This window comes from Chiloscyllium punctatum, chromosome 47 (genome assembly GCF_047496795.1).
Source record: "Chiloscyllium punctatum isolate Juve2018m chromosome 47, sChiPun1.3, whole genome shotgun sequence".
NCBI classification, from domain to species: domain Eukaryota; kingdom Metazoa; phylum Chordata; class Chondrichthyes; order Orectolobiformes; family Hemiscylliidae; genus Chiloscyllium; species Chiloscyllium punctatum.
The window spans coordinates 14,939,797-15,011,885 of NC_092785.1; the positions used below are offsets into that span (position 1 = coordinate 14,939,797).

Sequence of the window (72,089 nt, forward strand, 5' to 3'; positions counted from 1 at the left end):
TGCGATATAGAAACAGGCCCATCGACCCAACAAGTCCACACCGACCCTCTGAAGGCTATTCCATCCAAACCCATTACTCTGCTTTTACCCCAGAATAATGCCACTTACCTACACATCCCTGAACATTATGAGCAACTTAGCATGGCCAATTCACCTAACCTGCACATCTTGGAGTGTGGGAGGAAACCGGATCACCCAGACAAAACCCACACAGACACAGGGAGAATATGCAAACTCCACACAGACAGTTGGTCGAAGCTGGAATCAAACTCAGGTCCCTGGTGCTGTGAAGCAGCAGTACTAAACATTGAGCCGCAATGCCATTTTACCTCTGAAGCTGCGATAATCCACATGAATTTTCATTTTTTGCGTGTTCGCCGTTGTCTCTTCTACCCTTTGCGCTCCCTGGAAACCAGAACTGTACAGAATAAACTTTAGGTTACACAGATATGGAACCGACCATGGTAACTCTCTGTGCAACATGTGGATGGGAACCTCACCTCCTAGTGTGATGTAGAGACTGGACCTTTACACAGGATCTGGTCAGTGTTAGTGCATTTTGTCTGGCGTCGGCATGTGTACAGGTCCAGATTATTGGTTAGAGAATTTGGGCCCCTGCAGCAGTTTGTCAATGTTTTTGTGAGAGATGGATGTAAGATTACAGTTTCATAATGTACAGCACAGTAACTGACAATTCCAGGGAGACCTTGACAAGTTCACTGTAACTTCCTTGATTATCGTTCTACTCCTCTAGAAATGAGCTCCAGAGTTTCCATTTTTGTAACATCCATGTGAGCCCACATTACAATCATTAGCAATCTGCATCTCGCTAAAACACAAGGACAAGCCCTTCAATCTTTACCTCCAATTCTATTCAAACTGACTGCCCAAACAGGATGCGTCTTCAACGGTCTCACAACCCCACCAAAACGTATTCCTGCCTGGCCAACTCCGACTCCAAGACTCCTCCTACATTTCCAAACGCATTCCCCAGTGGAAGACTATTTCAGATAGGCAGACAACCAATAGCTGGCTCAGTTGCTGAGCTGTACTAATTGCGGCCTAGCAGAACCTTGATACTGCTGAAGGAAGCAGTGACTCAGACCCAGGAAACCCTCTGGTAATTCTGACCCTGCATTGAGCGATGTTGGCAGAAACAACAGGCCACGCTCCCCATTCCTCACCGCTCTCTCCTTTCCCACAATTGGACCAAAGAGGCAGTTTCCATGTGACATGATTTTATGACTCTACTTCAGTTGTGGCCCAGTTAATTTCTTTGAAAAAAAAACAACTCTCTTGTTGTAAATAATGTCTTAACTCGTAATGACAAATATCTTCTAGGCCTTGCTAACCCCCTTTATCACTTCCTTTTTGAGAATAAGTACATGTGAAGTGCCCAGCCAGTTCACTCTGACTGTCTGGACTTCATAGAGTCTTAGTTATTCATCTAGTACTGTGCCCCCTTGTCCATCCTCCCAATTGCACCAGGTGACAATTTTCACGATTGCCAATGTGCTGTCAGTTGAAGTCATTCGAACTTGTTATTTCTTAGGAAAATAGTTTCAAGTGTTCTGTCAGCTTACTCACCAAACTTCCTCCACTTATTAATATACACTGCAAACACCATCAATGGTTATGTCTGTTTCCATGCAATCCTCTATGTGTTTCTTGGCACCTGGTCTCCTTCAATTTCACACCCCATCATACCTACGCTTCACCTGCTAAACTCAAACTGGTCTTTATGTCGCACTTATTTTGAAATAACCAATGCCATGAGCAATAGTTTGGGTTGAAGATTGCTTTTCAATTCATTCATAGGCTGTTGGTGCCATTTGCCAGTCAATCTCTTTTGGCCATTGCTGTAGGTCTACAGTTAAAGAATCCAGGACTTGAGGTGAATTTATTTACTATCTGGAGTCAAGTCTCTGAACTGGCTGGAGACTAGGTTTTGGTGTGGACTGGATTGGAAATGTTATTGGTTTGAACATTCTATTTCTCTATGTTCTACTTTACTCATGTGATCTATAATGTTGGACATTTTATATACTTATTTTTGTTCTTTTTCTAACAACTTGCAGTGAAGAATCTATGCCTTGCACCTCAGATGAGATTGCAAGTGGTGACGTGTAAGTATTTCATTGTAATTATATGTGTACATTTGACAACAAGCTTAATGCTAATTCGAGAATTGATATCGTTCAGAGGGAGGCAATCCAGCCCATCTGCACTGTACTAACAACTCAAAGAGCACTCACCTAATCCCTGTAATCTTGCATTTCCCATTACTGAACTACCACGTCTGCACATCCCTGCACCTCCGGAAATTTAATGTAGCCAATTGGTATAATTTGCTCATCTTTGCATGCTGAGTAGATACCAGACCACGCAGTGCAAAACGACACAGACACAGGGAAAATGTGAAAATTCCATATGGACAGAGGCAAGAATCAAACCTGGATCCCTGACGCTGAGAGGCTGCAGTGATAATTACTGAGACACCCTTGTCACAGGGTTGCGTGATCCAATAAGGATGGCAGATTTTCTTCCCTAAACAGGCAGATATTATCTCACTTAACAATGAATTCACGATCAACATTAGACAACAATTTTAAAGTGCTTTGAATTCAAATTGAAAATTCTGAAATGGTGGAATTCGAGCCCAGACCCCCGAGAACATTATTGAGTTTTCTGGATAAACAGTCCAGAAATAAAACTACTTGAAAATTGTGTCGCCTCATGTACTGGGAGATGTGAAGGTTACTAATGCTGGAGATCAAAGGTGTTGGGAAAGCACAGCTGGTCAGGCAGCATCCGAGGAGCTGGAGAATCAATATTTCGAGCATAAGCTCTTTATTAGGAATGAGGCTTGTGGGCCAAGAGTGCTGAGAGCTGGGGGAGGTGGGGGTGGGGGGGGGGGGGGGGGGGGGGAATATAGCTGAGCATGCGATTTGTAGATGGCTGTCGGAAAAATGTGATAAATCGGAGAGGAAGGTGGAGTGAATAGCTCGGAAGGAAAATGGACAGGTAGGACAGGTAACGAAGGCAGTGCCGAGTGCGCAAAGTGGATGATGAGGCGTCCTTCCGCCAGGTGTTGGGTGGCAAGTTTTTGGTGATGGAGGAGGCCCAGGACCTGGGAGAGTGAGAGAGGGACTTAAAGAGGGGCATACGCTCTGTGCCCCAACACTTTTTCTCTTCCTCCCACTCTACGAAGGGCACGCAGGTTTTGGGCCTCCTCCAGCGCGAAGCCCTTCTCACCTGACGCCTGGAGGAAGAACGCCTCGCATTCTGCCGTAATGCCCTAAAACCACATGGGACCACTGTATATTTCACCACTTTTCTCATTTCCCCTCCACTCACCTTACCCCAGATCCAACCTTCCAACTTGGCTCCACCTCTTGACCTGTTCTACGTCTCTATCTGCCCTCCCACATCTCCGAAATATCTCCTTCACCCACACTCCTATTCACCTATCTCATTCTCAACTATCTTTCCCCCAGCCCCACCCCTCCCGTTTATCTTTCAATCCACTTGGCCGACCAGCCTCATTGTTGATGGAAGCCTTATGCTTGAAATGTCAATTCTCCTACTCCTTGGATGCTGGCTGACAGGCTGTGCTTTTCCAGCACCACACTCTCGATTCACCTCAAATACTAATTGGGGAAGCAGATACTCGCAATGGGAGCCCAGGATCCGACGGCACCTTGTGCTCTTATAGCCACTGTATATATGCAGTGAGTCCAGTTGAGTTTCTTTTCAATAATAGGCAAAAAAAGAAATTTCTTGAAATGGTCAGCAGGTGTGGCAGCATCTGAGGAGAGAAATCAGAGGTAACAATTCAGGCTGATTCACACTTCCTCAGAACCTTCCTTGGGTCGCTCTTCATTTTTGTCTTGTTCGCTCTGGCTCTCTCACCTGCTCACTCTTTCTCTTTTCTTATGTCTCTCTATCTTTCATTCTCTCACTTTCTCTCTCTCTCTCTTTTGCTCTTTCAGTTGCTATTTTGCTCTCTCGTGTTTTTGCCTCTTCACTTGCTCTCTCGGCTGGATTTGCTTTCTCTCGCTTTCCCAATCATTCTCTCTTTCTTACTCTCCTGCACTGTCTCCCATTTTTTCTACTCACTCACCCTATAACTTACTGCCATCGTCTCTCTCTCTCTCTCTCTTTCTCTCTCACTGTTTCGCGCTCTCGCTTGCTCTATTGTTCGTTCATTCGTTTTTGCACTCTTGCGTTCTCTTACTAGCTTGTTCTTCTTCTCTTCTGCTCCCTCATGTTCAATCTCTCTCATTCTCTTTCATTCTCTACTTGCTTGCTCTCTCTCACTCTCTATGCAGTTCCTCTCTCTTCCCCTCCCTACTTACTTGTTCACTCACTCACTGTCTCATGCCCTCTCTCTCTTGCTCTCTTTCTGTCTTGTGCTTGCACTTTCTCTCTCTCTGTTTCATGCTCCACCTCTTTGCTCGCTTTCATTCACTGCCTCACACTCTGTCACTCTTTCATGCTCTCTCTTTCTCTATTGTTCCCTCTCCGCACGCTGTCACACTGGCTATCGAACTCTGTCTAGCTCTCTGCCTGCTTACTTGCCCTCACACTCTCCCTCTGCGTTGCCTGCTCTCTCACCTGCTCACTCACAACGAAAAATTTATTTGTTATTTCACACTCATTCTCTCTCGTTTACTCTCTCACTCTGATTCAGATTTGCTATGTTGCGCTGCCTCTCAATCGTACTTTCTATCTCTCACGCTGTCTCTTGAGTTCTCTCCTACTCATTCTCTCTCTCAAGCACTCTCTTGGAATCTCTTCAGTGTCTCTCAATATCTCAGCATTCTCTCTCAGTAACTCTCTCTCAATTGCGCTTTTTTTCTCTTGCTCTCCCCATTTCTTGCCGTCTTGCACGGTCTCTGTTTCAGTCTGTTTCACTCTTTCACATTACCACTTATACTCCCGCTTTCTCTCTTTTTCACGGTTTCTCTCTCTCTCTCTCTCTCTCTCTCTCTCGCTCTCTCACTCGCACTCTTGCTCATTCTCTCGTCCACTCACAACTTGAGAGTTCTCTCTCTGCCTAGCTCACCTTGGTGCCCACTCTCTCTCCAGTCCCTGACTCTCGTTGGATCACTATCACTGTGACATGATCTCTCTCTTGCTCGCTCTGTCTCTTATTTTGCTCGTTCCCTCTCACTCGTTCCCTCTCACACACCCTTACTGTCTCCATAATGCACTCTCTTTAATTCTGTCTGTCTCTGTCTCTGTCTGTCTGCCTATCTCTCTCTCTCTCTTACTCTGTGTCCCTTTATTTCTCTATCTCGGCCGTTGTCACTCTTCCTCTCTCTTGCTCACTTACTTTGGCCTATTTATCATCTCACTTGTTCTCTCTCTGCATTGACCTCACTTGTTCTTTTTCTCGCTGTCTCTCTCTCGTTAGTTTGTTCTAGCTCTCCAGCTCATTAACTGTGTGTTTGATCCCTATCTCTCATCCTCTCTCTCTCCTACACTTGTCTCTCAGTAACTCTCTCTCCACTCTCTCTCTCGCACTCTATCTTTCTCGTGCTCTCCCTCTTGCTCTCTCACTCACCCTCACTCCTTCTCCACTTTCTCTTTCTTGCTCTCCCCTGCGCGCTCTGGCATTCTCAGAGGATGTTGTCAGAATATTCTTTCTGAATGGGAAGTAGATGCAGTGACTTCCAGTACTTGCAAATCAGACGTATTTAAATTGTCCATAAGCAAGGAGGGGAAAAGTTATCCAGCATCGGCATAGATTTTGAAATGATTAGCTCAGACATGAATGTACTGAACGGGGGGGAGTCTGTTGCAGCTGAGTGGACAACTTCTTCTGTTAATTCAATGCTCTTATGGTCATTGGTCCTTACATTTACTAGAATATGCATCTACAAAATAGTAGCATATCACATTTCAAACGCAAGGACATGGCTGAGATGCAGTTAGGAATAAGTATGACATTCATATTATTGTCGGTAAATCACTATAAGCTGCATTTAAATGGACTACGTATTAAGACATCCACAGATATTAAAATGCTGAAGCAATATTTAAACTTTATTGCATAAAGCAACCAAAATAATTCGTCTAGTGTAACCAAATTAAGCTTCACAATTCAAATTGGCTATGACACAATGAATGGTGAAATTTAGCCACGATTCCAGTCAGCAGCATTTGCCTCTGTGTGCCTCCAGTGTGCGATCTTCTACAGCAATGTTTTTTGAAGTTCTGCTGCTGAAGAAGTTGAATTCATCTTGCATTTTCTCTTTTTAAACTTATGGTGTGACATTATTTGTGACACTCCTGAGGCCACTCAGTGTGTCGTTGTCTTTCTTGCCAAAAGTGAAATTCAGCTTCTCACCACCTCGCTCCTGTTTCTTGTCACAGAAAGTGTCAGCTGTTTCTCTGAAAGACAACCATTCCTGCGATTACCTCGTTAAAGTCTTCTGCAGAGCAATCTTTTATTGTTCGGGCCAGTTTCCAAGTAGTTTGCTTATGCAGGTTGAAATCCTTCTCTTCCCAGAGATCGATAATATTTTTAATTCATTGTCCCTTTATTTCCAGAAAGAACTTATTCCACAAACAGTTGTTGTTGACATTTTTATCGAACCTGGAGTAATTATTAAAGTTCTGAAGTCTATATTGTCACAATTACCAATGTTATAATTAACAGAGATTTTTATCCCTACATTGCAGGAAGAGGTCATTCAGCCCGTCAAATCTGCACTATCCCTCCGAAAAGGCTCCTGATCAAACACATTTTTACATTCTATGTTCCCAATCATTCAGTTAGCATGGTTAACCCACCTGCCTAGCAAGTCCCTGGAAATTCTGGGCACTTTAAGATGGTCAATCCCCCTAGTTTGCACATTTTGGGGCAATGGGCAGAAACGGAACCACCTGATGTAAACCCATGTAGATGTGAGGAGAACGGACAAACTCCACACAGGCAGACACCTATGTAACTATCGTAATGTCAATCATTCCTTTTTAATAGAATCTCGACAGTGTGGCTGCAGGCTTTTTAACCTGACAAGTGCACACTGCTTTTTGAAGAGTATCCCAAACAGATACACTCCCCTACCCTTGAATCAATATGACACTCAACAATCTCTGATTGAGTTCTTCAGCCAAATTGATTGGTAATGAGACTTTTTTGAGGGTAGGTCGTTTGACATTTGAAAATTTGAGTGTTGCTGAAAAGAAATACGTTTAATCAAATCTTCCAATATTGAGTGCATCTGGGCTTACAGAGATACACAAAAAAAAAACAAAAATGACAGCACATGCATTGTTCCTATTACAGTTGAACAAATATTATCTGGTTCATTCTTCAGTGCAATGCTGGAGTAATCACAGTCAACTTGCCAGTATAAAAGTTGAATTAAGCTTGGCAGTTAACTGTCTGTCATTTCTTTTAAAATGTCTATTGTCCATGGCAACCATGGCTAATGTCAGCCAGAGCCTGTTTGCCAAACTATCTGAACTCTCTTTACATGCGGCATGCAACAGTAAATTTCAAGTACATTGATATTTATTCAGAACAGATTTTTTTTTCATGCACTATTATCAAACACGAAGAATGCACCATTAATTATATACCATCCTGTATCCAGATTAGATTATATTGCTAACAGTGTGGAAACAGGCCCTTCAGCCCAACAGGTCCACATCGGCCCTCAGAAGAGCAATCCACCCAGACCCATTTCCCTACATTTACCCTTTCACCTGACACTATAGGGCAATTTAGCATGGCCAATTCGCCTAACCTGCACATTTTTGAACTTTGGCAGGAAACCGGAGCAAACCCACGGTGACACAGGGAGAATGTGCAAACTCCACACAGACAGTTGCCTGAGGCGGGAATTGAACCTGGGTCTCTGGCGCTGTGAGGCAACTAACCACTGTGCCACCGTGCCACCCACAGTTATCAAGTATCGATAATCAAGTATGCTATATAACGCATGTACCATTTTCTGTTAATTATGTACCGCATTCTACCAATTAGCCAGAATTGATAACCAGGCATAAAGGATAAAGCATAACATATGCAGTAGCATATATAACCATGCACATTTTATGAGCAAGCATTGGTAATCAAGTACACTATATAAAACATGATGCATGCAAGGCCAGTTGTATATCATGCACGATTATCAAGCATTGATAATCAATTATGTTATGCAGAATATGAATGGTGCTCTATCAGTTATATGCCACGTAGTGTGGATTAGTGCGCATTCGTAATCAAGCATATAATGCAAAGTTAAAATTGCACACTTACAGGTCTATGCCAAGCATTATCTGTTATCAAGCATTGATAATCAAGCATGACAATTTAAATACCATTCTCTGTCTGTTGTCAAGTATGTTGCATAACATAAATCATGTTCTTTTGGTTATTTACTAGGCATATCCATTAATGAGCATTGATAATTAAGCGTGTAAAATAAAGCATGAAGTAGGCACTACCATTTATCTATTATGCACAATCTATTATCAGCCATTGGTAATAAAGTATCTTATACAAAACATAAAGCATACATTCTTAGTTATATATCATTAACTATTGATTAGCGAACATTGATTATCAAGCATATAAAAACCTCAAGCATGTATCATCAATTACATGACCGGCACATTTATCAAACATCGATAATCAATAATATAATATAAAGCACGAAGAATGCACTATCAGTTCAATAACGAGCACTTTCTATCATCACGCATTGTTACTCAAATATCTTATATGAAACATGGAGCATGTTATATCAGTCATATAATATGCACTATGATCAAGCATTGATAATCAAGCATGCAATATAAAAAATGATGCAAAATTATCAGTTACATGCCATGCACTAATGATTGCGAGAATTGTTAACCAATAATGTACTTTAAAAATTGAAGAATATACCATCTGTATGCGCCATGCACTATCTATTATCAAGCGTTTATAAACAGTTAGCTATCAGCCTCTAATTGCTGATACAGGAAGGTTCTATGCCTCGTAAGAGCTGACCAAGTTTGGAGCAGTTGATGTTCCTTCTTTTGACTTTGAATGCGCCATTGCATGTGTCAACTGTCACCCTGATACCCTTGCTCCTTCTCGAAACAAGTTTAATCTTGATCCACTTCTTACTGCCTTTCTTTTCCCACTGCGGCGTGTCTTCAACTTCAAAGACCTCGGTGGGTGGAATCATGACTTCTTCTTCATGTTCCATGTCCGAAAATTCACGGATGAGCACTCCCAGCCTCGTCCTTATTTCGAATAGCGTGTTAGCATCCGACCTGCTGTTCATGAAGCTAATGGCTATTGAACGCATTAACGAGGTCGAAGAAAACTGGCCCAGCCGGACTTCCTCTCCCTTTGTGGCGTTGAATACGATCCGAACTCCCCTGAAGGTGATGCGCTGTTTTTGCTGAAACTTAGCTAGTGCTATAGAGAGGAGATAATGGAAACCTTTGAAGTGGAAGTTCGTTTGATAGATGGCGTCGCTTGCTCCATACTTTCTGGTGGCTTCATTAAATTCCTCATATAACCTGGATTCTTGAGTGTAAGCATTTATAGCCATCAAATGCTCCCTGCGCAATCCTGGTGGCATAATGCAATTTTGCCCCAAGCTTCTGTTTGCAAGTTCCCATACTTCAAGGAAATCTCTTCGGTCTTGCCATTCCTTTCTGATATAATCAATTGCTGCCTGGTCGGTGATGTCGTCCTGGGTGAATACATAAGCGGCCGAATTCTTTGCCATGTCCAGTTTGACACATTTTCCCGTAGCTTTCAGAGCAGACGTTCGCTGGTCTGTGAAAGAAAGTGGATTTTCTTTCGGTCATGCTGCCATACCGTAGATACAAATGTGTCGGATCCCCATTGCCTCAATTTTATAAACCCTACTAATTCGATGGTGGAAAGCAACTACGTTATTCTGCTATACAATGTACTCTATTGCAATCAGATGGCTGCTTCTACAGCAAGGCTGAACTCGTACCCTGTCATTCCCACTTGTGCCCTTCGGGAGAGACAGCCCATGTAGAATGTCCAAAAGTGGCCAATTTACTGGGAATCAGTATCGGAATCAGACCTTTACTATTGAGGCATAAAATCACGTAGGTGATTCTAGAACTGCAGAAAACATTAGTTAGGCCACAATGTGCAGTTCCGGAATCCACATTTTAGGAGGGGTGTGATAGCACTGAAGAGAAGATTCAACAAGGTGTCTCTTGTGCTATGATTGATACATCATCAGTAATTAAACATGTCATATAAAGCATGCTCTATCAGTTTTCTATCATTCACTAACTGAGATAAAACATTGACAATTAAGCAGTAATACTTAACATGATACATGCATTATCTGTCATTTACCATGCCCTCACTATGAGCAAGAATTGATAATTAAGTATGTCATGTAACAAAGAAAGCATTCATTACCAATTGTATTCCATGCACTACCTATTATCAAGCATTAATGATTAAATGGTCTCATCCCAATATTTAAGTAAGAAAGCAATATATTTCGTTCCATGCTGAAAAATTTTCCTCCCTGTTAAGCATGAAAGTTTCAGCTATGGACAGACGAGGATTGTTGTCCTTGAAGTAGAATAGGGGACCTGATTGAAATGAGTAAAAATATCAGGGATACACATAGGGTAGACTAGAAGAAACAATTCCTCTTGCTGGATGAATTAGTGACCAGGGCATATCTTTAAAATAAGCGGTAGGAGGGTTCAACAAAACGTGATGGAATGCTATTTTACTCAGAAGGTGTTGAGAATCTGGAATCACTGCCTGTATGCTTGGGAGACGCCTAACACCTAAACAGAATTTAAGAAGTATTTAGATGTATACTTCGATGCCAAGGCAGTTAAGGCTCTGGGTCAAGGCTGGGAAATTGGATTAGAATGGTTAAGGCGTTTTTGTTTTGATTAGCACAGAGTCGATGGGCCAAAGGGCGTTTTTTTGTGCTATAGACCACGATGACTCTAGACTCAGATAAAAAGAAAGTCAATTATATCGGTCTACCAGGGCGTTAATGTGAAGGTGGGCAAGTTCACATCTGGCAAAACATGAGGCAATATTCACTCTCATTTGACAATCAAGTGATATCATTTTAAATATTTATTCACAATTCAACAGCATTAAATAGTATGGGGCTGTGCGACAAATGTAGTGCAATTTGAAACTGCTCATTGTATTACTGACACAGTCGAAGAGGGCTGTGTAAAGTTCTGGTGGCTTTCACCGTTGGATTTGAAGTATTCAAGAGAATGATCACCATCCTGATTCCTGGAACGAGGTACTTTTATGATGTAAAAAATAGGAAAATCGAAGCACAGGAAAAGGAGTAGTTTATTCATCCCCTCTAGCCTGTTACACCATTTAATGAGATAACCTGCGGTCAAACTGTTGTATACTTGCCATTTGGCCTATATTCATTAAAAGCTTTGGGTGCGGGATGGAGTGAGTGAGCATGTGAGTCAGAGAGTGAGAGAGTGCATGAATGAGGAGAGTGACTTCATGCTTTGAGTGAGCCATACCGTGCCAGTGAGTGAGGGACTGAATGGAAGCGATGAATGAGTGAGTAAGTGAGTGAGAGAAAGTTTGGGAGTGAGTTAGTCAACGAGAACAATGAGTGATTGAACGAATAAATGAAAAGGTGATTAATGAACGAATATTTGGCGCTCAGTTCAAGGCAGTTATATAGTGGGAGTCAGTGAGTGAGTGTGGGAGGGAGTGGTTGAGGGAGAGCGAGATTGAGTAAGTGAGTGAGAGCTAATGAATGAGGGATGAGAGAGAACATTGAACAATACAGCGCAGAACAGGCCCTTTGGCCCATGATGTTGTGCCCAACATTTGTCCTAGCTTAAGTACGTATCCATGTACCTATCCAATTGCCGCTTAAAGGTCACCAATGATTCTGACTCTGCCACTCCCACAGGCAGCGCATTCCATGCCCCCACCACTCTCTGGGTAAAGAACCTACCTACCCCTGACATCCCCCCTATACCTTCCACCCTTCACCTTAAATTTATGTCCCCTTGTAACACTCTGTTGTACCCGGGGAAAAAGTCTCTGACTGTGTACTCTGTCTATTCCCCTGATCATCTTATAAACCTCTATCAAGTCACCCCTCATCCTTCGCTGTTCCAATGAGACAAGGCCTAGCACTCTCAACCTATCCTCGTACGACCTATTCTCCATTCCAGGCAACATCCTGGTAAATCTCCTCTGCACCCTCTCCAAAGCTTCCACATCTTTCCTAAGGTGAGGCGACCAGAACTGCACATAGTACTCCAAATGTGGCCTTACCAAGGTCCTGTACAGCTGCAACATCACTTCACGACTCTTGAATTCAATCCCTCTGCTAATGAACGCTAATACACCATAGGCCTTCTTACAAGCTCTAGCCACCTGAGTGGCAACTTTCAAAGAGCTATGAACATAGACCCCAAAATCCCTGTGCTCCTCCACCTTACTAAGAACCCTACGGTTAACCCTGTATTCCCATTCTTATTCGTCCTTCCTGTTTCGAAGGGTGACAAAGAATTTAATTAATGGTATAGCAGTGAATATTGTTTAAATAAATATTATTAAGGCTTTCAACCAAGTTCCTCATGGTACACTCATCCAGAAGATTAAAGTGTATGGGATCCACCATATATTGACCACGTTGATTCAGAATTGGCTTGGCATAGACGGTAGACAGTAATAGTGGAAGGGTGTTTTTCAAAGCTAGAGGTCTGTGACTAGCGGTATTCCATACGGATATGTGGTTGGATCGCTGCTGTTTGTGCTATATATATATATATAAACGACTTGGTTGAAAATGTACGTGGATGGTAAGATTGCAGACAACACTAATATTGATTGAGATGTGGATAGTATAGCAGTTTGTCAAATGATATAGATCAATTGCAGATATGGGTGGAGAAATGGCAGATGGATTTTAATCCGGGTAAGCGTGTGATGCTCCAAATCAGGGAATTAAATGTTAAGGCATGCAGGTATACAGTTAATGGCATGTTGCGAAACAGCATTGATGTACAGAGTGATCTTGGGATTCTAGTCCATACTTCCCTGAAAGTCGACACACAGGAGATAGGGTGATAAAAAAAAGACACATGACCTGCTTGACTTTATTGTTTGGGAATTTGAGTGCAATAGCCATGGTGTCATGCAACAGCCTTATAAGACTTTGGCTAGGCCTTACTTGCAGTACTGCATTCAAATATTGTCACCAGTTTGCAGGAAGGATATGGAAGCATTGGGCAAGCTGCATGGATTAGATGGTATGAGTGATAACGAGGGGCTGGAAAGATTGGGTTATTTTCCCGGGAGCAGCAGAGGTTGAAGGGAGACTAGATAGAAGTCTATAAAATTATGAGATGCATAGGTAGAGTTGGCAATCAGAATTTAGCTCCCAGAGTTGAAATGCCTAATATTAAGGGGCGTGTACTGAGGATGATCGGGGAGGTGTGAGGGGCATTTTTTTAATACAGAGATTCATAGGAGAGTGGAACACGCTGTCAGGAGTGGTGATGGAGGCAGATGTGATAGGCACGTTTAAGGGACTGTTGATAAGTGCATGAATATGCGAGGAATGGAGGGGTATATACAAAGGGCAGGCAGAAAGATTTGTTTACTTTTGCGTCATGTTAGGCACAACTTATTGAGCTGAAGGTCTTCTGTTGCTATTCTGTTCTTTAACATAAACAAAAATCGTAGCAATGCCTGTGGGATGAAATCAAACCTAGAATTTCAGTCGAGAGACACTTCCTCAGAACTGTCACCTTCTATGTTTTATGTCCTATGACTGAGTGAGTGAGGTGAGAGGGTCGGAGAATGAATAAATGCCAGTGCGTAAGGGAGAGTAAGAGTGAGTGAACCCCAGTAGTGAGTGAGCACATGTTATGAGTTAATAAATGAGTGAGCTAGTGTGAGTGAGTGAATGTATCAGCGAGTGAGTGAGTGAAAGGATGAGTGAGGGGGTAAATGAGTGGGTGAGTGCCAGTGAGCATGTGAGTGAGTGTTTGACTGAGTGAATGATTTGCCAGTGAGTGTCAATGAGTGTCTGCTAGTGAATAAGTGAACGTGTCAGTGAGTGCTTGAGTAAATGAGTATAAGCCAGTGAGTGTATGACTGTCAAGGAGGAGTGATGAGTCATAGGTGTGTGTGTGTGTGTGTGTGTGTGTGTGTGTGTGTGTGTGTGTGTGTGTCAGTGCATATGGGAGTGAGTGCCAGTGCGTGAGTGAGTGCCAGCGAGTGAGTGCAGTGACTGGCTGGATAGATATTTGAATGCATACATAAGTCCCGGGTAAACTGCAGCATATTGTATGCGGAAGCCTGGTGGTAGGTTTCGAAGCATGTATGGTGGATCAATTTTAGCTCGGGTCAAGGAGCCCAGGTAAGGTAATGCGGTCACATCTGGGGAATTGCACTGCTGGATGAGATTTGGTTGGGAGTGAGGATGATGGGGTGAATACTTCTGCTAATCACTAAGCAGCAGCATAGACTCAGCTTTGGAATAATTTGAGGATACCTCTTAAGTTAACCATCACATCGTGAGCTTAAATCCCCCGACATTGAATTCAGTTTTTAATTTAAAGGACAGGATCATGGCATTGGAAAGAAAAAAAACAGAAAGCATGGGGAATCCCAGCATTTGTACAGAGGGACAAGCAAAGAGTAACGGTTTTGAGGCCTGTGACACTTTGAAACAGTGCATTTGTGCAGACGAGGATTTCCAATGTTTCTGAGTGCACCATGTTGTCTCTACAGACAGTGATCTGTCACTGTGGCGATAATTTAATATCAGCACCAGAGTATTAGAGAAATTCATACAGCGACAACGTTCCAAAAGTGAATGTCATAAATATTACAATGCATGATGTTCATAAGACTGTGGGGAAATGAAAGAGTAATAGTTGGCTTACTCGGTTAACCGTTCCATTATGCACAATCAGATCCTTACTTGTTGTGTCTTATTATGCTCTTATTATCATTGAAGGTTGTTGGCAGGTAGATTGGAACCCAACAGCGAGATAAAGAAGAAGAGTGACTGCACTGCAAGGTTTAATTTAGCTTTCTCTCCACAGACGTTTGCCAAATATGCTGGGTTTATCCAGCAAACTCTGCTTTTCGTTTTAGATTTCCGGCGTCTACAATTCTTTTTTTTTTAATTTATTGCACAAATAAGAGAAATACACTCCTATTGGCACCCACCAATCGATAATCACAGAAACCTGGTTCAGGCAACTCTGTGGATTTTTGTTTTTTGTGCTGTATTTATTAAGAAAGGAAAATTACATAATACAAACTTGTTTTCACATAGTTCTGAAAACGAGCAGACTGTCTAATTTGTAATTGGATGTTAAAAGAGACGAAATAAGAACAATGAAATCTCTTATTGGTTAGAATAATTATGCTGAATTAAAAGAGCTTTGACAGGAGTAATCTTCTTCAAAAATGTTAATGCCCAAAGTTCTTGCTTGGTTTGGCTGCAGGCGAGAGTATTGTGTGCAGATTTGCAAGACACATCATAGGAGAGATGAGACATAACTAGACGGGGTGCAGAGGGTATTTAACAGGATGTTTCCTTGTGCTCGAGAATTTCAGTTATGAAGAGAGATTGGACACACTGGGTGATATAGACATAAAGTCATAGTCCCGATGCCAATCAGGCATCCAAATCTGATCTGGTCCCATTTGTCAGCATTTGGCCCATGCCCATCTAAACCCTTCCTATGCATGCACCCATTCAGGATGTTTTTTAAAATATGCTCATTTCAACAATGCACCAACCTCAGCATGACAGTATTACCCCTACTCCCCCCACCCCCGCCCTAGATGCTTTCTAAATCAGCCCCCTCTCCTTAAACCATTGACAACTAGTCTTGGACTCTTCAACCCAGGATAAATGACCTTGGCTAAATGACCTCGTTCTTGCCGTCACCATCCGACGAAAAAGGCTCTGATTATCTTATGTGTGCTCAATTAAGTCACCTCTCAAACATTTTATCCTCTAACGAAAGTCACTCAGCCTTTCCTCATAAGACAATTCCTCAGTACCAGGCAACACCCTAGTAAATGTCCTCTGAACCTTTCACAAAGCTTCCACTTCCTTCCTATAACGCGGTGATCAGAACTGTACACAATAAACCAAGTGTGGCCACACCAGAGTTTTAGACAGTTGCAGCATCAACTCGTGGCGTGAAACACAGTCCTTCTACCAATAAAGGCTCACACACCGTATGCCTTCTAAACAAACTTATCAACCTGAGTTGCAACTTTCAGTGATCTATACACATGAACACCGAGATCTCTCTACTCATCTACTCTACCAAGACTCTTAACATTTGCCCTGTGTTCTTTATTCTGTTGATCATTCCAAAGTGAATCATCACACACTCTTCCACAATAATCTCCTTTGCTACCTCTCAGTCCAGCTCTGCAGCTTATCTATGTCCCTCTGTAACCTGCAATATAGAACATAGAACATTACAGCGCGGTACAGGCCCTTCGGCACTCGATGTTGAGCCAGCCAGTCATAACAATCTGAAGCCCATCTAACCTACACTATTCCATGTACGTCCATATATGTATACAATGACGACTTAAATGCACTTAAAGTTGGCGAATCTACGACCATTGCAGGAAAATCATTCTATACTCTGACTACTCTCTGAGTAAAGAAACTACCTATGACATCTGTCCTATATCTATCACCCCTCAATTTAAAGCTATGCCCCCTCGTGTTCGCCATCGCCATACTTGGAAAAAGGGTCTCCCTTTCCACCCTATCCAACCTTCTGAATAGCTTATATGTATCTATTAAGTCACCTCTCAACCTTCTTCTCTCTAATGAAAACAGCCTCAAGTCCCTCAGACTTTCCTCGCAAGACCGCCCCTCCATACCAGGCAATATCCGAGTAAATCTCCTCTGCACCCTTTCCAAATCTTCCACATCTTTCTTACAATGTGGTGACCAGAACTGTACACAATACTCCAAGAGTGGCCACACCAGAGTTTTGTACAGCTGTAGCATAACCTCATGGTTCCGGAACTCGATCCCTCCATTAATAAAAGTTAAAACACTGTGTGCCTTCTTAACAACCCTGTCAACCTGGGTGGCAGCTTTCAAGGATCTGTGTACCTGGACACCGAGATCTCTCTACTCATCTACACTACCAAGAATCTTACCATTAGTACAGTCCTTTGCATTCTGGTTACTCCGATAAAATAAATCACCTCACACTTGTCCGCATTAAACTCCATTTGCCACCTCTTAGCCCAGCTCTTCAGCTTACCTATGTCTCTCTGTGACCTACAACATCCTTCGTCACTATCCACAATTCGACCGACCTTAGTGTTGTCTGCAAATTTCTAACCCACCCTTCTACGCCCTGATCCAGTTAGTTTATAAAAATGACGAAGAGCAGTGGACCCAACACCGACCCATGCGGTACAGCACTAGTAACTGGACTCCAGGATGAACATTTCCCATCAACCATCACCCTCTGTCATCTTTCAGCAAGCCAATTACTGATCCAAACTGCTATATCAACCACAATCCCATTCCCCCACATATTGAAAAATCGCCTACTGTGGGGAACCTTATCGAACGCCTTGCTTAAATCCATATACACCACATCAAACGTTTAACTCGCACCTATCTGTTTGGTCACCTTCTCAAAGAAATCAATAAGGTCTGTGCGGCACGACCTGCCCTTCACAAAACCGTGCTGACTATACCTAATCAAAGTATTCTTTTCTAGATGATTATAAATCCTATCTCTTATAACATTTTCCAACACTTTACCAACAACTGAAGTAAGGGTCACTGGTCTATAATTACCAGGGTTGTCTCTACTCCCCTTCTTGAACAGGGGAACCAGATTTGCTATCCTCCAGTCTTCTGACACTATTCCTGTAGACAATGACGATTTAAAGATCAATGTCAAAGGCCCTGCAATCTCCTCCCTAGCTTCCCGGAAGATCCTAGGATAAATCCCATCCGGCCCAGGGGATTTATCTCTTTTCACACTCTGCCGGATGTCTAATACATCCTCCTTGTGAACCTCAATCCCACCTAGTCTAGTTGCCTATATCTCTGTATTCTCCTCGACAACATTGCCATTTGCTAGAGTGAATACTGTTGAAAAATATTCATTGTGCTTCCCTTATGTCCTCTGACTCCACACGCAACTTCCCACTACTATCCTTGATTGGCCCTAATCTTACTCTCGTCATTCTTTTATTCCTTAAATACCTACAGAAAGCCTTCGGGTTTACCCTGATCCTATCCACCAACAACTTCTCATGTCTCCTCCTGACTCTTCTGAGCTCTTCCTTTAGGTCTTTCCTGGCTACCTTGTAATCTTCAATCGCCCTAACTGTGCCTTCACATCTCTTCCTAATAGAAGTCTTCTTCTTCCTCTTTACCAGAGATTCCACTTCCTTTGTAAACCACAGCTCCCGCGCTCTACAGCTTCCTCCCTGCCTGACAGGCACATACTTATTTAGGACACTCAGGAGCTTTTCCTTGAATGAGCTCCACATTTCTTATGTGTCCATTCCCCGCAGTTTCCTTCCCCATCCTATGCTTCTTAAATCTTTCCTAATCGCATCGTAATTGCCTTTCCCCCAGCTGTAACTCTTCCCCAGTGGTATATACCTGTCCGTTTCTGTCACTAAAGTAAGCATAGCAGAATTGTGATCGCTATCACTAAAGTACTCACCTACTTCCAAGTCTAACGCCTGGCCAGTTTCATTACAGTACCAAATCTAATGTGGCTTCACCCCTTGTTTGCCTGTCCACATACTATGTCAGAAGCCCTCCTGCACACACTGGACAAAAACTGACCCATGTATAGCACTGTTCCCAGTCAATATTTGGAAAGTTGAAGACCCCATGACAACTAACCTGCCTCTCTCACTTCTATCACGAATCATCTTTCAGCGGTATCCACAACTCCACCGACCTTCGTGTCATCCAAAAAGTTACTAACCCATTCTTCTATGCCCTCATCCATGTAATTTATAAAAATGGCAGGCAGCAGTGCCCTTGAAACAGATCCTTGCGGTACACCAGGAATAACTGAAGTACGGGATGAACGTTTCCCATCAACCACCACCCTCTGTCTTCTTTCAGCAGCCAATTCCAAGCCGCTAAATCACCCTCAAACCCATACCTCTGCATCAGTGTCATAGCCTACAGTACGGAACCTTATCAAACGTCATACTGATATCCATATACACATTAACCGCTTTAGTGGCATCCACCTGATTGGTCACAATCTCAAAGAACTCAATAAAGTTTGTGAGGCACGACCTACCCTTCACAAAATCGTGTTGACTGTCCCTAATCAACTTATTTCTTTCTGGATGGTTAAAAATCATATCTTTTATATTCCTTTACAACACTTTACCCATAACCAACGTAAGGCTCACTGATCTATAATTACCAGGGTTGACTCTACTCCCCTTCTTGAGCAAGAGGGCAACATTTGCTCTCCTTCACTCTTTTAGCACTATTCCTGGAGATAATGACATAAACTTCCCTGGCTTCCTAGAGAATCCTCGGATGAATCTCATCGGCCCAGGGAACGTATCTATTTTCACACTTTCCAGAATTGCTAACAATTCCTCCAAGTGAGGCACAATCTCGTCGAGTACAGTAATTGCATCTCAGTATTCTCCTCGACAGATTGTCTTTTTCCAGTGTGAATACTGACAAAAAAATCATTTAGCGCTTCTCCTATCTCCTCAGACTCCACGCACAACATCCCATTACTATCCTTGATTGGCCCTAATCTTTCTCTAGGCATTCTTTTATTCCTGATGTACCGAGAGAAATCTTTAAGGTTTTCCCTGACCCTGTCTGCCAATGACCTCTCATGTCCCCTCTTGGCTCTTCTTGGATCTCTGTTTAGGTGTTTCCTTGCAGTCTTCCAACATTCAAACATTTAACTGAATCTTCACTTCTCATCCTAACATAAGCCTTCTTCTTTCTCTTGATAAGAGACTTAACTTATTTAATAAACTACAGCTCCTCGCTTGACCACTTCCTCCCTGCCTGACAGCAACATACTTGTCAAGGAATTGCTGCACCTAATCCTTAAATAAACTCCACAGATCAATCGGGCCCATTCCCTGCACTTTCGTTCCCCAGCCTATGCTTCCTAAATCTTGACTACTTGCATCATAATTGCCTTTCCCCAGCTATGACTCTTCCACGGCGGTATATGCCTATCCCTTTCCATCGCAAAAGTAAAGATAACTGAATTGTAGTCATTATCACCAAAGTGTTTACTTACATTCAAATCCAACAACTGGCCAGTTTCATTACCGAATATCAAATCCGATGTGGCCTGGCCCCTTCTTGGGCTGTCTACATAATGTATCAGGAAAATATCTTGCACACCTTAGACAAAAACTAACTCATCTAAATTATTCAAACTATCGTATTTCCACGCAAGATTTGGAAAGGTAAAGTCCCCCATAACAACTACCCTGTTACTCTCGCTCATATGCAGAACAATCTTTGATATGGTTTCCTCTACATTTCTGGTACTATTCGGAAGCCTACAGAAAATTCCAAACAGGGCGGCCTCTCCTTTTCTGTTTCTAACCTCAGCCCATACTACCTGAATAGACGAGTCCTCAAACATCCTTTCTGCCATCGTCAAACTTTCCTTGACTATAAATGCCACACCTCTGCTCTGTTCTTATTAAAGCATCTAAATCCCGGAACCTGCAACAACCATTCCCGTCCTTGTTCTATCCAAGTCTCTGAAATAACCACAACATTGAAGGCCCAGGTACCAACCCATGCTGCATGTTCATCTACAGTTATTCCGGTTGCTCCTGGTTTTGGAGTAGACACACGTCAAACCAGCTTCCTGTTTGCCACTGAACTCTTGCAACCGTGAAACCTTATTTCTGACTTCACTACTCGCATCCTCTTGAACAATGGAACTATTAGTTCGGCCCCAATCTGCCTGCTGAATGAATTTAATAACTCCCGAAGAGCATTCGGCAATTTTGCCCACAGAATATTGGTACCCCTCTGTTTCAGGTGTAGACCATCCTGTTTGTAGAGGTCTCACCTACCCCAGAATGACACCAAGTTATCCAGGTATCAGAAACCGTCCCAATTGCACCATTCTTGTGGCGACGTGTTCAATTCTTCTCTCTTCTTATGCCTTGCCTCGCTAGCACGTGGCACGGGCAACAAACCAGAGACAACAACTCGGCTTGTCTCAGCACTAAACTTCCAACAAACGTTCCCGAATTTCAGCTTTACATCCCCAATTCGTTTCCTAACTATGTCGTTAGTGCCTATGAGGAGCATGTCTTGGAGCTGCTCCCCCTCCCCCTAAAGGATCCCTAAACCATGATCCAAGGCATCACGAACCCTGGCACGTGGGAGGCAACACACCAACCATGAGTACTTCATATTGTTGGATCATTGGAAGATTTTTTCGGTTCGAAGTGACCTGTACAAGATGGACGTGTTGCATGAGAATTGGTAGGGGGCTGGATCATTGGAAGCAGTTTTAGGTTCGAATTGACTTGCAGAAGAAGGACGGATTGCACCTAAATTGGTAGGGGACTAATATACCTGCAGGGAGATTTGCTACAACTGCTTGGGAGGATTTAAACTACTAAAGTGGGGGGTGAGAACCAGGGAGATAGTAAGGAAAGAGATCAATCTGAAATTATTACAGTCGAGAAAAGAAGCGAATCAAACATTCAGGGCAGGCAGGGACAAAGCAGAGAATAAAGTAGGACATATCAATTAAACTGCATTTATTACGATGCAAGAGGCTTACCAGGGAAGACAGATGAACTTATGGTATGGTTAGAAACCCGGGACTAGCAATTACAGCTACATGGTTCAGGGAAGGACAAAACTGGCCACTTAATATTCCAGGATACAAATGCTACAGGATAGGCAGAAAGGGAGGCAAGAGAGGAGGGGTGTGGCGTCTTTGATAAGGGAAAGCATTATAGCTGTGCTGAGGTTGGATATTCCCAGAATACATCCAGGAAATTTATTTGAGTGGAAATGATAAATAAGAAAAGGGTGATTAGCTGGAATTGTATTGTAGACTCCTTAAGAGTCAGAGGGAAATTGAGAAACAAATTTGTAAGGAGACCTCAGTTATCTGTAAGAATAATGGGGTGGTTATGGTCAGGGATTTTAACTTTCCAAACATCGAATGGGACTGCTTTAGTGTTAAGCATTAGATGGATAGGAATTTGTGAAGTGTGCAGAAGAAATTTTTCTGATTCAGTATGAATCACCAACTAGAGAAGGTGCAAAGCTTGACCTACTCTTGGGAAATAAGGCAGAGCCGGTGACTGAGGTGTTAGTCGGGGAGCACTTTGGGGCCAGCAACGATAATTCTATTAGATTTTAAATAGTGATGGAAAAAGATAGACGAAATCTAAAAGTTGAAGTTCAAAGTTGGAGAAAGGTCAATATTGCCAAGAACTTTCAAAAGCTATTCGAGGCAGATATTCACAGGTAAAGGGACAGCTGGAAATGGGAAGCCTTCAGAAATGAGATAACGAGAGTCCAGATGCAACATATTCCTGTCAGGGTGAAAGGAAAGGCTGCAAGGTATGGGGAATGCTGAATGACAAAAGAAATTGAGTGTTACGAGAAGGAAGGAAGCATATCGCAGGCATAGACAGGAGAGATCGAATGAATCCTTCGACGAGAATAAAGGTAGTGGGAGTATACATGAGAGAGAAATCGGGGGGCAAAAAAGGGACATGAGATAGCTTTGGCAAATCGTGATAAGGAGAATCCAAATGTTTTTACAACTGCGTTAAGGACAAAAGGGTAACTAGGGCCCCACAAAGATAAGCAAAGTGACGGCATTTGTGTGTAGTCGCAGGAGATGGGGGAGTTACTAAGCAAGTATTTCGCATCAATATTTAATGTGGAAAAGGATATGGAAGATATAGAATGCAGGGAAGCACATGGTGACATCTTGGAAAAAAAAACCCATAGTTCAGAGGGAGAAGTGATGTATGTCTTGAAACGAATAAAAGTGAATAAATCCCCAGGAACTGATCAGGTATAACCTAGATATCTGTGGGAAGCTAGTGAAGTGATTGTTGGTTCTCTTTCTGAGATAATATATCATCGATCGTCATGCCAGAAAACTGGAGGTTGAGTAACGTGATGCCACTGTTTAAGAAAGGTGATAAGGACAAGCCGGGGACTACAGACCAGTGAGCCTGACGTCGAAGGTGGGCAAGTTGTTGGAGGAAATCATGAGGGACAGGATATACATATATTTGGAAAGCAAGGACTGATTAGTAATTGTAAACATGGCCTTCTGCGTGGGAAATCATGGCTCACAAACTTGATATATTTTTTGTCGAAGTAACAAAGAAGATTGATGAAGGCAGATCGGTAGACGTGATCTATGTGGACTTCACTAAGGTGTTCGACGAGGTTCCCAATGGGACACTGGTTAGCAAGGTTAACTCTCATGGAATAAAGGGAGAATGAGCCATTTGGACACAGAACTAGCTCAAAGGTAGGGGACAGAGGATGGTAGTGGAGAGTTTTCTTTTCAGACTAGAGGCCTGTGACCAGTGGGGTGCCACAAGGATCGGGACTGGATACACTACTTTTCATCACTTATATGAATGAACTGGATGTGAGCATAAGAACTGTAGTTAGTCAGTTTGCATATGACATCAAAATTGAAGGTGCAGTGTTCAGCAAAAAATGTTACCTTGGATAACAATGGGATCTTGGTCAGATGAGCCAATGGACTGAGAAATGGTAGATGTAGATTAATTTAGATAAATGAGACGTGTTGCATTTTGGGAAAGCAAAACTTAGCAGGACTTATACGCTTAATGGTAAGATTCGAGGGAGCGTTGCTGAACAAAGAGACCTTGGAGTGCAGTATCATAGCTCCATGAAAGTGGAATCGGATGTAGATAGGAGAGTGAAGAAGGCGTTTGTTATGCTTTCCTTTATTGGTCAGAGTATTGAGAACAAGAGTTGTGAGGTCATGTTGCGTCTGTGCAGGACATTGGATATGCCACTGTTGGAATATTGTGTGAATTTCTGGTATTCTTCCTATCAGAAAGATGTTGTAAAATTTGAAAGGTTTCAGAAATGTTTTACAAGAACGTTGCCAGGGTTGGAGAATTTGATCTTTAGAAGAGGTTGAATAGGCTGGTGCAGTTTTCGCTGGAGCGTCGGAGGCGGAGGGGTGACAACAAAGAGGTTTAGAAAATCATGAGGTGCATGGATGGGATAAATACACAAAGTATTTTCCTTGAATGCGGGAGTTCAAAACTAGAGGGCATAGGTTTAGGGTGAGAGGGAAAAGATAGAAAAGAGAACTAAGGGGCAACTTTTTTTACACAGAGCATCTTACGTGCATGGAATGCGCTGCCAGAGGAAGTGGTGAAGGCAAGTACAATTGCAACATTTAAAATGCATCTCCGCGTGGTCTATGAAGAGGAAGGGATTGGAGGGATATGGGCCGGGAGCTGGCAGGTGGGACGAGATTGGGTTGGGATATCTGGTCGGCATGGACAAGACTGAAGGGTCTGTTTCCGTGCTGTACATCGCTAAGACTCTATGTATGTGTGAATGTCTCGTTCCCATATCTGCCCCCGTAAATATGGAGTCCCCAATGACTAATGCTCTGCTCTTCTCCTCCTTCCCTTATAAGCAACAGGGACAGACTCTGTGCCAGAAACTTGTGCCTCGTGGCTAACCCCGGTACCCAACCCCAGCCCCATCCCCGCAACAGTGGACAAAATGATATATTGTTATTGAAGGAATAGTCCACAGGGGATCCCTTTCCGTCCCCTGACTGTAACGCATCTGCCTTTTTCTGGTGCTTGAGGTGTGACTACCTCCTTATAACTTCTCTCATAACCCCTTGTGCTTCCCGAATAACCCGAATATCATCTTTTTCGGCAGCACTGTCCACGGTCCTAACATCTAGTCGTTCCCTGGAATGCCTTATCAAAATGCAACACCTCACATTCATCCAAATTAACGGCCACCTGCAATTCCTCATCCCACTGGCAGAATTGGTCAAGGTCACATTGTGCTGTGAGATAAACATCTTTGCTTATCACTACACAATCAAATTCATTGTTAACTGGAAACTCACTAACCATACTTCTGATGTCCACATCCAAACCATTTATATAAATAGAGTAGTGAAGATTGTGAGAGAACTGGTTGAAATGCATAAAATTTGTCACGACATTAACGGGATAGATAGATTTAAGAAAAGCCCCTCCCCCTTGATGGATGGATCAATATTCGGTGGCATGGATTTCAGTAAGGGGCAGACGTTTTCAGGGAATGTAAAGGAAAGGTTTTTCACCCAGAGAATGAACGGAATCAGGAACTCACTGCTTATCAGGGTGGTAGAGGCAGAAACCCTCATTCTATTGCTGAGGTGTTTAGATGTGCACTTGCATTGCCAAGGCTATGGGGAAATAGGTTTGAATAGTTAGCTGGTTGGTTTTCACTACCACAGACATGATCAATCGAAGTACCTTTTACCTGTGCTATCGATGAGTTAAGAATGAATGTATCTGGGTGTCCAGTTTCATCGTTCACACTAATCTAGCGCAGAAGTGAAAGAAGTAATCAAGGACTGGTTTTTGACTGCCACACTCGCCTGAAGTTAAACGTAGTAAGCGATTTGGATAACCTCCAGCTGAAGTTATCTGTCAGACTGAGTGGATACTACCTGTTTCTACCTTAACAAACTGCATTAGAATAGCTTCCTTTGGATAATCTCTTCACCCCAGGGACTGGTTCTGAGCTGGCTCGTCAGAGTCCATAGAAGAAGAAAACAGAACAGCATTCGTTAATTTTTAAGTGCAAACCATCCGATGCAGTCAGTTTGCTCATTGGCCTAAAAGATTGGCTTGCAATGTCATGAATTGCAGAATCCTGAAGGTGCAGAAAGAGGCCTTTCGGCCCATTAAGTCTTAACCAATCCTCAGAAGGCCACCCCATCCAAACCAAATAATGCAATCCACCTAACCTGCCACAATGCTGGACACTACAGGGGAATTTATCGTCCACCAAACGTACACATATATAGACTGCAGGAGGAAACAAGAGCAATCAGCAGGAGCGCTTGAGGTCAGTGAGAGAAGGTGCAAAACCCCACGCATTCCTTCATCCGCAGCTAGGGTTCAACCCGCAACCTTGGACCTGAAAGGCAGCATTGGAAAACACTTAACCACCGTACCGGACGCGAGCAGCAAGCGTTCAACTCCTGTTCTAGCCGAAATTACCACGAAGGGCTCTCTTTCCTAAACTCACAATTTGCCTGAGGCATGGTAAACTCGGGTATTTTAACAGCAGTCACGTCTGTTTAATCAATGAGCAATCGGTAATGGTGACTTTACCTTTAGTGCTCAATTCCAGAATCCTTCAACAACTGGAGAATGCTGGTCCATTTACAAGACTAGTAACATTAACCAAATATATTTCTTTTGACCTTACTGCAGACAGAAAATACTTACTCTGCAAACACAGAGAGAGAAGAAGGATTTTCCACAAAAGCTGCATTCTCATCATCTTTGGTCTGACTCTTGGAGAAATTATTTCTCAGATGTCTTGTTTCTCCTATATTGCCCACTCCTCCACGTTTCACCACAGAAATGAACTGTCGTCGTCAATCTTGAAATGAAATGAAGAGGAAATGTCAAACACCCAGCATGTGAAATAGCACAACGGAAGTCGATCACAAACTAACACGGAAAGGTGGTGCTATCATTCTTGTGAAAATTATGTGAAAATTCCACGCAGCAAGCTGCAATCTCCCTAATTTTTGCCCATTTTTCTGCCTGATGGTGGGAGAAGTAACAAGTACACTGGTGGCAATTTTTCAAAACTTGTTGGACGCTGGCGCAGTCAGAGCAGATTGGAAAACAACAAATGTGACACCATTGTTAAAAAGCGAAATCAAAACAAGTTGGTGAATTATAGACCAAGTGTCTTACTTCTGTCGTGGGGAAGATGCTAACGTCTATTATTAAGGAAGAAATAGTAAGGCATCTCATTAGAATTTGTCCCGTTGAGCAGACACATCATGACTTCATGAAAGGCAGGTCATGTTTTACTTTTTTTGGAATTCTATGCAGATATTACGAGCAAGGTAGACACGGAGGCCCCAGTGGATGTGGTGTATCAATATTTCCAAAAGGCCTTCGACAAGATCCCACAAAAGAGGCTGCTGCATTAGATAAGAATGGATGGTGTTACTATTAAAGTATTAGCATGGACAGAGAATTGGTTGACGAGAAAGATGCAAAGCTGGGGATAAATGAATGGTATTCTGGCTGGCAATCAGTGACTAACGGTGTGACTCAGCGATCAGTGTTGGGACTGCAACTTTTCGGAATTTATATAGCTGATTTAGAGTTGGGGACCATGTGTAGTGTGACACAATTTACAGAAGACACTTAAATGAGTGGCAGAGGAAAGTGTGCAAAGGACTGTGAAAATGAGGGCAAAGGTCTAGCAGAGAAATACAATGTTAACAAATATTAAGTCATCCATTTTGGTAGGAGCAACTGTAACTATGATTATAACTATAATGGCAAAAAGATGCAAGATGCTGCTTTGCAGAGGGACCTGGGTGTCCTTGTGCATGAATCGCAGAAGGTTGGCCTACAGGTACAACAAGTAATTAGGAAGATAAATGGAAGAATGTCCTTCATTGCTAAAGGGATTTAGTTTAAATGCAGGGAGGCGACGTTGCAGCTGAACTGGGTGATGGCGAGTACCTGGAGTACTGTGTGCAGTTTGATCTTTTTACTTGAGAAAGAATATACTGACACTGAAACGGGTGCAGAGGAGGTTCACTATGTTGATTCCAGAGTGGAGGGGGTTGGTTTATGAGGAGAGACGGAGCAGACTGGAATTAAATTCATTGGAAGTCAGAATAATGAGGAGGGATCGTTTGAAACACATACAATTATGGAGGGAATAATTAGATTAGAAGTACAAAGGATGCTTCTACTGGCAGGTGAAACTAGGAAGAGAGGGCATGCCTTGAGATTAGCGTGAGCAGATTTGGGACTGAATTGAGGAGGAACTCCTTAACCCAGAGGATTGCAAACCTATGGCATTCCTTACTCAGTGAAGTAGTTGATGCTATTTCAGTAAACGTTTTAAAAGCTAAGATAGCATTTTTTGAACAGTAAGGGAATTAAGATGGACGGTGAGAACGGGAATATGTGGATCTGAGTACACGAACAGATCATCCATGATCTAATTGAACAGTGGAGGATGTTTGAAAAGCCAGACGGCCTACTCCTGCTACTTTTTTTTATTTATGTTCAAAGTAATTTTTTGGTTATCTTTTGTCCAAATACTATTTTTAAACTCACTATTTAATTGAGTTTTCACAATTTTACCAGGCCTCACAATAGCTTATTGCGCCTGAATAATTATCAGAATTGCTTTCACGATTGTTTTCTGTGAGCACCTTCTGCTATAGACACTGCTGCTAATGAAAAGCGATCCTTTTTCGCCATTTACTTGATTTGAACACTTCATGTTTTGTTGTTTTTTTTTAAATGATCTGAACTTTCTCTGTGAAATGCAACATCTCCATTTCCTGTCCTAAACTGAAGTCTTCTTTTGCACCGTGCCAGTAAACCCATCAAATTCTTTGGCTAGTATCCAATATACAATCTCAGATTGTCACAGAGTTACACAAATTGGGCTCAAGTTAATTTATCAAAAGTTAGCAAAACACATTTTATTTATTTACTGTGTACCTTCACTCATAAAGGTGCATTACAATCAACTCACCAACGTCTCCTGGTTTCTCACAAGTGAAGTATATCCCTCTCATATCCATATGAATGAATAAACAATTCCAAAATTAAGTGGTCCTAATCTGGCTTTAACTGTGGGTTCATTTGTTAAGCAAGTTTTGTTTAAAATGGCATCTCGTGAACAGGTGCTCTAGATAGACTGGCAAAAATTATATATCTCAAAACTCTTGAATTTACTGTTTAATCATGTTGTACCCGTCGGGTGTAAGTGAGAAGTCTCTGCGCCGTAGCTTCTTCCTAAGGCAAAGTTGCGTTATTATTTAAGTGATTTATGCTATAAATAAAGTTTAAGCAGCGATGATTTATGCTCCACGCATTACATTCCAATTACTAGTGTGTATTTTATAAATGATTATATCGACATCTGGATCAACTGGTATATTTGATCAAATGGAATTTTTGCTGAACTACAGCATACCAGGTCCCGTATGTGCCAGATAATAAAAAAAAAGCTTGCTGTGCATATTCTTTCATGGTAGTTACTGCATCGTGGATTTCAGGGTTTGAGTTAGTAACTAGTTGACTTCTCTATGTGTCTGAGGTAAATAATTGACAAGTATGTGTTTCTGTAAGCATGGTGGTTTCTTTTGAAAAGTATTTTGAAGGCTGCCTAGAGAGTGAATGGGTTCCGATAAAATTATGCCCTTCTGCTAACTTAAGATTGTTTATGACCCAGCACAGGACCCAATGTTTTGCCGGAGAGGTCTGAAAATATATTGGTTTTCAGTTTGCTGAGGGATCCTTAGTTAATTCAAATCAATCTTTTGTTCAAATCTTGAAATTCTAGTCGTTTTCATTTTCAGTCCTGTGAAAGTGTTCGAAAAGATAGAAGTACTAAGCAGTTCACCAAAAAACAGAAGGTCAGAGCGAGTGAGCTTCTTAGATGGATGCAATAGAACCAAGCACTCGTAGAAAGAAATCAAGTCACCGTTGACTCTCTGGGACTGACGAAGATGAAGTATTGTTTTTCAGTCAGATGGAAAAGCAAAACCCCGGTTATTAAAAGTAAGAGTGGTGAGGTTGACGTGCCTGAAAGCTTCAGGAAGACACTGTCGCAGCTTCCAGTTTGAAACCTGAAGTCTCATGTGTCGATAAAAACACCGAGGTGTTGATTACAGTGGCACTGGTCTGTGTATTAAAGAAGTCATGTTTGCATGCTTTACAAGAAGTAGAGTTTAGTATTATATACTAGAAAGAACTGGGTGCGATGCAAATTCTGTGTGCATTTGCTTTTACTTGACAAAGGAGCTTTCTAAGATTAATATTGTTGGGAAGTTCTTTTTAAAAAACTTAATTATTCTTCTTTTTACTGTATAGCGTGAGATTTCATTGACCTGCTAGTACTGCTGTAATTGACTTTCCAAATGTCGAGCACATTAAGAATAAAGGGGGATGTCACAAGAGTGACAGAGTTCATGGTGCCTCTGTCAACATCAGCAATGTATCTGGTGCCAGTGTATTTTGGAGGAAAATAAGAAACATTTTGATCTTCGAAAGAGTGCTGAACAATCCTCTGATGATGGTAGGGAAGGGGGAAAAATGGATACCCGGGTATCAAGAATGATTTCCAATTGTCTCTGGCTGAGACGTTTTCGACAGATGGCTAACGCAGCATTGATCCAAGACTTAAAAATATTAAATTTTACCGTTGGGAGGCGGGCAGTGAGAGAGGGAGAGGTTCCAGGGGAATGAACCATCTTCTTCTTTGATGAAGACCTGGAGATTTCTGACGACAGACCGAGGAAAGAAAATCAATTTGTTCCTAACATAGAACTACAAAGCTTTGGGCAAAGCAACAGAAAATGATGTCAGTTTGGTTCTTTTGACTGGGGCAGAGTTGAAGTGTCGAAAGGCCTCCTTTCTGTGATGTTGATCTGTCAGGTCCAAAGATTTAAAGCATCGCACTATCAATCTAAAGTTGTCACTTCTGATTCTCCAAACTACCAAAGAGATTTTTGGTCATTCAATCATCATGGTCGCAGCTCATATAATTCCTGTGTTTGTCTAATTAACTAGGATATTCATAAAACTGTAAGATATTGATGCAAAATTAGATGACTGCGCCCATCCTGTCTGCTCGACCACTTGATCATAGCTGATCATTTTCATGCTTTCTCCCCTTGACCTTTGATCGCCTTACTGATCACAAACTGATACATCTTTGTCTTGAATATACACAATGACCTACCCACCACAGACTTCTGTGACAACGAATTCCAAAGATTCACTACCCTCTGGCTGAAGAAATTCCTCTTCATGTCAGTTCGAAATCGTCGTCCCTTCATCCTAATGCTGCGCCCTCGGATCCTCATCTCTCCTATTGTTGCAAACATCTTCTCCAGTCCCACTGTATCCAAGTCTCTCGGTATTCTGCAAGTTACAATGAGATCCCCCCTCAAATTTCTAACCTGTGTCTTCTACTGATCCAGAGTTCTTAGCATCTCCTGATATGATAAGCTCTTCATGCCCAGAATCGTTCTTTGAAACCTCCAACTATCCCTTCAAACTCAACATATCTGCTCTTAAGTACAAGGCCCAAAACTGATCATATATTTTAAAAGTAGTCTGACGGGATTCGTATACAGACAAAACAGTATATCTCCGGTGTTATATCTTGGCCGTCTTGAAATGAATCCTAACTGCCAACTGGACCTGCTTGTTGGTATTAATGGAATCATGAATTAGGACTAACAAGTCCAATTATACGTCATATTTCTGAAGCCCTTTCCCATTCAGAAAATAGTCTGTGCCTTTATTACTCCTTCTGAAGTGTATAGTCTCACACTTTCCTACATTAAAAGCCATCTGCTACTTTTTATGCCCTGTCTCCTAATCTGTCCAAGTCGTTTTGCAGCCGCCTCACCTCTTCAACGCCACTGATCACTCCACGTATCTTTGTGCCATCTGCAAATTTTGCATGTTACCTTCAATTCTTTTGTCCTAATCGTTAATACATTGAATCCAAAGTGGTGCTTCTAACAACCTGAGTAACCTATCAGAAACCTTCCTCAAGTACCTACATTCGAAATTGTTATTGCCCACTTCCAAAGCCAATATGGGTTTCTACTTTTACTGCGATTTCTAATCTTTCAGTTTGCATTGTTAGTAGATAAATGGTATGACTCTATTTTATCTTACTTTGTTTTGTAATGAATATCAGTTTTGTTGTTGAATCAGAATCCGAAGCGTTGTGGCTCATTGATTAACACTGCTGCCTCACAATACCAAACAGCTGTATTCGCTTCCAGCGTTTGGATGACTGCCTTTGTGGAGTTTGCACATTTTTCCTGCGTCCGTATGGTTCATTTGGGGGCTTCTGATTCCCCCCACATCTGAAGTTGCACAGGTTTAGTGATTGGTCATGGTTCGTGCAGGATAGTAGGGATACGCTGAATTTCCGTGGGATGCTCACTGGAGGTTTGATGCAGACTCGGATGCTGCCTGAACTGCTGTACTCTTCCAGCATCACTAATCCAGAATCTAGTTTCCAGCATCTGCAGTCATTGTTTTTATCTCAATGGCCAAACAGCACTTTTTCAAATTTTAGAGACGTTATGATTCTATTTTTATTATTAAACAAGAGACCACGTTGTGAAAACATATCATATAAAGTTGTAATCTTTCAAGCCAGGTTCATGTCTTGTCCAAAAATAGTACAGGTTAAATTCTTTTCAGTGTGAAAACAGGCTATTCGGCCCTGTAACTCCACACTGACCACAGAGGAGTAACCCACCCAGGCCCACTCTCCTACATTTATCCGTAAATGGTGCACCTAATGATATGGGTAATTTAGCACGGTCATTAACCTGGACATCTTTGGATTTCGGGAGGAAACTGCAGCACCCATAGAAAACTCACAAAAATAAGAGGAGAATGTGCAACTCCGCACAGACGGTCACCCGAACTGGGAATTTAACCCGAGTCTCTGGTGCTGTGAGGCAACAGTGCTCACTACTGAGGAATCGTGGCATCCTGGCACAAGCATGTTCTGAGATCATACAGCACCAAGATTCATCATTCCTGTCTCGTGGCTCATAGACAGAGCAATTGCCCTTCTGGTAACTTAACATATTATGCAGTTGACAGCAGTCAGAAAACATTGCAATCATGACAAGTCAACAAGCGTTTAAGCCATTAAGTACATCATCCTGGGATTATTGACCCCATACTAGTTAAATACACACATCTACGCATCCAAGTCCTAAGTAAGGAATAAAAAACTATTTACCTTATTTCTTAAAGACACAAAATAAAAGTCCATAACTTGCTAATTATCCCTGAGTATTTGAAATTGTATTTTTGGATCGAGAGTTTTAGAGGAGGCAATGATTGTATTATTGCATAATCAAGAGAAGATTAGTCCAGACGCCCCTGTGATTAATCCAGAGGTCTGAGTTCAAATCCCAGTATGACAAATGGTGGAATTTTTAAATCATTTTTTTAAAATCCCAACCATTCTTGATTGGGGAATTATTCCCTAGTTTCCGTCCTTACCTTGTTTGTCCTATTTGTGACTCCAGATCCACAACGATATGGTTGACTCTTAACTGATGTCTGAGGAAATTAACAACAAAAATTAAATGGTTGTCAATAAATGTTTGAATTTGACAGTGAAGCCCACATCCTGTGAATGACTAAGTAGCAACAAAAGGCCACCCTGCCTTCAGTCACAGTTGTGACACCCAGCGTTCACACGTTCATTGACATCTAGATTCATAGAATCCCTGAAGTCCAGAAAGAGGCAATTCAGCCCATCCATTCTGCATTGACCACCAGAAGACTATTCCATCCACCCCATCCTCACAAAAAACACATCCCTTAATATATCACTGCAATTTATCATGGCCATCCCACAAAACCTCCCACAAACTCTTTGAACAGGGGAGAAAATGCACACAGACATGCGAGAACATGAAAACTCCACACTGGTAGTCACCCAGGTTTGGAATCAAACCAGGGTAGCCAGCCCTGTGAGGCAGCACTACCAACCACTCTTCCACAGTGAATCTCTATTATTCTCAACTAAAATTTCCAAACCCTGTCTTTCGCAGTGGGACTTTACCCCAATTCTTTCATTCTGTCCTCTGGCTACCAAATTATAAAATCCTACATTTTTCCAAAAATTCTCAGTTCCAAAGACAAATCATATCAGATTCAAATCATTACTGGTTAATAAGTAAAGAGCCCAAAGGATGCCGGACATATGTTCAAAATTTACTGAGTGTCAGGAATCCGAGGGCAATAGGTGAATGGTACTCCATAACTGGAAGCCTTGTGTCCATGATTTTGCAGAGTTAGGTTTCTGTTCTTTGTCATTTGATTGGTACACATGTGGAAGGTTTGATCAGTAGTAGTCACAAATGATACACAAATTAGTGACGTGGCAGATGGCTATAAACAAAATTAAACCAGAAAAGCGACAGGTGATACATTTTGGAAGAACTAACAAAGTAAGGAAGTGCATACTGAATGGAGTAGGCTCAGGAAGCCGACAGGATCGGGCAGACCTTGGTGTACAAGGCTACGGACACTTGAAAGATATCATGCAAGTTAGAAACGTGGTTCAGAAAGCATTTTGGACATTTATTTTTCTCAATCAAGGCACTGATTACAAGTGAACGTTGAATTATGGTGGTAGCTGTGCACAGCACTATTTTGGTCACTGTTGGAGTAGTGTGTGCAGTTCTGCTCACCGCCCATGATGTTATTTCGAACATAACGCCCAATTAAACAAATTCCTTCTGCCTTCCCCGGTCAATTTCCTTCCATTCATTACATATTCATGATCTTATCTAAAATTGCTTTAAATGCTATTTATCGTATCTGCCTCCACCGTGTTCCACACTCCTGCCACTCTTTGTGAAAAAGCTTTCCTCCACCTCTCCTTTGAAATTTACCCCCTCCCCTTAAATACATCCCCCTAATTTCAGGTATTTTAACTCTGGGCGAAAAAAAAGAGTTCTGATGGACAACTCTATCTATGCATCTCCAACAGTTATAGATAATAATCAAGTCTCCCCTCAGCGTCCGGTACTCCCAGGAATGCAATCCGACTTTTCCTAGTCTCTCCTTAGTTCATATCCATCAATCCAGACAGAATCCTGATAAAGTTTCCTGCACCCTCTCCAAAACCTCCACATTCTTCCTGTAATGTAGAGAACAGAACTAAACGAAGGCCTCATGGCGTGACCTGACCAAAGCCTTGTAAAACTATGAAATGACATCCCGACTCTCGTCCTCAATGCCCCAACCAATAAAGGGAGCCATGATTTATGTATTGTCTTAAAACTTACTGACCCACCTATCGATGTTTCCATCTAAGTCATATATAGCCAGGAGAGGTCTCAGTACTGATACCTGTAGAACATCACGACTCACGGACCTCCATCCTGACTAGACCCTTGTACTACTAATCTCTGCCTTCTATGGGCAATCTAATTATGAAGCCACGTGGCCAAGTCGCGATGGGTCCCATACATCTTATTCTTTTGGTGTGTCTGGAATGAGAGACCTTGTTGAAAACCTTACTCGTATACATGTAAACACTGTGCTATCCTCATCGATCACTTTCGTCAACTCCTTGAAAGATTCAGTTATGATTTGGAGGAGCCGGTGTTCGATAGGGGTAAACAAAATTAAAAGTTATTCAATACCAGGTTATAATCCAACCGGTTTATTTAGAGGCGCTAGGTTTTGAGGTCCTGCTTAATTACCAGGCGATTGTGAAGAAGGATCATAAGACACAGAATTTGTCGCAAAAGATTACCATGTCGTGCAGCTGAAAGGCTCTATTGAACAAACTTAGATGAAGTATTTCATCTTTAGAATGGGATTGTTAGTTTCGGTTCTTTAATCTGTAAATCTCAGAACTTTTTTTAAGTCACATTCTCAAGATAGCTTAAGATGCTGTAAGGAAAGGTGCCATCTCAGCTCAGACAATGCAATAAATATGTGAGGTTAAATTCTGTTTGCATCCCAATTTTGAGTCAGACTGGTTCCATTTCTGAAGTGGAATTTACAAGACGTTACATGTTGCATGACACTGTAATCATTTGCTATAAATTCTGTGTCTTATAATCCAGCTTTATAGCCACATGATGAAGAAGCAGCACTTCGAAAACTAGTGCCTCTAAATAAACCTGTTGGACTAAAACCTAGTGTTGTGTGAATTTTAACTCAATCAAGTTAGTCGGACATTACGTTGCCTGTACAAAGCCATTGTGACATCCTTAATTTGGTCATGCTTTTTCAAATTAACGTAAATTTTATCCTTAAGAATTCTCTCCGAACGTCTCTGAACCACTGATGGAAGATTCACTGGTCTATATTTTCCTTGATTATCCTTATTTCCCTTTTTGAACAGAGGACCTGAATTAGCTGCTCACTTGTCCGCTACTGGATAATGAGGATACATAGATCTTCGTCACGGCCCGAACAAATCTCCTTGTTTGGGTGTCTGAATAACCTGGAGTAGATACCAGTGTGTCCCGATGACTTATCCACCTTAATGCTCCTCAAGAGACACAATACCATTTCTTTCTTGACTTAAATATACGGTAGCATATTAGCATGCTCCACACAAATCTCACTATCCTCAATTTCCTTCGCCTGGGTGAGGACTGAGAAAAGCTATTCACTTAGGATGGCGCCCACATCCTCTGCCTCCGAAGTTCCACCCTTTATCCTTGGGTACCTTCTCCCTCGTTATCTTCTTATTTTTAATGTCTGTATAGAATGTGTTAGGCTTCTCTTTAATCCTGCTAGCAAAGTCACTTCATAGTCCTTTCTTGCTCTCACTAATTCCTTGTTTGAGTTCTTTGCTGCTGTCCTTATATTCCACACGTGTCTTGTCCAATTGCAGCTTCCTAAAGTTTTTGACTGAATTCATAGCTTCGCTGATTATGCAAGAGACCCTTACCTTGCTATATTTGTCCTTCCTCCTTAATGGAACATGGCTGCCCTGAACTCTCATCAATAGACCTTTAAACAATTCCCACGTACTTTATCTGAACTTATCTAGTCACGTTGTTCCCAATTAACACTCACCAGCTACTGTCTAATACTGACATAATTTGCCGTCTCCCAATTTGTTACTTTTCCACAAAGTCCTGAATTGTTCTTATTCATAACTACCTTAAAACAAAAGTAGTTATGATCTTTATTTCCAAAACACTCTCCCAAAATGCATATGATGTAAAGTTATGGTCTTAGCAGATTATATGGCTGCTATTTCATGAGACAGACAGAGAGAAAGAGAGGGAGAGAGAAAGACAGGGAGACTGAGCGATAGAGAAATGACTGGTGGTGGTTTAATCTGAGAGTCATTACGCCTCAGGCAATGGGAAAAGTTGAGAAGGAGAGTCTTTCGTTGGTAACCTCAGCTGCTGCAGGACATGGGTCCTGACTGTTGGCAGTACTGTGCATTTCAAACTAGCTAATCAAGGTAACCAATTCCTCCTGTGATTAGACTAGAGACGGAGTGTAAAAGAAATTAATCCACATGTTGCCTGTGCTGGAGAGATTCACCTTTGAAGAGAGACTCAATAGTCTATGGGTGCTTTCGTTAAAGAAGTGAATGCTGTGATGATAACTTATTGAACTTCTGAGGGGCAAGGATCAAATAGTTTGAGAGAGACCTCTCCCCTCAGTGGAGATGTCGATAGTCAGGAACAGAGCAGGGCACTGTACCATAGAAGTTCTATAAATTTGAGCCCAATCGGCTTCCTCCAGAAGGCCCCAGTAACAAAACCAAACATCATTAGCCGCTACAATGATGACCTTCCTTCCATCATTCATACGAATATTTGCTGTTGATTGCATATTGTCCCGCACAGTTCGCTACTCTTCTGAATCCAAAGTATGCAAATGTAGAACAATGAAGACGGCTTGTGCAGTCTGGTGGTGGGTAAAATTTTGGACTGCACAAGTGCTCGGCAATGAAAAGATCAAACAAGAAATTATCTAACCGTCTTCCATTGACATTCAACAAACCCAAAACATGAAGGAGCAGACTTTGTGGGCGACACGGTGGCACAGTGGTTCGCACTGCTGCCTCACAGTGCCAGAGACCCGGGTTCAATTCCCGCCTCAGGCGACTCTCTGTGTGGAGTTTGTACGTTCTCCCCATGTCTGCGTGGGTTTCCTCCGGGTGCTCTGGTTTCCTCCCACAATCCAAAAATGTGCAGCTTAGGTGAATTGGCCGTGCTAAATTGCCTGCTGTGTTAGGTGTATGGCTCTGGGTGATATGTGGGTCGCTGAAGACTTGTTGGGCTGAAGGGCCTGTTTCCACACCGTCAGTAATCTAATCTAGGCCATTCTACCCGTTGAACATACTAAAGATCTTCTTGCGTGCAGACCCATGATCAGTGCCACGCTTACTTTTTGTTAGTATTGCAAACAAACAATCAGAAGCCCATCTAACCCACCCTATTCCATTTTCATCCATATCTTTACCATTTAAATATCCTTAAAGTTGGCGAGTCCTCTGAGATCTGTCCTATATCTCTCACCCCTCAGTTTAAATTAGTTTTGTTTGTATTGACCCTTTTCTTCTGCGTCTTCTGCCAAAAATTCAGTTTTTCCATCATTAACTCACAAAAGGCTTGTTTCTCTTCATGTTTCTCCAGTCCATCCAGATCTTCCGAAACTGTTGGCACCTTCCCCATTAAAAACTCAATTTTCAACTGGGACTGCCTATTGATGTCAGAGTTAAGCACTTACTTGCAAATACAGGGCAAATTTGTTTTTCATTATTTTCATTCCTTTCCCTGAGTTCCAAAAATAGTCATTACCAATCTGTCTGCTGCTTTTTAAAATTCAGAGTCATAGACAATAGAAGAGGCCATTTGACTCATTAATCCTTCACCGACTTATTTACAAGAATCCCACTTTCCTGCACTCAGCTCAAACCTTTATGCATTATGACAATTCAAGTGCTCATCTTCGTACTTTCCCAACACTTTCAGGTTTCCTGCTCCTTCTGCACTTCCAAATAGTGCAACCAGATTACAACACTTGCAGGGGGAAAGTATTCTTCAAATCTGTTTTGAAGCTTCTTCACTTGATTTTGAAAACGGAACCTCCCGCTCCCACCACGCTCCCCTCCCCCCACAATTATTGACTATTCAACCAAGGGAAGAAATGTTATTTTATCCACACTGTTCCTGTCCTACATAATCTTATACAATTAACCTTTTCTGCTATGAAGAAAATAAACTGAACTTATCCAGCCTCTGTTCATCGCTGAAATTCTCCATCCCAGGAAACACCTTGGCCAATCTCCTCTGTACCCCTTCCTACACAACCACAACAAAGCAATATCATCAACTATACAATTCACTTTACTCTTTCTGTCTTCCAGTTTTAATATCCTTCCTCTATAATATGCTGAAAATTTAATTAATTAATTAATTCCAGGTTGGTTATTTCCTTCTCCTTCTGCCACTGGACCTACCATTTTCTTTCTGTGATTGGGGATGACATTCGCTTTTATAAATCTTTCAAATGAGTCCAAGGATCCATTTTTTATTGTGACATTGCCTTGTTGAATTCAAAACCTGCAAAGCTTCAAATCGTGGTCAGTTCTCTGAAAAAAAGCATGATATTGAGGTTTCTTTTTACAGCAAAAAAAACCACTGCAGCTGTAGGTCTCTGGATATCCTGTGTCGACAAGTCATATCACATCAGTTGTTCAGTGAAAATTGTATGCTGTTTTGCTTCCGTCATTGCATAGTTTTGTGAGCGTACATCAGAAAAAAGTTGGTGTTTGTGGTTTCTGTGCTATTTTGAGACTTAATGTAACCTCCCAAACATAATTCTTCTTCCAACATTTGTCTAACATCCTGTCATTTTTCGAGAAGATGCAGGGAATATTGTTAATTTTGACGACCTTATCGCAATTCTGTTCATGCACCTAATATATGTGAAAACGTCCTCTCTCATTGCTTGGGACTGGCAAGGAGAATGTAAACCTGCGAGCATATATGGTGTATTTGTGGTCATGCGAGTGGAATAGCTATCCAAACGACTAAATTGCAAACTTTTGGAATTGGATACAAATCGCTGCATGGAAACTACTGTCATTTAATAAATTAAAACCAAAGCTGTCCCTGTAATCTTCATTACAATGAAAACACGCCATTAATTCTTGTGAAAAAACATCCGAATCCTGAATGCCATTTAGGGAGGGTAAACTATTATGCTTACTTACGCGAATGTCTATTCAGCATTGTCTGGCTGATTTTAAAGGGGTCTGGAAAATATTCAATTCAAAGGCACACAAGGAGAGACAGCAAGCTAACGTTTCGAGTCTACCTCTCCAGCATTGTTTTCGTTTTCAGAAGAGATTTGTCAGTTTTTGTTTTGCGTCTGAGTATTATTCAGACAATACCCATCAGAGTGAGCTTGTTGATTATGTACATGTGTGTTTATTTGCGTGTGTGCCTGTGTGTGCGTGAGACAGAGAGAGAGAAAGAGAGATGCAGATATACAGACAGAGAGAAGCAAGCAGGAATTTGTCAATGATTGGCACGATTCCTGTTTTGACTCTAATGTGCGCCCCTATTTGCAATGATCCCATTACTCTTGTGCTTCGATTCAATTTGTAGCCCACAAGTGTATCTTCTCCTCTGTTTCTTCTTCCAATATGACAACTTTCGTTTTAACTTACATTTCCATGTGTTTGCGCATTTTATTGCTCTATCTAAGTCCTCGCTCTTTCTGAAATTTTGAAGGTTCCTCAATTCGTAGCCTTTTAATTACGCTATGGAAACCCAGTGTCTGAATAGGCACTGAAAGCAAGTAATGTAAAGGAACTAATTCTGATGTCTGTAAGGACCTACCACACCGTTTTCTCTGGTCGGAAAACCAGGTGTTTTCTGTAAATGTAGGGAGAGGCACCTCAAACCTGCTGCACTATTCAATAAAATCATGACAAATACCATATTGATCACATCCACTTTCCTGTCCTTTCTCGAGAACCCATGATTCCCAAAATAATCAAAAAACGTTCTGTCTCAGCCTTAAATATACACAAGGTCGCTACCCCAAAAGCACTGTGTGGCAAGGCGTTCCAGGACTCACAACCTTCTGAGACAAGGAATTCCTCCTCAACCCAGTCTTAAATTGGTGTCCCTTTACAAATCCATCAGGAAATCTTTTCACAATGTGACAGATATTTTCTCATTAGTCCCTCACATATTTACCCTAAGACTTCCCTGTTCTCATACACCAATCCCCTTTAAATACGGGCCAACATTGTATTAGCTTTCTTAATTACCTGCTGCATGCCACTTGTTAGCTTTCTGTCTTTCATGCACAGGTTCTGACAAGTCCCTCTAAGTTGACTGATTTCTTTAGCTTGTTCTCTATTTAAATTCTATGATTTCAAAACCGATTCACTAAGGTCCCCGCACAGGACGACCATGCATCAATTGCTTCTTTAGAATTTTGAATTACAATTTAGAATTTATTGTCATATGTACTTTTGCAAAAAGAAATACAATGTTTATCTGTTCACAATAAAATCCGCTTTGTGGAATCCAAAAAGCCTTTTGTCCACTGACCAATTTTCTTTTGCTAGAGTTTAAGGCAACACACTACAATCTCCAGTGTCGTTCTGTTTAGAACATGGGTTTTTTAGAGGTAGAAATACTACTACTATACATTAAGAACCCTATTGGCTTCGGCTGTTGTCCTTTCATCTCTGCTCTTCGTTACTTCATTACAACATGAAGCTAATTTTTCAGATAATCTATCCCAGTTAGCCTTCTGTGCTGGCTGACTTCCATTTAACCATGCTTTTGCAAATAGAAATTGGTATTTTCCATCATAATACACTATGATAGCTTTTCTAACCTTTGCGTTAGTCTAATTTTGATTTATTCACTTCAGGGATGTGGCGTTGCTGGCAGGGCCCAGTATTTATTGCCCACTTCCTAGTTGTTCCTTGAGAAGATGGTGGTGAGTTCCCTTCATGAACCAGTGCAGTACACCTGCTGTGTGCCTGGGTAGGGTATTCCAGGATTTTGATGCAGCAACACTGAAGGAATTACAATATATCTCCATGTCAGCATAGTGATTTACTCAGAGGGCAAGTTGCAGTGTTGGTGTTCCAATGTATCTGCTGCCTTTGCCCTTCCAGAGGAGAGTGTTGAGGATCTTTGGCGAATTTCTGCAGTGCATCATGTAGATAGTATGTACTGCTGTTCCTGAGCGTCGATGGTAGAGTGAGTGGCTGATTGCATTTCTTTTGCTAATAAAGTGGATGCTTTAGCCTGGTAATATATCACTGTCTCCTCACTTTCGATGCGTCAATATTGTGGAAGTTCTTCTCACATGGAATTGTGGTGTAGATACAGCACATGGTCTGCATCATTCAAGAAGGCAGATCACCACTACCTTCCCACCGTCAACTAGGACCAGCAATACAGAGTTAGCGGCGCCCACATCCCATGAGTAAATTGAAAAAAAGACAATTTGTGCCTTGTTCTCCTTTGCGAAATGAACAATTTTCCAGCAATGATTTGTGGATGTGAAGCACCGCTTACTTGCATTATACTTTATGCCTTTGTTTACAAATTCAAACGACCTATGTTTTTTTTATTTATAGACAGCTTCATCTTCCCTGGCCACATTCAGTGCTCTGCTCCTGAATTGCTCTCGAAGTTGTACCACTAACCCGATATTGCTTCTCTGTGTTTCTTCTACCGTTAAAGCATTGTCTTAATTTTCTCTGCATTGAAACTTACTTCCCAGGTATCTGCTTATTTCGCCAATTTTTCAAAGTCTCTCTGATTTTGCTCAGAGATATCCTCAAATTGCAGACATTTCTGCTGCATGTGATTCTCCTCACAAGTATCCTCAGCCACTTTCACAGCTTATCTTTTATTTCTTTGACATCAACTATTGGAAAACCGATGGAGATCATAATTCAGGATCATAATACACTTAGAGAAAAATGCTAAACAGTAAACGTGGTTCTGTCAAAAGCGTGTCATATCTGACAAATTCAAATGAGTTGTTTGACGAGTTGCTCTCCCTTGCAAAATGAGCAACGTTCCAGAATCGTACGCCATTTGCCAACTCTTTGCCCACTTCCATGTTTTTCGAAAACATTTTCAGATAATTATCTTCAGATGAGCAACAACTTGGGTTGAGAGGCAATGCAGAAAACAGAGAATAGGAACAATAGAACAAAAGTAATTTACTTGATTCTTCGAGCCTGACCAAGCATTTAATAAGACCATTGGTTGTTCGTATTTTAACTTTAACTTTACTTTCCCGCATATTCATTTACAGTACAGAAGGAGGCCAATTAACCCATCGTTTCTGTACAGATTTTTGAAGGAAGTGGTTCCTTTCTCCAACTGTAATTCCACTTCCCTCTAACTTTATCCTTTTCAGAAATATACCCAGCTCTCGTTTAAAATCTCCTGTGGAATCAACCTCCACCACTGTCTAGCGCATTCCAAATCCTAACAACTCTCTGAGTTAAGAAGTTTATCCTTATCTTGCTCCTAGCTCTCTTGCCAATAATCCTGGAAATACGACCTGTAGTTCATGAAATGAACTCGTGCAAACAAAATATCATTCATTACCCTTCAAAAAAAGATGTTTGTCATATTGAACAAGTCCAAAATGTCAGCTCATAATTTTGTCTGCTGCGAGGAGATTAAATCTAATGTCGCTAGTTTTTCTTTATATCTACAATGCTTTGTTCTTGGTGACATTCTGGCAATTTACCTTTCCACTTTCTTTTCTGAGTTTAACATCTTTCCTTCAATATCATGCCCAGACTTGAAAACGATTCTCCAAATGTGGTCCCACCGATGATTTGTCAATGTCTAGCATCACTTACTTGCTGTTATACTCTATGTTTTTTATTAGGAATTCAAGCATCCTGTAAAATTCTTATCAACTGTTTTCACTTGCCTGGCCACCTTCAGAGAATTATGTACGTGAACCCTGAGGTTCCTCTGTTCTTGAGTTCTTCTCAAAGTTTTACCACTGACTCTATATTTCCTCTCTGTACTTCTCCTGCAAAAAGCAATGCCTTAAGTTTCTTTGCACTTAAATGATTTTCCCAGGTGTCTGCCTATTGGTAACTTTTTACATTGTCTCTCTGATGTTATTCACAGACATTCTTACAATTCACTACTTTCCTAAGTTTATTATCAGCAGTGCAAATTTAAAAGTTCTGCCTTCAATACCCAAATCCAAATCATTTATATCAATCAGAAGAGAGATTCAAAACTTCATGGCACTGCACAGAGTAAAAATAAAACCTCTTGCCTCGGCGTTAAGTGGGAGACATCTTATTTACAATAGTTGACAGCCAATTATACACTTGTCCCCCATGGAACAGTAGTGGCACGCAAATGACCATATTTAATAAGAGACAATGTAACCATTATCCTGGGCAGTTAATGCTGTTGCCATCACTGAATCTGCTGTCATCAACGTCGTGGGGACAACCCATCATATAACAAACAACTGGACGCGCCATATAAGCACAAAAGGCGAAAGTAAGCACTGCAGATGTTGGGAATCTAATGAAGAACTTATGCTCAAAACGTCGATTCTCCTGCTCCTCGGATACTGCCTGACTGACTGTGCATTTCCAACTCCATACGTTTCGACATATAATTATAAATGTAGGTCACTGGTTAGGAACATGACAGCATGGTTATTCCAATTATTCGTCAGGCAAAGCTTCACTGAAGTGCTAACAACAAAGCTGCGTCCTTCCTGACGGAAAACTGAATTCCAGGGACGGGCTCACTGTTGCCCAGTTAAAATGATGCTTAACCGTTCGCATTTGGAATTTAATTCCTTTCACAGTAAAGAAAAAAACAACAAAGCAGATATTAATCTTGATTTGTATGCAGGACTGATATACGAGAAGAATTATCAGGGTTAAACTTGTTACAATCCCTTGAATATCAATTTGTAAGCTATGGAGAGTTGATGTATGTACTGCTGACTCTAAGGTGAGTAATCAGATTCTGAGATCAAAAGGTAGATATAACATGTAAAAGGTAATTTCTTCTCACGATGACTAGTTGAAATATGGAGCCTTTTGCACCGCAAATAAGCTGTTAAGATTGAAAGGTGTGGGTGAAACTTGCACAGCTACTTTGGGAAGATTTTGCACAAAGATATCGCATGAAAGATTTTAAATCAAAACAGCTTGAAGCAGGGTACACCATGACTTCATGATATACTTGCCCCATTATTAATTTAGAGACCTCAGATTGAATCTTGTCACGGCAGGTTGTGGGATTTCAATTCTTTATTTTAAATTTCAAACAAAAAGGTGAATGCAACAGTTGTCATTCTTCAAATGTAATGGGACTCCATGTAACTCCAGAGCTACATCGATGTAATTGGTTGCTCTGGGCAATTCTACCTTGGCAGTAAATCATTGAAACAAGAGTAGGTTATTCAGACATGAAAGCCTTTCCTTCCATTCAATGAAAACATTGCTGATCTATGAATTTTGAATTCATTGCCGGTATAAGGACATGGTTGACGAGACCAGCATTTACATACAAACATAAGAACTAGGAGCAGGAGTAGGCCATCTGACCCTTAGAGCCTCCTCCGCCATTCAATAATATCATGGCTGATCTTTTTGTGACCTCAGCTCCACTTAACACTCCTCTCAATGTAATCCTTAATTCCATCATTGTTCAAACAACTTAGCTTTAAAAACATTGACTAAACTAACGTCAAGGAATTCAATCGGCAGGGAATTCTATAGAATTGCAACTCTCTGGTTGATGAAGTTCCTTCTGTAATCAGTCCTAAATGTACTCCCCCTACTTTTAAGGCTATGTCCTGTTGAGGCTAGGCCAGACCACTCAAAACATTCTTATGCAGGCAACCCAGACCATAACTTCGCAATTTGTTTCGGTAATGTGTGCAGTGAAAATTACTCAGATTAAGTTAGCAAGGTTGACTTCCAGAAAAAAAAATCATAAACAAACTTACACAATGAAACACGAAGAACAGAATAAAGTACCCACACGGAACTCAATCAGTCCAAACTAGACTTAAGTATTCTCGAACGAATATACAGAATAGTCCCAATTAGCCAACCCCATTTAAAACACAATACAAAAAAAGGATCAGATGCTTACAGGTTGAAATTAAAAGGGCAGAAGAGAGAGTTTCCACACAACTCACTGTTGAACTGCCAACCAGTTCTGGACGGAACTGCTCAACTCGAGAGCTGACTACTCCCCTTCCTTGATACAGGCTATTTCTAAAATATGGCCACGTTAGCCTGACGTCTCAACTGTTTACATATAAACAAAAAGGCCTCTCAATACCCCTTAATCTCTATACCAAACCAGACTATTCAGAACTGAGAGTTGTTTATTAATCCTCTGAAAAAAAACCAAGGACATTGTAACCTTAAGAAAAGGAACAGCTCTTCGAAAAAATAAACCTGCTTTGTGACAGTCCTCTTGTCCTAGTTTCAACTACCAGTAGAACCACCTTTAATTGCCCAGAGGATAGTTAAGTGTCAACCTAACTCCAGTCTTTGGACCGTATCCCTAAGTACGTTTGCTTAACGAAAATGTATCTATTCAGCTTTAAAGTTATCAGCTGATGAGCACCCACTGCCTTTTATGGAAGGGGGTCCCAAGCATCTACCAATCTTTGTGTGTAGAACTGTTAATCCCTGGACGATTCATTGGCCTTTTTCGTGTGCAGAACTTCAACAAATACGTCGATATTTAATTGGAACAATCATTGATCTTATGTTATGTCACGCAATTAGTCGACGAACATTTGGAAGAGCTGAGACTGAAACCAAAGGGTCTGGCACAGCTAAGCAAGTATCAGGCAAATTTATCCCAGCAGCATTAAGTATGCATTTCAGAATTGCTAAAGGAACCAAGTCACCAGTGCAATTTCTCTTTACACTCTGAAGACTTCCAAATTTGATGTATCCACTTCGATTGAATTAGGGAGTGCAAAACTGATGTGTTTGTGATTTCTGTGTCAATACTTTCTACCTGGAAAGGGAAATCCAAACGTGGCTGTTGCTGTTTTCCTGAGAAGGCTCGTTTACCTTCCCCACCATCCAATTTCACGCACTACTTTTATTTCGTTTGTGAAAACATAGAGTCATGGAGCCATTCAGTACAAAGGAAGCTCTTTGGTCCACCAAGTCTATGTCAATCAATCTAAACGTTTGCACTTTCCCGCAGTGAGGATATAGCTTTCGATGGGATGACATTTCAAGTGTTATTCAAGTACTTTTTAACGATTATGTGGTTTCTCACCACTAATATCCTCCCCGTCAGTGCATTCCTTCTCCACCCCACTCTCTGGTTGAAAGGAAAATCTTGTTAAATTCCAGTGTAAACTCCCTGCCTTTCACTTTAAAACTATACTCCATTGTTAGTGACCCTACAAATAAAGATAACATTTGCTTCCTATCCATCCTGATCATCTTATATACCTCTATCGGCAACACCCTCAACCCTTTCTGTTCCAAACAAAACAAAATGAACCTGTCTAGTCTCTCTACGTCGCTGAACTGTACCATCCCAGCAACATCACGGTGAAATCACCCCCTCCAGTACAATTGAATACTTCCTGTAATGTGGGGACCAGAAGTACGCAAAGTCTGATGCAGCTCCAAAATAGTCTCCCTGTTTTTATCATCGATGCCATGACTGATAAATGCCAACATCCACTATGCCTTCTTAACTTCCCTATTACTCTGTCCCACCGAATATGACATAGACCAGAGGATCTCTCTGTTCCTCTGATCTTCCTCAAACAGAGTAACACTAACTTGCGTTACATTGTAAAGATGTTTTGATCTGAGATTAGAGATTAAATGCAATTTCACATTGTGAACAGCGATGTCTGTCTTCATAAACAATGCTTGATTGCCTACATTATGTGAAACAGGGACTTGAACTGGGGAATAGTGAATTTGACGGAGAGAGAGAGAGCAAAAGAAAGTGGGAAGGCGATGGAAAGTCTGTAGAAATGGAGGAAAGAGAAAGAGACAGAGAAAGGATTCTGCCCTGCAGGTTCCATAATGTAAAGGATATCACGCCTGCTACACCTGCAAACGGTTCTGGGTTCGAGCACCACTCAAACCATTCCGCTTTATAGCGAACTGACTGAGGTCAGTTGGGAAATTGGAATTGCTTTCACGTTGCCATTCAAATGTGAACCCAAGAATCCAACGTGCTTAATCAAAAGATCAGCATGCTTTGCAGAGGCCCGAGCTGACCACACGGCTCGAAAGTTATGCAGATGAACGACACTGAAACAGATGTCTCCGTCCGAATCACCCATGCTGATCAGAACTTTACCTGCATTATCCCTAATTGCCAGCACCTGGCCCAAAACCCTCTGAAGCCTTCCTACACATATACCCATCCAGATGTGGCATGGCGGCTCAGTGGTGAGCACTGCTGCCTCGCAGCGCCAAGGACCTGGGTGCGATTCCAACCTCAGACAACTATCTGCGTGAAGTTTTCACATTCTCCTCGTGTCTGCGTAGTATCCTTCGGGTGCTCCAGTTTCCTCCTACAATTCAAAGATGTGCAGGTTAGATGAATTGGCCATACTTAATTACCCGTAGTGTTCAGGGATGTCTGGGCTTAGCAAATTAGTAAGGTATAATCATAAATGAATGTTTCTGGGAGGGTTTCCATTTGGAGAGTCAGTGTGGACTTGTTCGGGCTGAACGGCCTGTTTCCATATTGTGGGAATTCGATCAAATGATAAGGCCAGAAGGAGGAGAAAGAGATGAGCAGCGAGAAAGAGAAAGGGGAATTGGGAGAGATTAAAGAAAATATTGTGCAAAAGAGAGAGGGAGAAATTTTAAAAAGTAGAGATATTGAAAGGCAAAGGTAAGAGACAGAGAGAAATTGAGAATAAGTATGGTTTTAAATCTAACTCATGCGTCGGGAGGAACTGACCAAAAAGAGAAAGCTTGATTTGTTTTACACAATGACTTGAAAGAGAAAAAGCACTAATAGCGACCGGAAGGAAGAGGAGAAAATTAGTTCCACATCAATTACCAGCATGCCGTCACTCCCACGTCCAAGAAGATAAATATTTAATTTTCCTTTGTTTAGATCACAATTTACACTTCAAAAATTATTTCACACATTTTCTGACGTTTCGAGAATACTTTGCAAAGCCCACTGCAGCAAGCAAATATCGAGGAAGCTGTAATTTATAACATGTGTACATTTAATTCAGGAAATGTCACTTCGTCTTTTCTTATCCTAACCACAACTGCCAGCAAAGCTGAAGACCTTTACTTCTAAACAGCATAAGTCATATTTGATAGTCCACATTGGAAAAAAACACTGTTCAATGTGAACAAACCACTTCTAAACATAACCTCAGCTTTATCAAAAGCCCCATATTTTGCACGACAAGCCGTTATTTCTTTTATATTGCCATGTCTTTAAATTCAGAGACAATTTCCTACTGCATGTAAGGCAATTGTGCATGTAATTCCTACTTATTGTGAACAACAGATTCTTAAGCAATAAGATATTGGAACAGAATTGGGGCATCGGCCTATCTAATCTGCAGCGCCATTAGATCATGACTGAAATATTTCTCATGAAATCATGTCAGTGCAAAAGAGGCATTCCTGCCGATTAAATCTGCACCAACCTTCCAAAGAACATTTGCCCGAGGCCCACCCTATCCCCACGTTTACCATGTCTAGTCCGCATGGTTTGTACATCCCGGGACACTACGGGGAATTCCACCTAACCTGTCCAATTTTGGGTTGTTACCGTTTCTAAAATGCATCACGGAGCAAGTGGGAATCTGCATACCAGTCATTGAAGCACGGACAAGTTAATCATGTTGTTGAAAATTTGTTGGATCCTTGAGTGTTTTACAACAGGGTACAGTGACAAAAATCAAAATAGTCAAGACAAACTTTCCTTGGAGATTTGTTCAATCACACCCGTAGAATTGCAAACTTTTGGACGAATGACAAGACTGTGAGTAAGGTGCACGTGATATCTTCGAGAATAGATGCAGGGAGTTGAGATGTAAGTGAGGTGGAAAAATAAGAACAAGGAACAGGAATAGGCCCTTCAGCTCGTCTAACTTTCTCTCCCATTTATCACGATCGCAGTTGATCTTATTTTTGCCACAACTGCACTTTCCTTCCCGCTCCCCGTAACCCTTCAACCCCTTAACAATAAAATAAATTATCTAGCCCCTTCTGAAAAATACGCCATATCGCAGCATCCACCATCCTCGAACGGAATGAATTCTACAGATTCACCATATTTTGAGCGAAGTAATTCTTCCTTATCTCTGTTTTAACTCTGCCAGCTCCATCTAAAGCTATTGGCTCTTCCTCGGATTTGCCCCACAGTGAAAAGGCGCCTTCTCTATGTTTACTTTCTCAATCCGCTTCAGCATCTTGCATAGTTTTAAAAATATCTTTCTGTACTCGAGCCAGTACAGCCCTAATCTGCTCAATGCTTCCTCATAAAACAAGACTTTCATCTCTGGAATTCATCAAGTGAACCTCCGCTGAACTGCCTGCAAAGCAATTGCATCCTTCCTGAAGTATTCCAGATATGATTTACCCAATGCCTTCTACAGTTGCATAAAGACCTCTCTGATTCGATGCTATGATACATTCACAATAAATCCCAAAATTCAAATTCCTCACTTCCTCCCCTATGAGCTGCTGTCTTATCTGTACATTTGCTTTCTGTAATTAACATGTGAGGACACCTCGATCCCTCTGTACGAACGCACTCTGAAGTTTCTCTCCATTAGCACTGCAGTCACACAGTGCCAGGGCCCGAGGTTTAATTCCAGCCTTGCGTGACTGTCTGTGTTGAGTTTCTTCGCACAGACCAAAGATGCACAGGTTAAGTATATTAGCCATGGTAATTTTTTCCTGTCATGTCCAGTGATGTGTAGGTTAGTGAAGTAACCATGGCAAAGTTAGGATTACGGGATAGGGCTGGGTCAAGGAGGTATGTTCATCAGAACACTAACGCAGAGTCGATCGGCTGAATGGCCTACTTCTGCACTATAGGGATTCCATGATTTAGAGAATAAGCTTCCTTTTTTTTCCTGTGTTGAAACTGGATAACCTCACAATGAATGTTAACCTCCTTCTGCCAAGTTTTGGCACATTCACCAAAGGTATCCATTTGCGTTTGTAGATTTCTTGCTCATTTACTGCACTTAATTTCCCACGTATTTCAGTGTCTTTGTCAAAGTTGGCTAAAGTACGTTATATTCCTACATTCAAGTCACTGAATTTAGTGCTGTTATTCGCGTTGGGAGAGTGAAAAATAAGCTGCGCTTTATAGAGTTGGTGGGAACCTTTCCAGACATAATAGAGTAACGAGGCATAAGGAGAGATCAAACAGAATGAATGAGGAATTGAAGGGCAAGAAGAAATGTGTACTTTGGTTAAGTTTCAAGATTCTCATGACAAAGTACTTGAGTAAACATTGTACTGCCCATCCACAATAATACTCAAAAGAGAATTATATATCGTTATCATAGCGTCAACGAGATAAACAGCACGGAAACAGACCCTTCAGAACAACTCGTCCATGCCAACCAGATATCCCAATCCAATCTATTCAACACCTGCCAGCACCTGGCTCATATCCATCCAAACCCTTCCTATTTTTTACCCATCCAGATAGCTTTTAAATGTTGCAATTGTACGAGCCTCCACCACTTCACCTGGGAAACCATTCCACCCATGCATCAGCTCTGCATGAAAAAGATACCCCTTAGGTCTCTTTTAATCTCCTCTCACCTTAAACCTATGCCCGCTAATTCTAGAGTTCCCAACCCCAGGGAAAAGACCTTGTCTACTTACCCTATCCACGCCCTCATGACTTTATAAATCTCTATAATGTCACACCTCAGCCACCGATACTCCAAGAGAAAAAGCCCTAGCCTATTCAACCTCTCCCAATAACTCAAATCCTCCAATCCTGGCAACATCCTTGTAAATCTTTTCTGAATCCTTTCAAGTTTCACAACATCTTTCCGATAGGAAGGAGACCAGAATTGCACGCAATATTCCAATAGTGGCCTAACCAATGTCCTGTACAGCCGCAACATGGCCTCCAAACTCCCCACCTCAATACACTGACCAATACAGGAAAACATACCAAACGCCTTCTTCACTATCCTATCTACCTGCGACTCCACTTTCAAGGAGCTATGAACTTGCACACCAACGTCTCTTTGTTCAGCAACACTTCCTCGGACGTTAGCACTACGTTTATAAGTCCTGCTAAGATTTGCTTTCCCAAAATGCAGCACCTCGCATTTATCTGAATTAAACTCCATCTGCCACTTCTCAGCCCATTGGCCCATCTGGTCCAGATCCTGTTGTAATCTGAGGTAACCCTCTTCGCTGTCCAAAATATCACCAATTTTGGTGTCATCTGCAAACTTACTAACTGTACCTCTTATGCTCGCATCCAAAAAACTTATGTAGATGACAAAAAGTAGAGGATCCAGCACCAATCCTAATGTCACTCCACTGGTCACAGGCCTCCAGTCTGAAAAACAACCCTTCACCAGCACGCTCTGTCTTCTACCTTTGAGCCAGTTCTGTATCCAAATGGCTAGTTCTCCGTGTATTCCATCAGATCTAACTTTGCTAATCAGTTACCCATGGGGAACCTTGTAGAACGCCTTACTGAAGTCCATATAGATCACATCTAGCGCTCTGTCCTCAACAATCCTCTTTGTTACTTCCTCAAGAATCTCAATCGATTTGTGAGATATGATTTCCCGCGCATAATACCATGTTGACTATCCCTAATCAGTCCTTGCCTTTCCAAATACATGAACATCCTGTCCCTCAGGATTCCCTCAAACAACTTGCCCACCACCGACATCAGGCTCACTGGTCTGTAGTTCCCTGGCTTGTCCTTACCAACCTTCTTAAACAGTGGCACCACGTTTGCCAACCTCCAAAGTGATCAGTCTTTCGACAATGCATGAATAGACAAAAGTTGATTTTTTTTTAATGGTGAGGAACCAACATTAGTCGCAACTGAATCGATTGAATAGCCCGTATACCTGAAAAGTTTTTAGTCTGAAACAAAATTTCATCTCCCTTTCTAAAAATTAAAAGAAGCAAGCATATTTTTGACAATTGGCCACTGAGGTCAATTTGTTTTTCTTTTCAAATTAAGTTACAGATGCATAAATTTCTGTCTAAATGCTAAATATGGTTCAATCGTGTCAGTGCAACAGAGGTAAAGAAATACTCAAATACAGCAGCATTTCAATGAACCACAGAGGTAGATCTGGCTGCGTGTTCAGTCTGCCTTATTGTTTTTTTAAGATCGTGGCTGATATGATTCATTCCCCTTCCCGCCTAGGTTGGGCAATTATTTCACTTTTTCTCCTCAACAAGAGCCAATCTAAATCTGCATTTAAAAGGTGCAAAGTCTCTGCCATTAATATGTTTTAAGGAAGAGAGATTAAAAGCTTCATGGCACAGTGTGAGATTAAAAATAAAAACTTCTTGCCTCAACCTTAAGTGGGCGTCGCCTTATTTACAACAGTTGACCTCCAATTATTGATTTTTCCCGCATGTAACATTCATAGCACGCAAATGCCAAGTAATGATCATCACTAATAATGTAATCGTTGCCCGGGACATTTAATGCTGTTACCATTACTGAAACCGTTTGTATCAACTGTCTGGCGATTACTCATCATATTACAGCCAACTGGACGCGCCATATAAGCACAAAAGGGAGAAAGTGAGCACTGCAAATGCTGGAGAATCTGATGAAGACCTTACGCTTGAAATGTCGATTCTCATGCTCCTCCGATGCTGCCTGACTGGCATGTTTTTCCAGCACCACACTCTTCGACATATAAGTACAAAATTATGTCACGGTCCAGGAACATGGCAGCCTGCTTATTCCTAGTATTCATCAGGCTAACCTTCACTGAAGTGCTAACAGCAAAGATGACTCCTTCCTGAAGGAATACACAATTCCAGAGAAGGGCTCACCGTTGCCGAGTTAAAATGATGCTTGACCTTTCGCATTTGGAATTAAATTCCTTCATGGAAGAAAAAAACAAAGCAGATATTAGCCTTGGTTTGGATGTAGGACCAATATACCAGAAAAAATATTACCAGCATTAAACTCGTTGCAACTCCTTGAATATAAATGTATCAGCTATAAAGAGCTAATGATAATCAAATACGTTGATCTATGTACTCCTGACTCCAAGTTGGCGATTGAAATTCTGAGATTCTAAAGATGGACATAACTTGTTTCAGGTGATTTCTTCTCAAAATTACTAATTGGAAAATTGAGTCTTTTACACTACATACGTTGTTAAGATTTAGATGTATGGATAAAACTCGTGCAGCTATTTTGGCGAGATTTTCCATAAGAAAATCGCACAAATGGTTTAATACGAGGCATCTTGAAGCAGAATACACTTGCCCCGTTATTAATCTAGAGACCTCGGTTTAAATCTTGTAGGTTGTGGAATTTTAATTCAATTTTTAAAATTTCAAATTAAGGGGCGAATGCAAATGTTGTCAGTTTTCAAATCTAATGGGACTGCACGCACCTCCAGAGCTACAGCAATGTGATTTGTTGCTCTAGGCAACTCTACCTTGGTAAATCATTGGAACAAGAGTAGGCCATTCATACATGAAAGCCTTTTCTTCCATTCAATGAGATCATGGCTGATCTATGAACTTTGAAGGCATTCACGGAATAAGGACATGGGTGAGGAGACCATCATTTAAGTAAGAGCATAAGAACTCGGAGTAGTAGTAGGCCACCTGACCCTTCGAGCCTCCTCCGCCATTCAATGAGATCACAGCTGAATCTTTTGTGGCCTCAACACACTTAAACACCCTTTCAACATAATCCTTAATTGCATCATTGTTCAAAAAAAGCTTTGCTTTAAAAACATTGGCTGAACTAGCATCAACGACTTCCATCGGCTGGGAATTCTATAGATTTACAAACCTATGTTCTATGTTCTATGTTCTATGGTTGAAAAAGTTCCTTCTGTATTCAGTCCTGAATGTACTCCCTCTACTTTTGACTAGGCCAGACCACCCAAAACATTCTAAAGCAGGCAACCCAGACCATAACTTTGCAATTTGTTTTTGTAATGGGTGCAGTGAAAATTACTCAGATTGAGTTAACAATATTGACTGCAAGGTTTAAAACAGACCAAAAAAAAGATTCACAAGCCTGCACAATGAAACATGAAGAACAGAATAAAGAACCCCCAAAGAACTCAGTCGATCCAAACTGGACATAAGCAATGCTGTTCCGCATATACACAACAGTCCCAATGCGCAAACCCCCTTTAAAACACAGTACAAAAATGATCAGATGCATGCAGTTTGAAGTTACAAAAGCAGGGCAGAAAGTTTCCACACAGCTCATTGTTGAACCTCCAATCGGTTCTGGACTGAACTGCTCAGCTACAGCACTGACCTGTCTTTATTCAGGTCACCTGTAAAACATGACAACTTTAGAATGAAGTTTCATCTCTTTACATATAAACAAAAAAGCTTCTTAATACGCTTCAATCTATGGGCAAAACCAAACTAAAATTGGAACCGAGAGCGTTTTATTACCCCTCTGAAAAGAAACCAAGGACATTGCAACCTTGAGAAAGGGAGCAATTTTTAGAAAAAATAAGAAATCAACTTGGTGACAGCCCTTTTGTCCTAGTTTCAACTACCAGTCGAATATCCTTAATTGCCCAGTGGAGAGTTAAGTGGCAACCTGACTCCATACACCGGTCTTTGGGCCATATCCCTAAGTACGTTTGCTTAACGAAAATGTATCTATTCAGAATCACACTTATCATCTGATGCAGCATCCACTGCCTTTTCTGGAAGAGGGTTCCAAGAATGCACCAACCTTTGTGTTTAGAATTGTTAGTCCCTGAACAACCCATTGGCCTGTTTTCACATGCAGCACTTCAGCAAACATGTTGAAACTTCATTGAAAAATTATTCATTCTTATGCTTTATCATGGAATTAGTCTATAAACGTTTGGAAGAGTTGAGATATAAACCTCAGGATCTGTCACAGGTTAGCAAGTACCATGCAAATCTATCCCAGCAGCATAAAGTATGTGTGACAGAACTGCCAAAGGAACCAAGCCGCCACAGGGATTTCTCTTCACACTCTGAGGACACTATAAGAAGTTTTAAATGTGATGTATCCATTTTGCTTGAATTACAGAGTGCTAAACTGATATGTTTGTGATATCTGTGTCATTAGTTTATATCTGGGAAGGGCAATCAAAACTTGGCAGTTGCTGTTTTCCTGAGAAGGTTCATTTACCTTCCCAAACATCCACTGTAACGGGTTCCTCTTATTTCATTTGTAAAAGCACAGAGGCATGGAGCTATCCAGTGCAAAAGAGGCTCTTTCGCCCACCAATTCTAGGCCAATCAATCTACACTCTTGCACTTACCGGCTGTGAGGGTATAGCCTTGGATGGCATGACATTTCAAGTGCTATTCAAGTACTTTTTAACGATTGTGTGGTTTCCCACCACCACTATCCTCTCTGGCAGTGCATTCCACTCCACCCCACTCTCTGGCTGAAAGGAAAATCTTCTTAAATTCCAGTGCAAACGTCCTGCCTTTCACGTTGAAATGATGCCACCTTTTTCGTGACCTTTGTTAGTGACCTTCAAAGAAGTAGAAAATTTGCTTCCTATCCATCCTGATCATCTTATACACCTCTATTGACAACCCCCTCAACCGTCACTGTTCGAATCAAAACAAAATGAGCTGATTTAGTCTCCCTTCATCGCAGAACGGTACTATCCCAGATGAAATTCCAGTACAATCGAATACATTTTATAATGTGCAGACCTGAGCTACACAACGTACAGCAGTCGTGACCAAACAGAAGTCTGGTACAGCTCCAAAGTAATCCTCCTGTTTTTATAATCGATGCAATGACTGATAAATGCCAGAATCCATTATGTCTTCTGAACTTCCCTATTAATCTGTCCAGCTGCGTTGTACAGAAATACACCGCAGGATCTCTCTGTGCCTCTGATCTTCCTCAAACAGAGTGATACTGTCTTGTGTTACATTGTAAATTGCTTTGAGCCGAGATTAGAGATTTTACATTGTGTGCAGCGAGGTCTGTCTTCATAAATAACGCTTGATTGACTACATTAAGTGAACTGAGAACTTGAACTGGGAAATCGTGAATTTGACGGGGACAGAGAGAGCAAAAGGAAGGGGAAAGGTGACAGAAAGACTGCAGAAAGGGAGAGTGGAGAAGGATACGGAGAAAAGCTGCTGAGACGCATATTCCATAGTGTAGTGCATGTCATGTCTGCTTTACTGAAAGCCCTTGGTTCGGGTCACAGTGGCACCAACCTCTTTTCGGGCAAATTGACTGAAATGAGTTGGGAAATTGTGATGACTTGCATGTTGCCATTCAAATGTGTACCAAGAATCCAACGTATTTAATCGAAAGATTGACATGTTACACGGAGGCCTGAGCAGATCTCACAGTTCGACAGTCATATAATGTATCGCACTAAAACAGACCCTTCAGTCCAACTTGTCCATGCTGAACAGGATTTTAGCGAAGTCACCCTCTTTTCCAGCATCTGGCCCAAAACACTGGAAACGCTTCTTACACATATACCAATCCAGATGCATTTTGGGTGGAATGGTGGCTCAGTAGTTATCACTGCTGCCACACAGTGCCAAGGACCTGGGTGCGATTCCACCCTCAGGCGACTGTCTGTGTGGAGTTTGCACATTCTCCTCGTGACTGCGCGGGTTTCCTCCAGGTGCTCAGTTTCCTCCCACAATTCAAAGATGTGCAGGTTGGGTGAATTGGCCATTCTAAATTCCCCACAGTGTTCAGGGATGCCTGGGTTAAGCGCATTAGTAAGGGATAAATATAAGAGAATCGGTCTGGGGTGGTTCCTCTTCGGAGGTTGGTATGGCCTTGTTGGGCTGAAGGGCCTGTTTCCGCACTGTAGGGCTTCCATAAAAACATAAGGCCAGAAGGAGAAGAAACAGATAAGCAACAGATGAGAAAGAGAAAGGGGATTTGAGAGAGATTAAAGAAAACATCGTGCAAATGAGAGAGGGACAGTTAAAAAAAGTTGAGATATGGAGAGGCAAAGGTAAAGAGGTGCATGTCTAAGAGACAGAGAGAGTGTGAGAGAAGACATGGCTTTAAATCTAACTCATAGGTTGGGCAGGAAATCACAAAAAAAACGAATGCTTCATTTGTTTTACACAATGACGACAGAGAAAAGGCAATAATAGATACAGGAAGACAGAGGAGAAAATTAATTCCCCACTAACTACCAGCACACCGCCATTCCCACGTCCAAGAAGATAAGTACTTGATTTTCATCTGTTTTGATAACAATGTACCCTTTAAAAATATTTCGTACATTTTCTGTATTTTAGAGAATTCTTTGCAAAGCCCACTGCAGCGAACAGGCATCGAGGAAGCTGTAATTTATTGCATGTGTACATCTGGTTCAGGAAGTTCTAAGTCGTCTTTTCTTACCCTGAGACAGCTAACCACAACTGCCAGCAAAGCTGAAAACGTTTACTTGTGAACAGCATAAGTCATGCTTGATAGCACACATAGAAAAAAAAACTGACCGAATATGAACCAACCACTTCTCAACGTAAACTCAGCTTTATCAAAATCCCCATGTGTTGCAGGTACACGCTTTCATTTCTTTTAAGATGTCATGTCTTTAAAATAAGAAGTTCAGTTCCGTGCTGCTAGTGCTATTGAATAAGGCGTTTGTGCATATAATTCCTTCTCACTGTGAACAACAGGTTCTTAGACTATAAGATATTGGAGCAGAATTAAGCCATTCAGCCCACCAAATCTGCATCGCCATTAGATCATGGCAGAAATATTTCTCAAAATGTCCTGACAGTGCAAAAGACGTATTTCAGCCTATCAAGTCTGCACCAACCTTCCAAAGAAAATGCATCGCATTCCCACCCTATCCCCACATTTACCATGGCTAGTCCACATAGTCTATACATCCCTGGACACTACGGGGCAGTCCACCTAATCCATACATCCCTGGACACTACGGGGCAGTCCACCTAATCTGCACATTTTTGGACTGTAAGACAAAAGTGGACAACCCGGAGGAAGCGCACACAAAAAAGGTGGAGAATGTGCAAAATCCATGCAGACAGTCATCCAAGACTGGAAACGAAACCAGGTCTCAGGCTCTATGAGACAGCAGTTGTAATCTCTTCCCCGTCACACTTGATCCTCTTACTCATTAAGAACCACATTTTCCTGTCTTTAATACACTCAATGACTTGATCACCACATCATTCTGCTGCAATTAGTTCGACAGATTCACCACCTTCTCATTGGAGAGTGCCATCCTCATCTCAGTTCTCAAGGTTCGTCCGTTCATTCCAATGCAATGTCCTCTGGTCCTAGTCCCTCTGACGAGTGGCGACTCCTTTCCATGTCGACTGAATCCAGGACTCTCACTGTTCTGTAAGTTTCACTCAGATTATCCTTCATTCTTCCAGACTCTGTCGACTACCGATCCAGAGTTTTCGGCCATTCCTCATGTACTGGGCCCTTCATCTCTATGAACATTCTTGTGAACCTCGTGCCATTAACTGCATATTTTTTCTCTTGCACCAGCCCTGTGTGACATCTGAACTACGAATAGGACATACCAACCAGAGTTGGCAGCACAGTCGAGAGACTATTGCCCTAAACGACTCCGGAGCCAATAGGGTGGGATCGTTAGAGACATTAACCATTTTTAAAGCTTATAATCGAAGGACTAAAGGAAAACTGTCGCTGGTGTAGAAGCATAGGTAACTAAATTGTTCAGACTGCAAAGAATTACCAATGATAACATGAGGCAGACAGTTACTCCACGAGTTGTCATAATTGGAAATATGTGACACAAGACAGCATTGAAAGCAGTTTCATGTAACCTTGAAAGAAACCTCAATGAACACTAGAAGAGAAGATAATGAAAGTACAAACGGCGCAGAGCAGGAATGGTTTGACTTTTTTCATGAACCAGTTGTTAAAATCAACCTTTTCAAGTATGTCATTACACACCTCTGGAGTTAATGGTACTTGAATCCAGGCTTCCGGGTTCGGAGTGATAACAATACCACCACGTCAAAAGAGCATCCAACTTATCATTCCTCCAAAACCCTGCAACAAGCATTACAGCATGGATGGGTTCATCTGATGCTATATCATCCAGTCATTGTACTTCACACCCCAATGTATCACATGCTCCCTTTTTTATTGCTTCAGTATCACCGAGCTTTGTTGATTGCTAAACCCTGCACTGCACTGCACTGCAAGATCAAATGGAGAATGAAAAGCAACAGAGCTAAGTCCCGGAGTTAACGTCATTTTTTCAGCGAGGGAAACCCAGAACATGGAAGCAATGCAGGTTTTAGTTTGCCTGCGCTATTGTCTCTGTATGTGGACTATGTGCATTCCAAATTTTGTTGGGACTAAAGGAAACGTCCATTCTTTATGTTTATGGCTTTCGATAATACAGACTAGCGATTCTAACGGGGTCAGCCAGCTGGACCTCATAGAACATCAGTTCGTTGATTCGAGCTGTTAACCTGGGAGTTCTAGCTGATATATAAAAAGGGGACTGTCAGAGACACTGACACTCTGGTAACTGACACTGTATGAGGCAGGACTGAAGTCACGGACTATTGATGCTTAAGTAAAGGGTGACGTGGTGATGGAAACCGGCCTCTGTGGCTTATTATGGATAATGAATCCAGCGTCTCCAGCTGGACATTATAAAGGAAACGTATTGTGCACAGCAACCGCGTGAATGCATATCCAAAAGTTCGCATATAATCTGTCCTATTTGTCATTTTAATGGAGACTGTAATCAAATAAATTGGTTCTATCAGACAGTGAAGAGAGTTACCTCAGATTACAACAGGATCTTGACCAGATGGGCCAATGGGCTGAGAAATGGCTGATGGAGTTAATTCAGATAAATGCAAGGAGCTGCACTTTGGGAAAACAAATCTTAGCAGGACTTATGCATTTAATCGTAAGGTCCTAGGGAGTGTTGCTGAACAAAGAGACCTTGGAGTGCAGCTTCATAGTTCCTTGAAAGTGGAGTCGCAGGTAGACAGGATAGTGAAGAAGGCGTTTGGTATGCTTTCCTTTATTGGTCAGAGTATTGAGTACAGGTGTTGGGAGGTCATGTTGCGGCTGTACCGGACATTGGTTAGGCCACTGTTGGAATATTGTGTGCATTCTGGTCTCCTTCCTATCCGAAAGATGTTGCGAAATTTGAAAAGGCTCAGAAAAGATTTGCAAGGATGTTGCCAGGGTTGGAGGATTTGAGCTACAGGGAAAGGCTGAACAGGCTGGGATTTTTTTTCCCTGGAGCTTTGGATGCTGAAGGTTGACCTTAAAGAGTTTTACAAAATTATGAGGGGTATGGATAGGGTAAAAAGGCAAAGTCTTTTCCCTGGGATTGTGGAGTCCAGAACTAGAGGGCATAGGTTTAGGGTGAGAGGGAAAGATATAAAAGAGACATAAAGGGCAACTTTTTCAAACAGAGGTTGGTATGTGTATGGAATGAGCTGCCAGAGGATGTGGTGGATGCTGGTACAATTGCAACATTTAAGAGGTATTTGATAGATATATGAATAGGAATGGTTTGGGGGGATATGGGCCGGGTGCTGGCAGGTGGGACTAGATTGGTTTGGGATATCTGGTAGGCATGGACGGGTTGGACTGAAGGATCTGTTTACATGCTGTACATCTCTATGACTCTATGACACTATGTTGACTTTCTTTAAGAGCATAGGGACTCTGTAACTGATGGTACATTGTAACTCGAAATTCAGTCTCCACTTGGTTAATGGATTTTGGTCAACGATCTAATTTTCTCCCAGAGCACGGGGAAGATTGCCCAATCATTCCATTTTTGGGAATGGCATTCGACAAGATAATGGGAAAGTATTCCATTATATGCCTGACTTGTGTCTCGTACACTGGACTTTTCACTTTATACGTTCATGATCTCGATGATGGAACTGACGGCTTACTTGTTACGTTTGCAGTTGATACAACGATGGGTAGCGGGTCAGGCAATACTGAGAGGCAGGGAGGCTGCAGAAGGATTTGCACAGGTCAGGAGAGTGAGTAAATAAGTAGCAGATGGAGAACAACGTGGGAAATTGTGAAATCATATACTTCATGAAGGAAAATTGAAGTATGGGCTCTTTTCTAAATGGGAAGAAAATTCAGAAGTCTGAAGTGCAAAGAGACTTGAGTATTTTAGTTCATAATTCTCTCAAGATAAACTTTCAGACTCAGTACATAGTTAAGAAGGCAAATGCAAAGATTGCATTTATTTTGAGTGAACTCGAATATAAAAGCAGGGATATATTTTTGAGACTCTACAAGGACCTGGTCAGAACGCATGTAGAGTATTATAAGCAGTTTAGGGCCCTACATCTCAGGAAGGATGTACTGGCCCTGGAGCTGAATCAGAGGAGGTTCACAACAATGGTCCCTGAAATGAAAATCTTAACTTCCGAGGACCGCTTGAGGTCTGTGGGATGATACTAAATTAGTTTAGAAGGGTGATGGGGCATCTAACTGAAACATGCAGAATACTCAATGGCCGAGATAAAATGGATATTGGGAAGATGTTTTCATTGGTAGGAGAGACTATGATCCAAGGACACAGCTTTAAAGTCAATAGAAAATCTTTCCAAACGGGGATAAGGAGAGTGGTGAATCTATGGAATTAACTGCGACAGAAGGTTGTGGAGGACAGGACTGCAAGTATATTTAACGCTGAGATAGATAGGTTCTGGATTAGTATGGACTTCACGTATTATGGCAAGAAGGTGGGAGAAAGGGGGTAAGTAACTTATCAGCCCTCATTGAATGGCAATGGAGACTCGATGTGCTGAAAGGCCTAATTTCTGCTCCTATGTCTTATGGTCTTATCGTTATACGTTAGGAAAGCAGCAGCAGTGTTTGGGGTTTTGTGAGGTTATTGGTGAGCCGTTGAGTTGGCCTGCCAGGCAATGAACCATGTTCGAAGTCCGTCCATGGCAGATGCTGAAATTTAGAACCAACTTTTAGAAAAACACCAGTTAGATTTCTGGTTATTGACCTGGAGTCTGATGATGAGTATTATTGATTATCAGGGCAAAAAAAGACCTCATTCGGTAATGCACATAGGAAAAAAATTAGCCACTTTTACCTAGTCTGGCCTACACGTGACTACAGAGTCACACGAATGCAATTGACTCTTAACTGCCCTTTGGTAAATTATGAATGGACAATAAATGCTCTGCCAGCCATTGATGCCCTTCATCACGTGATTGAACAGAAGTTCAATGACTGGCAGCAGAATTCCCAGCATCTGATTTGCTCCTGTAGACCTTTTGTGGGTTGTTGATAGAGGGGGATTCAGTGAAATTCAGGGTAATGAACTGGAAGGCAGGGCTTATGAGATGCATTAAGCTCACGAAGTCTATGCTGAGCATTCCCTCACTGTAACCCAACAAAGGGGTTTTAATTAGGTCTAGGCTGGACATTTTTGGATAAGTCAAATGTCACATGACACCAAATTATCGTTCAACAAGTTTATTTGAAATCACAAGATTGTGTAGCGCTGCTCCTTCGTCACTTCACCTGATTTCAAACAGACTGTTGGTCTATAACCTGATGTCATGTGTTATGCACCAGTCCAGAAACACTCAAAAATATTTTGGGAAGGTAATGTAAGCCCTAATTTTTCTCACGTCAAGGTAGAATAGGTATGGATTTTCCAGGTGTGATGCAGTTGGTTAAACCACTCTGCTTTAAGTAAAACAGAATTTGTTTAAACACGACAGCTGAAACACGAACAAAATAAAGTGGAATTTAGGATAACTTAACTTTTGGAAAACGTAACCGACTTGATACAGTAACTATTCCTCATTAACTGTTCCAATGTGGTAACATCCCATAAAGATACCCCTTGGCAAAAAGAGGCAAAATCAAACACAGGAAGGAACGAACAAAACTCAGAGAGAGATTTCAAAAAGCGTCAGAGAAATCCTTTACTTGAGCTTGTATAGTTTATGAAACCACGCATCTTGTAACTGGTACTGCTCAAATCAAACGAGAAGGACATGAACTGGGGAGAACTGTCTGCCCCCCCCCCCCCCACCCCTCACCAGCACCCCCTTACTTTATTCAACTCGACTCTTTGATACCTCTGTTTTTTTATATAAACTATCTTAAAAAAAAGGACAGAATAATATTTTTAATGTGACAGCATTGTCACGCATGTGAATTCTGACTTTGTGCATCCCAGTCCAAAATCATCACCTCAAAACCCATGGACTGTGGGAGGAAGCAAGGGCACCCATCAGAAGCCCCCACGCATATACACGAAGAACATTACAAACTCCACATAGAGAATCGTCAAAGGTTGAAAGTAAATGCAGACCCTTGGCCTTGTGATGCAGCAGTACTAACGACTGCATCCCCATCCTAACCTCCAAACTTGAATAAGAATGAGGAATCGATTTCCACATGGGGTTGTTGGAATCACTTCATGTATTTTAAAGGAAATTGTATAATCAGATAAGGAAAAGGGACAAGAACACATGCTGATTATAAAGGGGGAAATGTCGGTGATAAGGTCACGCATCAGCAGCTCCCAGTAGTTTGTTTCTTATCGTTATGCTGCATGACATTTTTAAGAAATATTATTCTGTTGCCTGAAAAGAAATACTTTTACTTCAGTATTCTTACTTTGCTTGACAGGCAAACGGGAGGTAAATAATTCAGAATTAAATTACACAAGCCCTTCTTTGCTTCATGTTTTAAGTATCCATATTAAATATGAAACATACATTCATAGCGACATTTGCTTCTTACTTCATCTAATTTAACTTCAACTCACTTCGTCCAATCTTACTTTCAATAATCCTCATTTTTTTCTTGAATCAAATGCTACCTTGATTCGAGTGGTGTGACCAACTTTGTTCTCCACATATCTACTGCCACATATAAGGTAGAATGCGACCAACTTGTCTAGAGACACCATGACATTTGCCTTATTTTTGTAAACACGGGAAACTACAAATTACAGCATGCCCGTGCTGAATTTTAAACTGAGGTTGGGGTCGAAACCAGCCAGACGTCCCAAAATGCATTCTCATAGAACTTTGGAAGCTGATTATTCGGCCCATTTTTCTACACCGATCCTCTGACGAGTATACCACCCAGACTTAAATCCTTTCCTATCCCAACATTTCCCACAGCTAATCCATCTAATCTACACATCGCTGGGTATTGGGAAGTCCAGCTAGCCTAGACAACTTTGTCCTGCAGGAGGCAACGAATACAGACACGTGTAGAATGTGCAAACAATCAGACCAGGATGGAATAGAAGCTGTGCGTCTGGTGCTGTGAGGCAGCAGTGCGAACCACAGAGACACCATCTCTCACCATGATTGAGGCTTTTACAGTGTAGAAGCCATTTCTGCTGCTGGCTGCCTAACCATAATTTATTTGCTGGAGGCGAACGTTCCAGGCTGCAACGTTCTGAGCCTCCGACCTGCTCTTTTTGACATTGTGTTTAAGTGGCGAGCACACTTCCGTTTCTGACGAATGGCAAGCGCCAGGATGTTGATACTGATGTATTTGAACAGTGATTTGCTTTTGTTTTCCAGGTTAGAGAGCTGTTGCTTTAAGATCTGGAGAAAAGTACATTGATCTGCACATAGTGAACAGCTCTGTTGCTTATATCTTCAGGCAGACCAGATAGGCTGACGAGGCATGGAATGGAAGGGATGTCAACTATCCTGAAAGGCAGGGACAAGGCAAGCAGCAGCTTGGGCCGAAACTGTGTTATTCCATGTGGAGTATGAAGGGAGCGTCTGATGGCAATACACGCCTACACCTGACCATCTATATTGTACCATGTGTTTTATGCAGCAAGCAGGCAATAGGGAGCTATTAATGTCATTTACAAGTGGAAGTTCTACTTCAAAGGTTTTGGCTACTTCTTCTCCGTCACCCTGGAAATTTTAAAAAGGAAAAGGTTCAAAACCTATCAGTGAATTGAAAAGGCATTCCATGCCAGGAAAGGGAAAAATGTGAAGTTTCAATACTTCACTTCATCATCCTTGGTCTTGACGTTAGCTGAACGATTTATAAAGAAGGTTCGAGGTGATAGCACTTTGCTTGTGATTGAAACCAAAATGGGTGTCGATGTCAGTGAATACTCATTCATCAAGAGAGAAGATGAGGTCATCATCCAACCAACAGAGGTGTTTGAGGTCAAGTACAAGGCACAGAAGGGAAAGGAAGATAATAAAAAAAGGTTAAGATTGGCTACAGACTAAGGGATGCCAGAGCATTAAGGAAAGGTGCATTTAGAGTGAGAAGAGGACAGGGTAACTGCTGACTAGACTGAGAGCATCTTCAGCGTGAAATCAAGAAACTGACATTGCTAACTTACACTGACAATAGTCACTTATAATAAATAATTCACACTGGATAAAATGCTCCTGCTTCCTTTGTAACTGATAACAAAGGCTACATGATGGATAATTCGTCATGATCGTTCTTCGTTTTTATGCATTTCACAGGATATGGGCATGCATTTTTCATCCATTCATTGCCCAGAGTGCAATTATGAATCAATTACATTGCATTGGATCTGGACTCACGTGTAAGCCAGACGGAGTAAAGATGGTAGGTTGCTTCCCGAATGGACATTATTGAAGCAGATGAATGTTTCCTGACAATCAACAATTGTTTCATAGCCATCATTAGACTTTTATTTAAAACGTGTTTATAATCAACCTGCTCGGAGATATTACTGCACACCTCTGGAACATTTGGGACTTGAACCTATATTTTCTGGCACAGCGAGAGGGATACTACCACTGTGCCTCAACAGGCATATCAACAGAACCACTTTTTCCTTTGTATTTCTTTTTCCATATTTGTTTCACAGTGAGGGCACAAGATGATGCCAACTTAGTTAATAAAGTTAAAAATCACACGACACCAGATTCTGGTCCAACAGGTATATTTGGAAACACTAGCTTTCGGAGCGCTGCTCCTTCATCAGGTGGTTGTGGAGTACACAAATGAAAGACACGGAATTAAGAACAAACGATTACAGTGTGATGTAACTGAAATTGCACATTGAAAAATACCTTGATTGTTTTTTAAGACTGTCATCTTTTAGAGTGACCATGTTAGTTTCATTTCTTTCACAAGTAAATCACAAAACAGTTCTTTACAAGTTACATTCTCACATTAACTTTAACGATTGGTGTCGGTCCAGATAATATGTTGAAGATGTTAAGCACCCTTTGTGTTGATGTCTGTGCCACAATGTTTAGACTGTTTCTAATCTAAAAACTGATTTAACAGAGTTCTACATCGTTTCATGCAGTTTTTGAGCAAAGTACAATGTAACTCTGCACGTGAAAATTCACCTCACAAATGTACGTGTGCATGTGTGCATTTGGGTTTGGGTTTGTGAGTGTGTGGGCTGGGATGGGGGGGGGCTGTGGGTAACTGCGAGAGAGAGTGTGTGTGAGTGTAAAGGGGTCTAAGTCTGTGAGAGGATGCATGTGTGAGTGCGCGGGTCTGGAGGAGTGGCTGTCGGAGTGTGTGAGAACATGTGCGTATCTGTGTATACGAGTGTCTGTGTGTTTGTAGGAGTGTGTGTGTATGCGCATGCACACATGTGTGCGTGTATAGTGCAATGGTGGTCACTTGTAGTGTGACAGGAACCGAAGGTCCCGGTTGAGACCCTCCCTATGGGTACCGAACATAGTTATCAGCCTCTGCTGGGCCACTTTTCGCTGCTGACTGTCCCGAACTACGCCTTGGAGTATGGTCAGCCGATGGTCCAAGATCAAATGTCCTGGACTGCTGAAGTGTTCTCCAACTGGCCACTCATAATTCCCCACCCCAGACACAAACACACACACACACACACACACACACACACACACACACGCACACACACACACACACACACACACACACACATGCCCACATACACATATGATCGACAACTACATATAAAAGAAGTGAAATTAACATGGTCACTCGAACAGATTAGAGATTTAATAAACAATCAAGGTATTTTTCAATGAATAATTTCAGTTACATCACACTGTAAACTTTTGCTGTAAACTCTGCAATTTACAATTGTGTACTCCACAACCACGTGATGTAGGAGCAGTGCTCCGAAAGCTAGTGTTTCCAATTAAACCTGTTGGACTCTAACCTGGTGTTGCATGATATTTAACTTTGTACACCCCATTCCAACACAGGCATCTCCGAATCATAACTTTGTGAATAATGTTTCTTAGCAGATTTTCTTCCCACCATCAGTAAAATATCCATGTGGCTATTTTAATATTTGCAAGCAAAACCTGTTAAGGCCATCATGAGAGTTTTAACTCCAAATTTCTATTGAAGTCACATTCATTCATCTGCTGTGCTGGGATTCCAACCCAAGTCTGACACATATATCTGAATTACGAGTCTGGCAATACGAAATTCCACAAGAACATTGCCTGCAATATGATGATCTATCAATTAGCCATGTTTCTGAATGCCAAGCACACCTGCGCCAATTTAGCTCTGTTCGGGTCATGTTCTATCATTACGCATACCTCCTTGTAATCATTTTTGGACCTAAGGTAACACGTTAGGTACTTTCACCCTCAAGATACATCACTCGAAGACTCTCTGAAGTACCTACCCTTCCCTGTTCAAAGGCTTTAGATCAAGAGTGTGAGCCTGGGTCCAACCAAACCTTGAGGTGCAGCCCCTTCTGCTCTATAAAGATGTGTTGGCAGCATCCAAGGAACAGGAAAATTGATGTTTCAGGTATAAGCCCTTCATCAGGAATGTGGGGCGAGAAAGGGGGCTGAGAGATAAAAAGGAGACAGGGTGGGGCTGGGGAGAATGTAGCAGGGAAGACGATAGTTGCATGCAGGTGGGGGGGGGTGATGGTGATAGATTAGAGTGGAGGGTACAGCAGATAAATGGGAAGGAAGATGAATCGGTAGGATAGATCAACAGGGCACTGATGAGTTGGAGGGTTGGATGTGGGATGAGGTGGACGGAGGAGAAATGAGAAAACTTGTGAAATCGACGTTAATGCTGTGTGGTTCGAGGGTGCAAAGGTGGATGATGAGGCGTTCTTCCTCCAGGCGTCGAGAGGCTCAGATTAGGCGGTGGAGGAGGCCCAGGTCCTTGGCAATCTAAAGGGACCATTCACTCCGCGACTCCCTCGTTAAGTCCACTCTCCCCACCAACACACCCTCCTCTACTGGCACCTTCCCTTGCAGCTGCCGGACGAGCAAAACCTGAGATGACACCACCTCTTCACCTCCATCCAAGGTCCAAACTTATCCTTCAACACGCAGCACAGATTTTCCTGTACATACAAACAGCTTATTCTCTCTGTCTGCTGTTCTTGATGTGGTCTTCTCGACATTGAGGAGATAGGACACCAACGACCAACACACAGAATGTTTCAGAGAACATCTCTGAGACACACGCACCAAAAAGACCCCACCAGCCTTTGGCCAACCACTTCAAATGGCCCTCCCGCTCCTTCAATGACATGCAAGTCCCGGGCCTCCTCCACCACCAAGTCATAGCCGCCTGACAACTGGAGAACAAACGCCCCATCTTCCACCCAGCATCAACGTAGATTTCACCAGTTTTCTCATCTTCCCCAGCCCAACCCACACATTCCAGATCCAAACTTCCAACACGGCACCACCGTCTTTAACTATCCCACCTGCCCATCTTCCATTCCACCTATCCATTCTACCTCTGCTCTGATGTATCATCATCGCCCTCCACCTGCATCCAGCTATCGCCTTGCCAGCTCCCTTCCACCAGCCACAAACCCTCTCCTATTTATCTCTAAGCCCCCTTCCCCGACATCCCTAATGAAGGGCTTATGTCTGAAACATCGATTTCCCTGCTCCTTGGATGCTGCCTGACCTACTGTGCTTTTCCAGCGCAACACCTTTCTATTCTCAAGATTATTAACATTGTGATTATACTTGTAGAGCCATTGCTCTCCTCAATGTGCAATCTGACATTCCGTTCCTTTAGTATTGCATCATATTTCTTTTTTTCTTTGAACACTCGAGGCTGAATGCAGGAGGTTGGCACAAAGTTGCTGCAGTTTACAAGGCAGTGTTCATGTTTATTTATTTGTAGAGTGATAATGTCATAGAGATGTTCAGCAAGGAAACAGACCATTTGGTCCATCTCGTCAACCCTTTGGTCCTCAGATGTCTTAAATTAATCTAGCCCCATTTACCAGCACTTGGTCTATACCCCTCTAACACCTTCCTACTCATGTATCTATTCAGACGGCTTTTATACATTGTAACTCTACAGGCCCCCACCATTTCCTTCGGCAGCCAATTCCATACATGGACCAACTTTGTGTGGAAACTTTACACCTTCAGTCCCTTTTTAAATCTTTCCTCTCTCACCCTAAACCTTAACACTCTATTTCTGGACTCCTCCAACCCAGGGAAAAGGCCTTGTCCATTTACAAAATGCATGCCCCCATGACCTTTGTATCCTCTATAATGTCTGGGAAAATAAACCAAAGAGAATGATCTGCCTTTTAAAAAAAAACAGCAAAATACTCGTTAACATTTGTTTATTCATACGTTGTACATGGCTGTTGCTGTCTGAACCATCGTTGATTGGCTGTGGTTGCCCCTTTAGAAGGTGGTTGTGACCTGTTTTCATTAGCCTCTGTGGTCCCTTTGCTGTAGTTAGACCCAATAATACTGTTAGAGAAACAATGCCAGGATTTTGCCCCAGCAATGCTGAAGGTAAAGTAATACCTTTCCAAGTCAATACAGTTAGCGTTTTACAGGGGAACTTGCTGGTTGTGGTGTTCCAACCTATCTGCTAACCTTGTTCTTCTAGATAGAAGAGCATTGAGGCAACTCAGAAGCAATTGAAACAGCTTAATGTGTTGTATTTGCGCAGCAAAAAAGTTCAGTTTGTCAAAACTGTCTTTGTTTGGCCTGGGCAATTACTTTTTCGAGAAATATTTACATCAAAAACCCAATTAAGAATATTAAAAAGATTGGTTTAAATTGATTGTTTAGGGACTCTGTAGTCTACACTGTCCTGCACAATTCTGACTTAAACCAACATCTGAACAAGGACTTGCACCTTAGGCGGTACATATGATGCTCAATTGATTTAGCATTCAGGCCCGCTCTTTCTGTATAGTTCAGCGATGCTTACTGGTGAAAAGAGAACCTTGCATTCATCTACTTTTTTATTTATGAGTTTCTCCCTAACTTCTGTCTCAATGTCGACTCCTACCTGCACAATGCGTTCCCATATCGAGTTCAAAAGACCAAATGCATCTTCTATTCTGCACCAATTACCCACATTTTTTTCGCTTGTTATGTGAACGTATTTTAAAGGCGGTCTGCTTTCAGCTAATCGCTATTTAAAGGTCACAAAATTTATTTTACAACTCTTCCCATATCCTTTGCATCTTCACGTAAGTTCCCTTCTTCATCTCTGATCTATATAACTACTCTTTCCTTAATTATCTTATTGCACGTGATATAATTGTTAAACACCGTTGGGTATTCTCTGAACTTGTTTACTCATCTGCTTTCCATGTCCTCCCTTCGAATTTTTCATTTTTTTGCTTAATCCATCCACTCTCAAAAATTACACTCCACTATCTGCTGAATTGACATCTTCTTGTCACTGTCAAAGCATTTATTTTTCTGTTTAATCTTCCCCAGCATTTGCTTCCTTTTTGTTCAAAAAAATCGACTTGATTGCTAAAAAATATCTTTATGTACAAACGTAGTCTCCAAAGCAGGTTAGTTCGATACAGTATCATATGAAGAGACAAACAAACATTCGAGTTTCACTCGAACCAACAAACAAACCCAAGGCATGTCTTCCTTATTAAAGACTATAGTTACACGTACTTCAGTCACTCAAGCATCTAATTTCTTTGGAAGAAAGACATCAGTAGGTGGTCTTTTCAGACTGTACCTTGGCGGCAGCTGCCCCATGCTTTAGTGCCCCACTCAGCACATAGTCCTGGACCTTGGAATGTGCCTGTCTGCAACACTCAG

The 72,089-nt window shown here is 41.7% G+C and overlaps 1 protein-coding gene and 1 long non-coding RNA gene across 2 annotated transcripts; one reads left to right on the plus strand and one right to left on the minus strand.

The window, feature by feature from the left end:
* Positions 1–8,915: 8,915 nt before the first annotated feature.
* On the minus strand, positions 8,916–33,425 carry LOC140468516 (NAD(P)(+)--arginine ADP-ribosyltransferase 1-like). The gene is made up of 3 exons (XM_072564600.1): positions 33,362–33,425; positions 26,543–26,699; positions 8,916–9,799 (listed from the first exon to the last, which is right to left on the minus strand). The coding sequence occupies exons 2-3, from the start codon at positions 26,595–26,597 to the stop codon at positions 8,973–8,975; spliced, it is 882 nt and encodes a 293-aa protein (XP_072420701.1). The 5' UTR covers positions 26,598–26,699; positions 33,362–33,425; the 3' UTR covers positions 8,916–8,972.
* A 24,843-nt stretch (positions 33,426–58,268) lies between these two features.
* Positions 58,269–60,777, plus strand: LOC140468442 (uncharacterized). Its single transcript, XR_011955648.1, has 3 exons — positions 58,269–58,607; positions 59,262–59,418; positions 59,572–60,777. It is a non-coding gene; the product is annotated as an uncharacterized lncRNA (long non-coding RNA).
* Positions 60,778–72,089: the final 11,312 nt, after the last annotated feature.

Bases quoted from the DNA above. Each gene is read 5' to 3' on its own strand.
- LOC140468516 (XM_072564600.1), bottom strand. From the start codon at position 26,597: ATGATGAGAATGCAGCTTTTGTGGAAAATCCTTCTTCTCTCTCTGTGT. The intron at 9,800-26,542 runs GTAAGTATTTTC...TTTCTTTCACAG, and splicing joins TCTCTCTCTGTGTTTGCAGA to ACCAGCGAACGTCTGCTCTG.